Source organism: Dipodomys merriami, unplaced genomic scaffold (genome assembly GCF_024711535.1).
Source record: "Dipodomys merriami isolate MVZ:Mamm:240054 unplaced genomic scaffold, mDipMer1.0.p SCAF_105, whole genome shotgun sequence".
Lineage (NCBI taxonomy): Eukaryota > Metazoa > Chordata > Mammalia > Rodentia > Heteromyidae > Dipodomys > Dipodomys merriami.
Window position 1 is genome coordinate 1,645,517 of NW_027202327.1, and position 72,089 is coordinate 1,717,605.

Genomic DNA, 72,089 nt, shown 5'->3' on the forward strand with positions numbered 1-72,089 from the left:
AACCTCACCCTAACCCTCACCCTAACCCTAACCCTTTGCCTCAGCCTAACCCTCATCCTAAACCGAATGCTAACCCTAAACTTCACCATAAACCTAACGTTCACCCTAACACTTAACCTAACCCTAATATTAACCCTAAACCTAACCTTAACCCTCACTCTAAACCTATCCCACAGCCTATCCCTAACCCTACCCATCAGCCTAAACCTCACCCTAAGCCTAAACCTAAACCTAATCCTCACCCTATCCCTAACTGTAACCCTCAACCTCACCTTCACCCTAGCCCTCTCCATAACCCTAAACTTAACCCTAACCTTCACACTAACCCTAACCCTCACCCTAAACCTAACCCTGCCCTTCAACCTAACCCTCAACCTAACCATAACCCTAACCCTCAACCTAACTCTCATCCTAATCCTAACAGTAACCCTCACCCTCAACGTGAACTTCCCTGTCAACATAAGCCTCATCCTAGCCCTAACCCTCACACACACCCTAAACCTGACCCTCACCAAACCCTAAAGCCCACCCTCACCCTCAAAATCACTCTAACCCTAACCCTCACCCTAACCCTAACCCGAAAACTCACACTAACCCAAACCCTCACTCTCACACTCACCCACACCCTAAGCCTAACCCTAACCCAGCACTAATCCTAAACCTTTCCCTCACCCTAACCCTAACCCTAAACCTAACCCTCACCCTAACCCTAATCTTAACCCTATCCCTCACCCTAACCCTAAACCTCACTCTAACCCTAAACCTCACCCTCACACTTACCCTCACCCTAAGCATACCCCTAAAGTTAACACTAATCCTAAACCTAACCCTCACCCTCAAGTTAACCTTAAACCTAACCCTATCCCTCACCCTCAGCCTCACCCTCACCCACAGACTAACCCTCATCCTAACCCTAATCCTAACCCTCACCCTCACCTTCACCCTAACCCTAACCCTAAACCTAACCTTCACCCTAACCCTCATCCTAAACCTAATGCTCACTGTAAACCTCACACTAACCCTAACCATCACCATAATTCTTACCCTCCCCCTAACCCTAACCCTAACCCTCACCATCATCTTAACCCTTACCCTAAACATAACCCTCACCCATATCCTAAACCTAACCCTAACCTTCACTCTCAGCCTAACACTAACACTCACCCTCACCCTAACCCTTAACCTAACCCTAAACCTAACTTCACCCTAACCCTCATCCTAACCCTAATGCTAACCGTAAACCTCACCCTAACCCTAACCATCACTCTAACTCTTACCCTCACCCTAACCTTAACCCTAACCCTAACCCTCATGATCACCTTAACCCTCAACCTAAATATAACCCTCACCCATACCCTAACTCTAATGCTAACCATAACCCTCACCTTCATTCTAACCCTCACCCTATCCCTTAACCTCACACTAAACCTAACCCTCACCCTAACCCTAACCCATCCCCTCATACTAACCTTCACCCTATCCCTAACCCTAAACCTAACCCTCACCCTTATCCTCACCGACACCCTAACACTCACCCTAATGCTAACACTCAACCAAACCCTAACCCTTACCCTCACCCGAAACCTCACCCTCATCCAAACTCTCACTCTCACCTAAACCTACACCTCAGCCTAAGCCTCAACCTAACCCTAACCCTCACCATAATCTAACCCTAACCCTTACCCTAAACCTAACACTCAACCTCATCCTAACCCTCAACCTAACCATTAACCTCACCCTAACCCGAACCCAAACCCTAACCCTAACGCTCACACTAAACCTAACCCTCAACTTAACCCTAACCGTTATCCTCACCCTAACCCTAACCCTAACCCTCACACTAATCCTAACCCTCACCCTAACACTAACACTAACCCTAACACTAACCCTAACCCTAAACACCACCATAACCCAAACTCTTACCCTCACACAACCCCTCACCCTAAACTTAATCCTAAACCTCACACAACCCCTCAAACATACCCTAACCTTAACCCTAAGCCTAACCCTCAACGTCACTCTAACCCTCACCCTTACACTAACCCTAACCCTCAACTTAACCCTCGCCCTAAACCTAACCCTAAACCTATCACTCAACATAACCCTCAACCTAACCCTCACCCGAACCCTAAACTTCAACCTCACCCAAACCCTCACACTACTCATTACCCTCACCCTAACCCTAACCCTAACCCTAACGCTCACCCTAACCCTCACCCTAATCATTAATCTCACCCTCACCCTAACCCTAACCCTAAACCCAACACTCACCCTAACCCTCACCCTAACCCTTAACCTCACACAAGCCCTAACCCTAACCCTCACACTAACCCTAACCCTCACCCTAACCCTAAACCTACCCAGCACCCTAACCCTCACTCTATCCCTAACCCTAACCCTCAACCTCACACTAACCCTAACCATAACCCTAACACTCATCTTTACCTAATCCTCACCGTCACCCTAACACTCACAATAATCCTAAACCTCACCCACACCCTAACCCTCAACCTAATGGAAAACTCACCTTTACCCAAACCATCACCCTCACCCTAAACATAAGCGTAACCCTAACCCTCACTCTAACCCTAAACCTCACCCTCACTGTAAGCCAAACCCTAACCGTAACCCTAATCCTAAACCGAACCCTCACCCTCATGCTCACACTAAATGTAACATTAACCCTAACCCTCAAACTCACCCTCATCCGAAACCTAATGCTAACCCTAACCCTCACACTAAACCTATCCCTCACCCTAACACTAAGCCTACCCGTCAACCTAACACTCACCCTAACCCTAACGCTAACCATAATCCTCACCCTATCCCTAACCCTAACCCTCACCCTCACCCTCACCCTCACCCTCACCCTAGCCCTCACCCTAACCCTAAACCTAACCCTGACCCTCCCCATAAACCTAACCCTAACCCTAACCTAACCCTCACCATCACCTTAAGACAAACCGACTAACCGTTGCACTTAACTTCAAACCTAACCCTCTCCCTAACCCCAACCCTAACCTTCATCCTAATCCTCACGCTAACCTTCACCCTAACCCTAATCCTCACCCTCAAACTAACCCTCACCCTAACCCTAACATTAACCCTAATCGTCATCCTAACCCTCACCGTAACCCTAACCCTAACCCTCACCCTAACCCGAAACCTAACCCTCACCCTAAACTTAACCCTCACTCTCACCCTCACACTCACCCTAAGCCTTACCTTAACCCTAACACTAATCCTAAACCTAACTCTCATCATCACCCTCACCCTAACCCTAACTCTAACCCTAACGCTCACCCTCACACTATCCTTAACCCTAAACCTAACCCTCACCCTAACCCTAACCCCCATCTAACCCTAAACCTAACCCTCACCCTCAAACTAACCTTAACCCAAACCCTAACCCTAACCCTCACCCGAAACCTAACCCTCACCCTCAAACTAACCTTAACCCAAACCCTAACCCTATCCTTCACCCTAAACCTAACCCTAAGCTTCAACCTCACCCTAACTCTCACTGTCAACCTAACCCTCACCCTAACCCAAATCCAAAACCACACTCTAAACCTAACCCTAACCTGAAACCTCACCCTCACCCTCAACCTCACTTTCACCTTAAACATCACCCTAAACCGAACCCTCCCTAAACCTAACCTGAAACCTCACCATAACCCTAACCCTCACCTTCAACCTCACCCTCACCCTAAGCCTAACCCTAACCCTCACACTAATCCTAAACCTAACCCTCAACCTCACCCTCACCCTAACCCTAACCCTAACCCTAATCCTAACCCTATCCCTCTCCCAAACACTAACCCTCACCATAAAACTAACCCTCACCCTCACCCTTACCACCACCCTAAGCCTACCCCTAAACATAACCCTCAACCTCACCCTAAACCTAATATTAACCCAAACCCTCACCCTCAACCTCACCCTCACCCTCAGCCTAAATCTCACCATAATGCTAATCCAAACCCTAACCCTCATCCTCACTCGCACCATAAACCTAACCCTAAACCTAACACTCATCTTCACACTCAGCCAAACCCTAAACCTAACCCTAAACCTAAAGCTAACCCTCAGCCTCACCCTCACCCTTACCCTAATCCTAACCCAGAGCGTCACCCTAACCCAAAACCTCACCCTAGCCTTAAACCTAACCCTCACCCTCACAATAAAATTATCCCTCACCGTAACCCTAGCCCTACCCCTCAGCCTAACCCTCACCCTGACACTAACCCTAACCCTAATCCTCACTCTATCCCTAACCCTCTTGCACAAGCTCACCCTAAACCTAACACTAACCCTAACCCTCACACTCACCCTTAGCCTAACCCTAACACTAACCCTAATCGTAAAGCTAACCCTCACCCTCACACTCAACCTACCCTCACCCTAAACCTTACCCTCCCCTAAACCTCTACATAACCATATCCTGAATCCTAACCCTAACCCTAACTGTCACCCTAACCCTCACCCTCACCCTAACCCTAGTATTAACCCTAACCCTCAACCTAACCCTCACTCTAACCCTAACCTTAACCCTAATCCTCACTCTAACCCTCATCCTCACCCTAAACCTAACCCTAAACCTCACCCTCACTCTTTACCGAACCCTAAACCTAATCCTCACCCTAACCCTCTCCCTAACTGTAACGCTAACCCTAAACCTCACCCTCACACTAACACTCACCCTATTCCCAAACTTCACCCTAACCCTAACCCTAACCCTAACACTCGCATTAATCCTAATCCTCACACTAACCCTAATGCAACACCACACCCTAACCCTCGCCCTTTCCCTAACCCTTACCCTAACCATAACCCTAACACTCACCCTCACCCTAACCCTCACCATCACCCTAACACTCACTCTAACCCTAACCATCACCCACAGGCTAACCTTCACCCTCAACCGAACCCTTACTCTCACCCAAACCCTCACCCTCACCCTCACAATCACACTCACACTAAACCTAACCCTCGCCCTAAACATAACCTTAACCCTAACACTCACCCTAACATTAACCCTAACCGTCACCCTAACTCTAAACCTCACCCTCACCATCACACTCACCCTAAGCCTAAGCCTAACCCTAACATTAATCCTAATCCAAACCATAATCGTCACCCTCACCCTAACCCTAACCCTCACTCTAAACCTAACCCTCACCCTAACACTAACCCTAACCCTAACCCTCACCCTCACCCTCATCCTAACCCTCACCCTAACCCTTAACCTCAACCTAACCCTAACATTAACGCTAACACTAAATCTCACACTAACCCTAACCTTCAACCTAACTCTAACCCTAACACTAACCCTAACCCTCACCATAATCCTAACAGTAACCCTCACCAACCCCTCACTTTAACCCTAACCCTAAACCTCATCTTCACCCTATCCCTCATCTTAGATCTTACCCTCACTCTAACCTCACACTAACTTTGACCCTAACCCTAAAACTAAGATTCACCGTCACCCTAACCATAACCCTCACCCAACCCATCACCCTAACCCTAAACCTAACCCTCAGCCTAACTCTCACTGTCACCCTAACCCTCACCCTTACATTAATCTTAACCCTCAACCTAGCCCTCACCCTAAACCTAACCCTAACATTAAACCTCACCTTAACCCTCAACTTAACCCTCACCCTAAACCTAAAATTCAACCTCACCCTAAACCTCACTCTAAACAGTACCCTCACCCTCACCCTCAACCTAACCCTAACCCTAACCCTCATGCTCACTCTAACCCTCACCCTAACCCTCACCCTAACCCTAATCCTAACCCTAACCCTCACCCTCACCCTAACCCTCACCCTAACCATTACCATCAAACTCACCCTAACCCTAACCTGTCGCTACCGCCTCGACCAGCAAGGAAGACGCGACACCGGACTCTTCTCTCTGCAGTTTATTCAGGACCTTGTAGTAATCTTCTGACCCCAACCCCGGGGAGAATTCCCCACAGCCTTAAGTACCCGCTGGGTAGCCAACCCTGATACGCCACGTGGGAACCGCCAATAGGTTCAGGTGCGCGGAAGGAAGCCAGATTCTTTGCCTTAGCCATATCAGGAGTTGTTTACCACAGAGAGCACTCGCCATCGGGAAGGCGGAGGGCGGAAGCTGGCACCATCTTCCAGGTGCGGCCTCTCACAGCTCTCTACACTAACCCTCACCCTAACCCTAACCCTAACACTAAACCCCACCCTCATCCTAACCCTTAATCTAACCCTAAACCTAACCCTCACCCTAACCCTCACCCTAACACAAACACTAACCCTAACCCTCACGCTAACCCTTAAACTCACCCTAACACTAACACTCACATTAACTCTAACTGAACCCCACACCCTAACCCTCACCCTAATTCTAACGCTAACCCTAACCTTCACACTCAACCTAACGCTCAAATTAACTCATAACCTCACCCTAACCCTAACTCTAAGCCTAACCCTCACCCTATCCCTAACCCAACCCCACAACCTAAACCTCACCCTATACCTAACCTAACCCTAAACCTCAAACTAACCCTAACCATAACCCTAACACTCACCCTCACCATAACCCTCACCGTCACCCTAACACTCAAGTTAAACTTAACCCTCAACCACACGCTAACCCTCACCCTCACAAGAACACTCACCCTCATGAAAAACCTCATCCTCAACCTATATATCAACCTAACCCTAACCCTCAGTCTAACCCTAACCCTAACACTCACCTGAAACCTAAACCTCACCCTAACACTCACCCTCACCAAAATCCTCACACTAAATCGTACACTCACCCTAAACCTCGCCTTAACATTAACCCTAACCATAACCCTAACCCTCAACCTCACCCTCACCCTAACCGTCACGCTAAACCTTACCCTAACCCTAACTCTCACCCTAACTTTAACCCTAACCCTAACCTTAAACCTCACACGCACATTAACCCTAACCCTCACCCAAACCCTCATCATAACCCTAACCCTAATCCTAAGCCTAACCCTCACCGTCACCCTAACACTTAACCTAACATTAACCCTAACTCTCAACCTAACCCTCACCCTAAACCTAACCCTAAACCTAACCCTCACACTAACCCTAACTTTCAACCTCACCCTAACCTCACCAAAACAATTATCCTCACCCTCACCCTCACCCTAACCCTAACAATAACCCTCACGCTCACCCTAACCCTCACCCTAAACCTCACCCTCACACTAAACCTAACCCTCATACTCACCCTAACCACTACCCTCAACCTCACCCTAACGCTAACCATAACCATTACCCTAACCCTATCTCTCACCCTTACCCTAACACTTAACCTTACCCTAAACCTAACCCACACCCTAAACCTCACCCTAACACTAACGCTAACCCTAAACCTCAACCTCACCCTAACCCTCAACATAACCCTTAACCTCACCATAACTCTAACCCTAACCCTCACTCTAACCCTAACCCAACCCCAAACCCTAACCTTCACCCCATCCCTAACCCTAAACCTAACCCTCAACCTAACCCTTACCCTAACCATAACACTCACCTTCACCCTAATCATCACCGTCACCCTAAAACTTACCCTAACAATAAACGTCACCCACACATTAACCCTCACCCTCACCCTCACCCTAACCCTCACTTAAACCCTCACCCTCACCCTATACATCAACCTAACCCTGCCGCTAACCCTAACCCTAAACCTAAACCTCACCATAAACATCACCCTCACCCTAATCCTCACGCTAACCCAAACCCTAACCATTACCTAACCGAAACCCTCAACCTAAGCCTCACCCTAAACCAAACCCTACCCCTCAGCCGAACGTCAACTTAACCCTAAACCTCACCCTCACCCTATTCCTAACCCTAACCCTAACACATACACTAAACCTCACCCTCAACCGAACCCTAACCCTAACCCTTACACTCACCCTAAACCTAACATTAAACCTAACCTTAACCCTCACCCTAAACCTAACCCTTACATTAAACCTAACCCTCAAACTAACCCTCACCATAAACCTAAAACTAACCTAACCCTCACCCTAACCCTCACTCGAACCCTAACCCTAAACCTAACCTTCACCCTCACCCTCACCCTAACCCTCACCCTAACCATTACCCTCACGCTCACCCAAACCCTAACCGTAACCCTAACTCTCACCCTAACAATAACCCTAACCCTCACCCTCACACTCACCCTAACCCTAACCTTAACCCTTACTCAAACCCTCACCCCCACCCTATACATCAACCTAACCCTAACCCTCACCCTAACCCTAACCCTAACTCTCACCCTCACCCTAATCCTCACCCTAACCCTAACCCTAACCCTTACCTAACCGAAACCCTCACACTAAGCCTATCCCTATAACTCAGCCTAACCCTCAACCTAAAACTAAACATGACCCTCACCCTACAACTAAGCCTCACCTTTACCCTTACCCTAAACTTCAAACTCACCCGAACCTGAACCCTTACCCTCACGATAACCCTAACATTAACCCTAACCCTAAACCTCACACAAACCCTAACCCTCACCCTAACCCTAACGCTAACACTAATCCAAACCTCACCCTCACCCTAACCCTAACCCTCACCCAACCGCTCAACCGAAACCTAACCCTAACCCTCACCCTCACCCTAACCTCACCCCAAAACTTAACCTCACCCTGACCCTGAACCTAAACCTAACCCAAAACCTCACCCTAACCCCCACCCTAACCCAAACCCTAACTGTAGTCCTCACCCTCATACTAACCCTCACCCTCACCCTAACCCTCACCCTACCCTTACCCTTACCCTAATCCTAAGACTCACCCTCACACTCACCCTAACCCTCACTCTAACACTTACCCTCACCTAATCCTCAACCTAAACCTAAGCCTAACCCTTAAGGTAACACTCACCGTCACTCTAACCCTCACCCTAACCATAACCCTAAACCTAACCCAAACCCTCACCCTCACCCTAACCCTCATCCTTAACCAAGTGCTAACCCTAAACTTCACCCTAACCCTAACCCTCACCCTAACCCTTTCCCTCACCCTAACATTAACCCTAACCCTAACCCCAACAATCACACTAAACCTATCCCTTAACCTAACCCTAACCCACCCGTAGGCCTAATCGTCACCCCAACACTAAACCTACCTCTAATCCTCACACCATACCCAACCCTAACCCTCACCCTCACCCTAACCCTCAGCATAACCAATACCCTCACCCTCACCCAAACCCTAACCCTAACCCTCACGCTAAACCTAAATCTAACCCTCACCATCACCCTAATCCTTACATTAACCATAAATCTAACCCTCATTCTAACACTCACTCTAATCCTAACCCTAACCCTCAACCTCATAATAACCCTCACCCTAACGCTTACCCTCACCCTAACCCTAACCCTTACCCTAACTCTAACAGTATACCTAACCTTAACTCTCACACTAACGCTAACCCTCAGCCTAACCCTAACCCAACACTTCACCCTACCCTCACGTGATCCCGAAACCTAAAACTAACCCTCAACCTAACCCAAACCGTAACCTTAACCGTCACCCTCACCCTAACCCTTACCGTCACCCTAAACTTTACCCTAACCCTAACCCTCACCCACAGCCTAACCCTCACCCGAAACCCAACCCTCACCCTAATCCTCACCCTAACACTATCACTAACCTTTACCTAACTCAAACACTCATGCTCACCCTCAACCTCCCCCTAACCCTACCCGTCAACCTAATCCTAACCCTAGCCCTCACCCTCACCCTAACCCTCACACTAACACTAAACTTAACCTTGAAGCTAACCCTCACCCTCACCTAACCCTAACCCTAACCCTCACACTTACCCTAAACCTCACAGTCACCCTCACCCTCACGCTAACCCTAACCCTCACCCTCACCCTCACCCTCACCCTAAGCCAAACCCTAACCCTATCACTAATCCCAAACCTAAGCGTCATCCTCACCCTAACCCTAAACCTAATGCTGTCCCTCAAACTAACCCTAATCCTTACCCTAAACCTAACCGCAAACCTCAACCTCACTCTCACACTAAGCCTAAACCTAACCCTAACACTAATCCTAAAGCTAACCCTCACCCTCAACCAAACCCTAATCCTAAACCTAACCTTCACCCTCACACTAACCTCACCCTCAACCTCAGGCTAACCCTAACCTTAAACTTAATCCTAACACTTACCCTCACCCTCATGCTCACCCTAAAACTAACCCTAACCCTAAATCTCACTCTCACCCTCAGGCTAACCCTAAGCCTAACTCTAAACCTAACCCTCAGCCTAACCCTCAAACTAACCCTAAACCTCACCCTCACCCAATAACTAACCCTAACCCTACACCTTACCCTAAACCTCAACCTCACACGAACCCGAAAACTAACCATTACCCGCACCTTATCCCTAACATTAACCCTAACACTAACCCACACACAAACCCTAACCCTCACCCTAACCCTATCCATAACCCTAACCCTAACCCTCACCCAATACCTCAACCAAACACTAACCCTAACCCTCACACTCACCCTAATCCTCACACTAAAACTTAAACTCACCCTGACCCTGAACCTAAACCTCACCCTAACCCTCACCCTAAACCTCACCCTAACCCCAACCCTAACTCTAGTCCTCACCCTCATACTAAATCTCACCCTAATCCTAACCCTAATCCTAAATCTAACCCTAACTCTAACCCTCACACTAACCCAAACTGTCAACCTAACTCTAACCCTTACCCTCACCCTAACCCTAACATTAACCCTACCCTTACCCCACACACTAACCCTAACACTCACCCTAACCCTAACCCTAACCCCAATCCTAACCTTCACCATAACCCTAAACCTAACCCTCATCCAACCCTTCACCCTAATTCAAAACCTAACACTCGCCCTCACCCTAACCCTCACCCTAAACCTTACCATCACCCTAACACTCACCCTAACCCTAACCCTCACCCTCACACTCACCTTATCCCTCACTCTAACCCTTACCCTCACCTAACTCCACCCTAAACCTAAGCCTAACCCTAAACCTAAATCTCACAGTCACCCTAACCCTCACCCTAAACCTAACCCTGATATTAACCCTAACCCTCAACTTAACCCTCACCCAAACCTAACCCTAAACCTAACCCTAACACTTACCCAAACACTAAACCTAAACCTAACCCTCACCCTCAACCTAACCTTTAACCTAACCCTAAACCTAACCCTCACCTTAAACCTCACCCCAACCCTTAAGCTAAGCCTAAAACTCACCCTCACCCTATCCCTCATCCTTAAACTTAACCTCACCCTAACCTTAAACCTAACACTAACCCTCACACTAACCCTAACCCTCACCTTAACCCTAACCCAACCACTCATCATAACCCTTACCTTATCCCTAAACCTAACCCGAACCCTCACCCTAATGCTAATCGTAACCCTAACATTCACTTTCACCCTAACCCTAACCATCACCCAAAACCTCACCCTCACCCTATACATCAACCTAACCCTAACCCTCACCCTAACACTAACCGTAAATCTCACCCTCATCCTAATCCTCACCCTAACCCAAACCCTAACTGTTACCTAACTGAAACCCTCACCCTCACCCTCACACTAACCCTAACCCTACGCCTCAGCCTAACCCTCAACATAACCCTAACCCTCACACTGAACCTATAACTAAGCCTAACCCTAACGCTTAACCTAAACCTCAACCTCACCCGAACCTGAAACCTAAACCTTACCCTCAACCTAACCCGAATATTAACCCTAACCCTAACCCTCACACAAACCCTAAACCTCACCCTAACCCTAACCCCAACACTAATCCTAATCCTCACCCTAACCCTTACCCTAACCCTCAACCAACCCTAAACCTAACCCTCACAATCATCTTAAACCTCACCCTGAACCTATCCCTAACCCTAACCCTCACCCTAAACCTCACCCTAACCCAAACCCTAACTCTAGTCCTCACCCTCATCCTAACCCTCACCCTAACCCTAACCCTTACCGTATCCCTTACCCTTACCCTAATCCTAAACCTAACCCTAACCCTAACCCTCACACTAACCCTAAACCTCAACCTAACTCCAACACTTACCCTCACCTAACCCTAACATTAACCCTAACCCTAACACACACACTATCCCTAACACTCACCCTAACCCTAACCCTAACCCTAACACTAACTCTCACCATAACCCTAAACCTAACCCTCAACCAACCCCTAACCCTAATTCTAGCCCTAACCCTCGCCCTCACCCTAAACCTCACCCTAAACCTTAGCCAAAGCTTAAGCCTCACCATAAACTTAAGGCTAACCCTGACACTCACACTCACCCTAAGAATCACTCTAACCCTTACCCTCACCTAAACCTAAGCCTAAACCTAACCCTAATCCTCACCATCACCCTAACCCTCACCCTAACATTAACCCTGACATTAACCCTAACCCTCAACCTAACCCTCACCCTAACCCTAAACCTAATCTCACCCTCACACTAAGCCTTAACCTAAACCTAAAATTAACCCTCACCCTAAATGTCACCCTATCCCTTTCATTAACCCTAATCCTCACCCTCACCCTATCCCTCATCCTAAAACTTAACCTCACCCTAACCCTAACCCTAACACTAACACTCACACTAACCCTAACCCTCAATTTAACCCTAACCCAAACCCTCACCCTAATCCTTACCCTATCCCTAAAACTAACCCTAACCCTCACCCTAATGCTAACCATAACCCTATCACTCACCCTCACCCTAACCCTCACCATCACCGTAACCCTCACCCTACCCCTAAACCTAACCCTCACCCTCACCCTAACTCTCAACCTATCCCTAAACCTAAACCTATCCCTCACCTTAACGCTCACACTAACTCTCACCCTCACCCTAATCCCAACCCTAACCCTAACCCTAACACTTACCTAACTGAAACACTCACCCTCACACTCACACTAACCCTAACATTAATCCTAAACCTAACCCTCACACAAACCCTAACCCTCTCCCTAACCCTAAACCTAACACTAATCCTAATCCTCACCCTAAACATGAACCCTAACCCTTACCCTCACCCTAACCCTAACATTAATCCTAAACCTAACCCTCACACAAACCCTAACCCTCTCCCTATCCTAACCCTAACACTAATCCTAACCCTCACCCTAAACCTAACCCTCACCCAACCCCTCAACCGAACCCTAAACCTAACCCTCACCCTCACCTTAAACCTAACCATAAAGCTTAACCTCACCTTGACCCTGAACCTAACCCTAACCCTAACCCTCAACCTAAACCTCACCCTAACCCAATCCCTAATTTTATTCCTCACCCTCATCCTAACCCTCACCCTAACCCTAACCCTCACCGTATCCCTTAGCCTTTCCCTAATCCTAAACCTAACCCTAACCCTAACCCTCACACTAACCTTAACCCTCAACCTAACTCTAACACTTACCCTCACCTAACCCTAACATTAACCCTAACCCTAACACACACACTATCCCTAACACTCACCCTAAACCTAACTCAACACTAACCCTAACTCTCACCATAACCCTAAACCTAACCCTCAAACAAGCCCTCACCCTAATTCGAGCCCTAACCCTCGCCCTCAACCTAAAACTCACCCTAAACCTTACCCAAAGCTTAAGCCTCACCATAACCCTAACCCTAACCCTCACCCTCAAATTTACCCTAAGAATCACTCTAACCCTTATCCTCACCCAAACCTCACCCTAAACCTAAGCCTAAGCCTAACCCTAACCCTCACCATCACCCTAACCCTCACCCTAACATTAACCCTGACATTAACCGTAACCCTCAACCTAACCCTCACCCTAACCCTAAACCTAACACTCACCCTCACCCTAACCCTTAACCTAAACCTAAACCTAACACTCCACCTAACCCTTATGTTAACCCTAACGCTCAACCTCACCCTAACCCTCATTCAAAACCTTAACCTCACACTAACCCTCACCCTAACCCTAACACTCACACTAACTCTAACCCTCAACTTAACCCTAACCCATCCCTTCACCCTAAATCTCACCCTATCCCTAAACCTAAACCTAACCCTCACCCTAACCTTAACCCTAACCCTAACACTCACCCTCATCCTAACCCTCACTATCACCCTAACCCTCAACCTAACCCTAAACCTAACTCTCACACTCACCCTAACTCTCACCCTATCCCTAAACCTAAACCTAACCCTCACCCTAACCGTCACCCTAAGCCTAACCCTACCCGTCAGCCTAACCCTCATTCTAACCCTAACCCTAACCCTAATCCTCACCCTATCCCTAACGCTAACCCTCACCCTCACCCTCACCCTAGCCCTCACACTAAACCTAACCCTAAACCTAACACTCACCCTAACCCTCAGCATCACCCTAACACTCACCCTAATCCTAACCCTCACCAAAACCCCCACCCTCACCCTATACATCAAACTAACTCTAACCATCACTCTAACCCTAAACCTAACCCTCACCGTAACCCTAAATCACAACCTAACCCTAACCCTAACCCTTACCTTACCGAAACCCTCCCCCTCCCCCTCACCCTCACACTAATCTATCTCTACCCCTCAGCCTAACCCTCAACCTAACTCTAAAACTCTCCCCCACCCTATTTCTAACCCTAACCCTAACCCTTACACTAAACCGCACCCTCACACTAACCTTCACCCTAAACCTTACCCTCACCCTAACCCTAGCATTAACCCTAACCCTAACCCTCACACTAACCCTCACCCTAACCCTAACCCACACCCTCCCCCTAACCCTAATCCTAACCCTAACCCTTACCTAATCCTAACCCTCATCCTCACCCTCACCTTCATGCTCACCCTAACCCTCACCCTAAACCTAAACCTCACCCTATCCGTTACCCTGAACCTAATCCTAAACCTACCCCTAACCCTCACACTAACCCTAACCCTCAACCTAACTCTACCCCTTACCTCACCCTAACACTAATATTAAGCCTAAGCCTATACCACACACTAACCCTAAACCTCACCCTAACACTAACCCTAATCTTAACCCTCACCCTCACCCTCAAGCTCACCCTAAACCTAACCATAACCCTAAACCTCAAACTCACGCTCAGCCTAACCCTAACCCTAAACCTAACCCTAATCCGAACCCAAACCCAAAACCTCAGACTCACCCTAAATCTCACGCTCACCCTCACCCTCACCCTAACCATTACCATAAAACTTAGCGTCACCCTAAACCTAACCCTCACCCTAATCTTAACCTTAACCCTGACCCTCACCCTCATTCTAACCCTAACCCTCTCCCTATCCCTCACACTAACACTCACCCTAAACATTAACCTCACACTGACCCTGAACCTAACACTAACCCTCAACTTCAACCTAACCCAAATCCTAACTCTACTCCTCACCCTCATCCTAACCCTCATCCTATTCTTAACCCTCACTCTATTCCTTACCCTGACCCTAATCCTAACCCTAACCCTAACCCTCACACTAACGCTAACCCTCAACCTAACCCTAACCCTTACCCTCACCCTAAACCTAACACTGACCCTAACACTAACCCACACACTAACCCTAACCCTCACCCTAACACTAACCCTAATCCTAACCTTAACCTTCACCCTCAATCTCAGCTTAAACCTAACCATAACCTTAACCCTCACCATCACGCTCAGCATGACCCTAACCCTAACCCTAATCCTAACCCACACCCAAAACCTCAGACTCTCCCTAAATCTCACACTCACCCTCACCCTCACCCTAACCCTAAGCCTAACACTTAGTGTCCCCCTAACCCTAACCCTCACCCTAACTTTAACCCTAACCCTCACCCTCATCCTAACCCTAAATCTCACCCTATCCCTCACCCAAATCCTCATCCTAAACCAAATGCTAACCCTAACCCTCACCCTAACCCTAACCCTCACCCTAACCATTACCCTCAATCTCACCCTAACCCTAACACTAACCCTAACCCTCACACTAAACCTAACCCTAACCCTAACCCCCAACCTCACCTTAACCCTTAACCTTACCCTAAACCTAACACTAACCCTAACCCTCAACCTAAACCTAACGCTAACCCTAATACTCACCCTACCCCATAACCTCACCCTAACCCTAACACTCACACTAACCCTAATCAATCCCCACCCTAAACCTCATCCTAACCCTAACGCTAACCCTAACACTCACACTCACCCTAACGCTCACCCTAACCCATAACCTCACCCTAATCCTAACCCTAAGCCTCACCCTAACCGTAACCCAAACCCACAGAGTAAACTTCACCCTAACCCTAACCCTCAAACTAATCCTAACCATAACCCTAACACTCACCCTCACCCTAACACTCACTTTCACCCTAACATTCACCATAAACCTGACCCTCACCATCACCCTCACAAAAACACTCATCCTCAAACTATACATCAACGTACCCTAACCCTCACCCTAACCATAACCCTAACCCTGACCTTAATCCTAAACTTCACCCTAAACCTCACACTCACCCTAATCCTCAACCTAAACCTTACCCACACCCTAAACCTCGCCCTAACTTTAACCTTAACACTAATCCTCACCCTAACCCCAAACCTAACCCTAACCCTCACCCTCACCCTAAACCTCACACTAACCACTACCATCAACCTCACCATAACCCTCACCCTAACCATAATGCTAATTCTTACCCTCACCCTCACCCTAACCCTCACCCGAACCCTTAACCTCACCCTAAACCTAACCCTAATCATAACCCTAACCCTCACTCTAAATCTAAACAACCCCACACCCTAACCCTCACCCCAACGCTAAACCTAACCCTCACACTCACACTAACCCACAACCTAAGACTTAACCTCACCCTAAATGTAACCCTAAGCCTAACCCTAACCCTCACCCTAACCCTAACCCAACCCCTAACCCTCACCCTCACACTATCCCTAACCCAAAACCTAACCCTCTACCTTACCTTACTGTAACCCTAACACCCACCCTCTCCCAAACCCTCACCGTCACCCTAATACAAACCCTAACCCTAAACCTCAACCACACGCTAACCCTCACCCTCACCCTCACACTCACCCTCACTCAAACCCTCACCCTCTCTATACATCAACCTAACCCCAACTCTCACCGTTACCCTAACACTATCCACAACCCTAAACCTAACCCTAACCCTAACCATCACCCTCACACTAATCCTCACGATAACACAAACCCTAACCATTACCTTACCAAAACCCTCACCATCACCCTCACCCTAATCCTAACCCTAGACCTCAGCCTAACCTCAACAAAACACTAAACCTCACCCTCAACCTATTCCTAACCCTAACCCTAACCCTCACCCTAAACCTTAACCTCACCCTAACCATAAAACTAACCCTAACCCCAACCCTCACCATAACCCTAACCCCAACCCTCACCATAACCCTAACCCTAACCCTCACCCAACTACTCACCCTAACACTAACCCTAACGCTCACCCTCACCCTAAAACTTCCCCTCACCCTAACCCTCACCCTAACCCTCAGTCTAACACTAAGCCTCACCCTAACCCTCAGCCTAACACTAACCCTAACATTAACCCTAACCCTCACCCTAACCCTCACCCTAAACCTAACCCTAACCATAACCCTCACCCTCACCCTCACCCTCACCCTAAACATTACCCTCACCCTCACCCTAACCGTAACCCTAATCCTCAACCTGACCCTCACCCTCACCCTCAACCTCAACCTAATCCTAACCCACACCCTAAACCTAATCCTAAACCTAATGCTAACCCTGACCCTCACCATAACCCTAAACCTCACCCTAACTCTTAACCTCAGGCTAAAATTAACCAAAACCCTAACCCTAACACTCACAATAAACCTATCCCTCACACTACCCCTAACCCTAGCCCTCAGCCTAAACCTCACCCTGACCCTAACCCTAACCCTAAACCACACCCTATCCCTAACCCTCACTCTAAAACTCCCCCTAAACCTAAACCTAACCCTAACCTTCACCCTCACCCTCAGCCTAATCCTAACCCTAACCCTAATAATAACCCTAACCCTCACCCTCACACTCACCCTAACCTTCACTCTAACGCTAACCCTCACCTACCCTTCAACCTAAACCTAAGCCTAACCCTAACCCTCACCGTCACCCTAACCTTCACTCTAACCCTAACCCTAATATTAACCCTAACCCTCACCCTAACCATTACACTCACCCTCACCCTAACCCTAACCCTAACACTAACTCTCACCCTAATCCTAACCCTAAACCTAACCCTGACACTCACACTAACCCTAACCCTCACTTTAACCCTAACCCAACCCCTCACCCTAACTATCACCCTATCCTTAAGCCTAACCCTAAACCTCACCCAAACCCTAACAGTAACTCTAACACTAACCCTGACCTAACCTAACCCTAACACTAACCCTATCCCTCACCATCACCCTAACACTCACCCTAACCCCAACCCTCACCCAAACCCTCACCTTCTCCCAATACAACAACCTAACCCTAACCCTCATCCTAACCCTAACCCTAACTCTCACCCTCACCTTAATCCTCACCCTGACCCTAACCCTAACCCTTAAATAACCGAAAACATCACCCTCACCCAAACACTAACACTAACCCTAACTCTCACCTTCACCCTAATCCTCACCCTAACCTTAACTCTAACAATTACCTAAACAAAACCCTCACCCTCACGCTCACACTAACCCTTACCCTACCCCTCAGCCTACCCCTCAACATAACGCTAACCCTCACCCTCACCCTATAACTAACCCTAACCCTAACATTGACCCTAAAACTCAACCTCACCCGAACCCGAACCATAACCCTTAACTTCACCCTAACCCTTACATTAATCCTAACCCTAACCCTCACTCATACCCTCACCCTCACACTAACCCTAAGCCTAACACTAATCCTAACCCTCATGCTAACCCTTACCCTAACCCTCATCCTCACCCTAACCCTCACACTAACCGAAAACCTAACTCTAGTCCTCACCCTCATCCTAACCCTCACCATAACCCTAACCCTCACCCTCACCCTATAACTAACCCTAACCCTAACCCTTACCCTAACTCTCACCTTAACCCTAACCCTAAACCTAAACCTAACCCTCACACTAACCCTAACCCTAATCCTAACCTTAACCCTCACCCTCACACTCACACTAACCTTCAGTCTAAACTTGACCCCCACATAACCGTCACCCTAAACCTAAGCCTAAACCTAAAAATCACCTTAAACCTCACCCTAACCCTAAACCTAACCCTAACCCTCACCCACACCCTCACCGAAATCCTCATCATAAAATTTACCCTCATCCTCACCCTAACCCTAACACTAACCCTAACTCTCACCCTAACCCTACCCCTAACCCTCACCCTCACACACACCCAACCCTCATTCTAACTCTTACCCTCACCTAACCATCACCCTAAACCTAAGCCTAACCTAACCCAAACCCTCACACTCAGTCTAACACTCACCCTAAACCTAATAATGACATTAATCCTAACCCTCAACCTAACCTTCACCCTAAACCTAAACCTAACCCTCACCATAACCCTAACCCCCAACCTATCCCTAAACCCAACCCTAACCCTCACACTAACCATAACTGTAACACTAACACTCACCTTCACCCTAAACCTCACCCTATCCCTAACCCTCATCCTCACCCTAACACTTAAACTAATCCTAAACCTAACCCTCACCCTAAACCTCACCCTAACCATTATGGTAACCCTAACCCTCACCCTCACACTATCCTTCATCCTAAATCTTAACCTCACCCTAACCCTAAAACTAATCCTAACCCTCACACTAACCCTAACCCTCAACTTAACCCTAACCTAACCCCTCACCCTTACCCTCACCCTATCCCTAACCCTAATCCTAACCCTCACCCTAACCCTAAGTGTAACCCTAACACACAACCTCACCCTAACCCTTACCATTACCCTAATACTCACCGTCACCCTAACCCTCACCCAAACCCTCACCCTCACCCTATACATCAACTTAACTCTAACCCTCACCCTAACCCTAACCCTAACTCTCACCCTCAACCTAATCCTCACCCTAACCCTAAACCTAACCCTTACCAAACCGAAACCCTCATCCTCACACTCATACTAATCCTAACCCTAACCCCAACACTAAACCTAGCCCTCAGCCTAAACCTCAACCTAACCCTAACCCTCTCCCTCACCCTATAACTAACCTTAACTCTAACTGTTACACCAAACCTCAACCTCACTCGAACCCAAAACCTAATCCTTACCCGCACACTAAGCCTAACATTAACCCTAACCCTAACCCTTACACAAACCCTAACCCTCACCCTAAGACTAACCCAACACTAATCCTAACCCTTATGCTAACCCTAACCATATCCCTCAACCTATCCCTAACCCTAACCCTAACCCTCACCCTAACCCTAATCCTAACCTTAACAATCACTCTCACCATAACTCTCACCATTACCCTAACACTCACCCTAACCCTAATCCTCAACCAAACCCTCACCCTCATCCTATAAATCAACCTAACCCTAACCCTCACCCTAAGCCAAACCCTAAACTTCACCGTACGCCTAATCCTCACCCTAAACCTAACCCTAACCCTTACCGTAGCGAAACCCTCACCCTCACCCTCACACTAACCTAATTCTACCCCACAGCCTAAGCCTCAACCTAAACCTAACCCTCACCCTCACCCTATAACTATCCCTAACCCTAACCCTTACCTAAACCTCAACCTCACTCGAACCCAAACCCTAACCCTAACCCTCACCCTAACCCTAACATTAACCCTAACCCTAACCCTCACACATACCCTAACCCTCACACATACCCTAATCCTAAAACTAATCCTAACCCTAACAGTAACCATAACCTTCACCCAATCCCTCAACCGAACCCTAACCCTAACCCTCACCCTCAAACTAACCCTCACCCTAAACCTTAACCTCACCCTGACCCTGAAGCTAACCCTAACCCTAACACTCAACCTAACTCTCACCCTAACCCAAACCCTAACTCTAGTCCTCATCCTCATCCTAACTCTCACCCTAACCCTAACCCTCACTCTAAGCTAACATTAACCCTCACCCGAACCCTAACCCTCACATGAACACTCACCCTCACCCAAACCCTCAACCTTAAAATAAACATCACCCTAACCCTAACTCTCACCCTAAACCTAACCCTAACCCTTACCTAAACGAAACACACACCATCAGCTTAAACCTCCCCTCACACTAGCCCTCACCCTAATCCTAACCCTAAACCTAACCATCACTCTCACCCTCACCCCAACCTAACCCTAACCCTAACCCTCACCTTCACCCTATCCCTCACCCTCACACTCACCCTAAGCCTCACATTCACCCACACCCTAATCCTAACGCTAACCCTAACCCTAACCCTCACCCTCACTCTAACCCTAACCGTAACCCTAACCCTCATGCTCACCCTAACTCTAACCCAAACCCAACCCTAAAACTCAACCTAACTCTAACCCTAACCCCATCCCAACCCTCACTGTCACTGTAACACTCACCCTAACCCTAACCCTCAACCACACCCTAACCCTCAACCTCACCCTCACCGTAAACATCACCCTCAACCGAACCCTCAGCCTAAAGCTAATCCTACCCCTTATCCTTACCCTAAACCTCACCCTCAAAATCACCTTCACCGTAAGCCAAAACCTCACCCTAACCCTAAGCCTAACCCTCACCCTAACCCTAACCTTAACCCTAAACCAAATCCAAACCCTAACCCTAAACCTCAAACTCACCCTAAACCTCACTGTAACCCTAAGCCTAAACCTAACCTTCCCCCTCACTCTAGCCCTTAAGCTAATTCTAATCTTAACCCTTACCCTCATCCTAACCCTAATCTTCATCCCAACCCTAACCCTCACCCTCACCCTCACCCTAAACCTCAACCTTACCCTAATCCTAACATTAACACTAACACTCACCCTAACCCTCACCATAACCCTAACCCTAAACCTAAGACTAACCTTAAGCCTCACCCTACCTTCACCTTAACCCTAACCCTCACCCTCACCCTAACCCAAACATTAACCCTAACCCTAACCCACACACTAACGCTAACCCTCAACCTAACCCTAACCCTAACACTAACCTTAACCCTCACAATAACCCTAACCCTAACCCTAATCCAACCACTCACAATAATTCTTTTTTTATTTTATTTTATTTTATTTTATTTAAATATTAAATATTTTATTTTATTTTATTGAGAACATACTGTACAGAGGGGTTACAATTACATGGGCGGGATAATGCATACATTTCTTACCAAGCATTGCAGCCTCCTCCTTTGTTTACCCTTCACCTCCTTTCCCAGCCTCCCCCCTCCCCCCACCCAATCATAACCCTCTCCCCCCCCACACACGGTCATTGTAAAGTTGGTTTTGACATGACATTTTGTACTTCTCATTGTTGCAACAGGTCCACCTGAATCCTTAAACGACTTGTTTGTCCCCATCTCCTCCACATGTTATACTGATATCAAATATAGTGAAAGCGGGGGTTACACTGTGGGGAGGGACATACAAAGCAACAAAGAGATAATCTTATAAATGCTTTAGAAACACATGCATTAAAGAAACAAAAACATTAAAATACACATCTAAGGGTTCGTTTTCCTAACATCATATTATCTGACCTCTTCCGCTTGACTCATACCTATACTAGATATTGCAAATAAGGGAAACCATGGGACCTATGTTTCTTTGGGCCTGGCTTTCTTCACTTAATATAATTTTTTCCAAGCCTTTCCATTTCCTAACAAATGGGGAAATGTCATTCTTTCTGATGGAGGCATAGAATTCCATTGTGTATATATACCACATTTTCTTGATCCATTCATCTACTGAGGGGCATCTGGGTTGGTTCCATATCTTAGCTATGGTAAATAATGCTGCAATAAACATAGTTGTGCTGGTAGCTTTAGTGTGGTCTTGTTTGTAAACATTTGGGTAAATGCCCAAAAGTGGGATTGCTGGATCATAGGGGAGATCTATGTGAAGTCTTTTGAGGAACCTCCATACTGCTTTCCAAAGTGGTTGAACAAGTTTACATTCCCACCAACAATGAAGTAAGGTTCCTTTCTGTCCACATCCCCTCCAGCATCTGTTGTTGTTAGAGTTCTTGATTTTTGCTGTTCTAACTGGAGTGAGGTGATATCTCAATGTCGTTTTGATTTGCATTTCTTTTATGGCTAGGGATGTTGAACATTTCTTCATGTGTCTATTGGCCATCCTTCTTTCTTCTTCAGAGAAGCTTCTCTTTAAGTCTTTCGCCCACTTATTTATTGGGCAGTTGTTTCTTTGAGGATTTGTTGTTGGGTGGTTTAATTTTTTGAGTTCCAAGTATATTTTAGATATGAGACCCTTGTCCGTTGAATGGCTAGTAAAGATCTTGTCCCGATCCGTAGGCTTTCTATTGATCTTGCTAGCTATGTCATTTGCCCTGCAGAAGATCTGCAACCTTATGCAATCCCATTTGTCCAAACTTTCTTTGATTTGTTGTGTTTCCTGGTCTCTATTCAGAAAATTCGGCCTGAGCCAAAGAGACCTAGGGTTTCTACTATTCCATCCTGTAATGTTTTCAGAGTGTCTGCTTTGAGTTCAAGGTCTTTGATCCATTTGGAGTTGATTCTGGTGCAGGGTGATATATAAGGATCTAGCTTTAGTTTTCTACATGTAGTTAACCAATTTTGCCAGCACCATTTAATGAAGAGGCTGTCTTCCTTCCAATAATTCTAATCCTAACCCTCGCCCTCACCCTAACCCTCAACCTAATCCTTACTCTCACCCTAACCCTCACCCTAACCCTAACCCTAACCCTCACCCTAACAGTTACCCTAACCCTCACTCTAACACTTACCCTCACCTAACCCTCACCCTAAACCTAAGCCTAAACCTAAACCTAACCCTCATAGTCATCCTAACCCTCACCCTATCCCTAACCCTGACATTAAACCTAACCCTCAACCTAATCCTAATCCTAAACCTAACAATAACTGTAAAACTCACCCTAACCCTCACCCTAAACCTAACCCTAACCTCATCCTCACACTAACCTTTAAACTAACCCTAAACCTTACCCTCACCCAAAACCTCACCCTAACCCTTACACTAACCCTAACCCTCACCCTCACCCTAACCCTCATCCTAAACCTTAACCTAAACCTAACCCTAAACCTAACCCTAACCCTCACACTAACCACAACCCTCTCCTTAATCCTAAAACAACCCCTCACCCTAACCCTCAGCCTATCCCTAAACTTAACCCTAAACCTCACCTTAACAATAACCGTAACCCTAACACTCAAACTCACCCTAACCCTAACCGTCATCCTAACACTCACCCTAAATCTAAACCTCACCCAAACCCTCACCTTCATCTTAAACATCAACCTAACCCTAACCTTCACCCTAACCCTAACGCTAACTCTCACCCTCATAATACTCCTCAGCATAACCATAACCCTAACCATTACCTAACCGAAATCCTCACCCTCACCCTTACACTAAACCTAACCCTAACCCTCAACCTAACCCTCACCCTAACCATAACCTTACAATATCCCTCACCCTCACCCTTTAACTAACCTTAACCCTAACCCTTACCTAATCCTCAACCTTACCTGAACCCAAACCTTAATCCTTAACTTCACCCTAACCCTAATATTAACCCTAACCCTAACCCTCATCTATCCCTTACCCTAACACTAATCCTAACACTCACCCTCAAACTAACCCTAACCCTAAACCTCACCCAACCTCTCAACCGAACCCTAACCCTAACCCTCACCCTAAACCTAATCCTCACCCTATCCCTTACCCTTACCCTAATCCTAAATCTAACCCTAACCCTAACCCTCACAGTAATCCTAACCCTCAACCTAAATCTACCCTTACCCTCACCCTAACCCTAACATTAAGGCTAACCCTAACCCTCACACTAAACCTAACGCTCACCCTAACCCTAACCCTCACAATAATCCTAACCTTCACCCTAACCCTAACCCTAACCCTCACCCAACCCCTCAATATAATCCTAACCCTCACCCTCACCCTAAGCCTAACCCTAACCCACACCGAAACCCTCAACCGAACCATAACCCTAACCCTCACACTAAACCTAACACTCACCCTAACCCTAAGTCTAACACTAACCCTAACCCTCACCATAACCCTAACCCAAACCATCACCCAAACTCTCACCCTAAACCTAACCCTAAACCTTACCCTGACCCTAACCCTAAACCTAAACCTTACCCTCACGCTAACCCTCACCCTAAACCTCACCCTAAGTGTAAGTCTCACCCAAACCCTAACCCTAACCCTCACTCAACCCTTCAACCTAACTCTAACTAAGGCTAACCCTGACCATCACCCTAAACCTCACGCTAACCCTAGCCCTAACATGAAACCTAACCCTCAAGCTAACCCTCACCCTAAAACTAACCCTAACACTATCCCTCACCCTAAACCTCACCCTAACCATAACCATAACCATATCCCTCACCCTCACCCTAATCCTCACCCTAACCATTACCCTCACCCTCACTCTAACACTAATCCTAACCCTAACCCTAACGCTAACCCTATCCCTCACACTCACACTCACCCTAACCCTCACCCTCACCCTCACCCTCACCCTCACCCTAACCCTAACCCTAAACCTTACCTTTAGAGTAACTCTAAACCTAACCCTCACCCTAACCTTAATCCTAACGCTCCCCCTCCCCTCCCCCTCACACTAACCCTCATTTTAAACCTAAGGCTAACCCTAACCCTCAACCTAACCCTAACCATCAACCTAACACACCCTCACCCTAACAGTAACCTTAACCCTAACGTAACACTAATAATAAACCTATCCCTCACCCTAACACTAACCATAGCCCTCAGCCTAACCCTCACTCTGAACCTAACCCTAACCCTAATCCTCTCCCTATCCCTAACCCTCAACCTCACACTCCCCCTAAACCTAACTTTAACCCTAACCTTCACCCTCCCCCTCAGCCTAACCTTAATCTTAACACTAATACTAACCCAAACCCTCACCCACACACTCACCCTATCCCTCATTCTAACGCTCACGCTCACCTAAACCTCACCCTAAACCTAAGCCTAACCCTATCCCTAACCCTCACCGTCACCCTAACCCTCACCATAACCCTAACCATGACATTAACCCTAACCCTCAACCTAACCCTCACCCTAAACCTAACCCTAAACCTAACCCTCACCCTAACCCTTACCCTAACTCTCACCCTAACCCTAACCCTAACGCTAACCCTCACCCTCACCAGCACCCTAACCCTCACCCTAACCATTACCTTTACCCTCACCCTAACCCTAACCCTTACGCTAACCCTAACCCTCACCCTCACCCTAACCCTAATCCTAAAACTTAACTTCAACCTAACCCTAAACCTAACCCTAACCCCCACACTAAACCTTACATTCACACTCACCCTAACCGTAACCATCACCCTAACACTCACCCTAAACCTAAACCCTCACCCAAACCTCCATCCTCAACGTATACATCAACCTAACCCTAACCCTCACCATAATCCTAACCCTAACCCTCACCCTAACCCTAATCCTCACCCTAACCCTGACCCTAACCCTTACCTAACCGAAACCCTCACCCTCATCCTCACACTAACCTAACCCTACCACTCAGCCTAACCCTCAACCTAACCCTAACCCTCACCCTCACCCTATAACTAACCCTAACCCTACCCCTTACTCTAAAATTCAACCTCACTCGAAACCGAACCCTAACCCTTACCATCATCCTAACCCTAACATTAACCCTACCCCTAACCCTCACACAAATGTTAACACTCAACCTAACCCTAACACTAACACTAATCCTAACCCTCACGCTAACCCTAAACCTAGCCCTAACCCTCACCCAACCCCTCAACCAAACCCTATCGCTAACCCTCACCCTCATCCTAACCTTCACCCTAAACTTTATCCTCACCCTGACCCTGAACCTAACCCTAAAACTAACACTCACACTAACCCTCACCCTAACCCAAACACTAACTCTAGTCCTCACCCTCATCCTAACACTCACCCTAAACCTAACGCTCACCCTATCCCTTACCCTTACCCTAATCCTAAAACTAACCCTAACCCTAACAATAACACTAACCCTAAACTTCAACCTAAACATAACCCTTACCCTCACACTAACCCTAATATTAACAGTAATCCTAACCCACACACTAACCCTAACCCTAATCATAACACTAAATCTAACCCTCACCATAACCCTAAACCTAACCATCACACAACCCCTCACCCTAATTCTATCCCTAACCCTCGCCCTCACCCTAAACCTTACCCTCACGCTAACCCTCACCCTAACCCTAACCCTAACCCCAACGTTCACACTCACCCTCACCCTAACCCTAACACTCAACTATCCCCTCCCGGTAAATCTAACCCTAAGCCTAAGCCTAAGCCTAAGCCTAAGCCTAACCCTAACGCTCATCCTCACCCTCACACTCACACTCAGCCTCACCCTAACCCAAACCCTAACCCTAATCCTAACCCCAAACCAAAACCTCAGACACACCCTAAAACTCTCGCTCACCCTCACCCTCACCCTAAACCTAACACTTAGCTTCACACTAAGCCTAACCCTCACACTAAATTTAACCCTAACACTCACCCTCACCCTCATCCTAACCCTAACCCTAACCCTATCCCTCACCCTAATCCACATCCTAACCCTCCCCTAACCCTCACCCTAACCCTAACCCTCAACCTAACCTTTAACTTCACCCTAATATTAACCCTAACCTTAACCCTAAACCTCACACTAAACCTAACCCTCACCCTAACCCTAACACTACCTGTCAGCCTAACCCTCACTCTCACCCTAACCCTAACCCTAATCCTTACCCTTTCCCTAACACTAACCCTCTCGCTCACCTTCACCCTAGCCCTCACACTAACCCTAACCCTAACCCTAAACCTCACCCTAACCCTAATCCTCCCCCTCCCCCTAAACCTCACCCTAACCCTAAACCTAACACTAAAAAACCCTCACCCTAACGCTCAAAATCTAACCCAAAATCTAAACCTAACCTTTCCCATAACCCCAACCATATATGTAACATTCACCCTCACCTTAACCCTCAACATAACCCTAACCCTAACCCTAACCCTCACCCTCACTCTCACCCTAAGCCTCTTCCTAACCCTTAACATCACCCTAACCCTAACACTTACACTTATCCTCAAACTAAACCTAACCCTCCCCCTAATCTTAACAAAAAACGGCACCCTAAACCTCACGCTAACCCTAACCTTAATCCTAAACCTCACCCTAACCCTAACACTCACGCTCTCCCTAACCCTCACCATCACCCTAACACTCACCCTAACCCTATCCCTCACCCAAATCCTCACCCTCACCCTAACTCTCACCCTTACCCTAACCCTAAACCTAACCCTTATACTAACCCTCACCCTCAACCTTAACCTCACCCTAACCCTAAAACTAACCCTAACCCTAACCCTCACATTAACCCTAAACCTCAACCTAACCCCACCCCTTCCCTCACCCTAACTCCAACATTAACCCTAACCCTAACCCTCACACTAACCCTAACCCTCACCATAACCCTAACGCTACCCGTCACGCAACACCTCAACTTAATTCTAACCCTAACAATCGCTCTCACCCTAACTCTCACTCAAACCTTATCCTCACCCTAACCCTAACCCTAACCCAACCTTCACCCTAAGCCTTACACTCACCCTCACATTAACCCTCACCCTAAACATCATCCTACACCTAACCCTTACCCTAACCCTAACATTAACCCTCACGCTAACCCTAACACTCACTCTAAAACTCACCCTCAACCTAATCCTCACTCTAACCCTAACCCTAACCCTTACCTAATCGAAACCCTCACCCACAGCTTAACCCTACCCTCACCCTAGCCCTCACCCTAATCCTAACCCTAACCCTAACCATCATTGTCACCCTCACCCTAACCTAACCCTAAACCTAACTCTCACCTTCACCCTATCACTCACCCTCACCTTCACCCTAACCCTCACAGTCACCCACACCCTAATCCTAACGCTAACCCTAACCCTAACCCTCACCCTCACCTTCACCCTAACCATAACCCTAACCCTCACGCTCACCCTAACTCTAACCCAAACCCAACCCTAAAACTCAACCTAACTCTAACCCTAACCCAATCCCAACCCTCACCATCACCGTAACGCTCATCCTCACACTAAACATCACAGGAAGCCTAACTCTGAGCCTAACCCTAACTCTAACCCTAACCCTAACACAAACCCTCACACTAATCCTCACTGTCAACTTAATCCTCACCCTAAACATAACACTAACCCTTCCTTAACCCAAACCCTCACCGTCACCCTCACCTTCACCCTCAAACTAGCCCTCACCCTAACCCTAACCCTAACCCTAACCTTATCCCTAACCCTAAACCTAACCCTCATGATCACCCTTGCACTCAAGTTGACCCTAACGCTAATCCTAATCCTAACCCTAACTCTCACCTCACCCTCACCCTAAATATAACCCTAACCCTAACAATCCCACTTTCCCTCCCCGTCAACCTCATCCTAACCCTAACAATATACCTAACCCTAACCATAACGCTCATCTTAACCCTAACGTTAACCCTAACACTAACCCTCCCTCTCCCCATTCACCCTCAACCTCAGCCTAACCCTAACTCTAATCTTAATCCTAACCCTAACCCTCACACTCACCCTCACCCAAAATCTAACCCTAACTCTAAACCTCACCCTCACGATCAACCTCACCCTCACCCTAACCCTAACAATAAACCTAACACTAACGCTAACACTCACCCTAACACTAACCCTTAATCTAACCCTAAACCTCACACTGAACCTAACCTTACACCTCAGGCTAAACCTCACCCTAACCGTAACCCTAACCCTAATCCTCTCCCTATACCTAAACGTAACCCTAACCCTCAACATCAATCTAGCCCTCACACTAACACTAACCCTAAACCTAACCCTCACCCTAACCCTAAACCTCACCCCAACCCTAACACTCACCCTGACCCTAAAACTTACCTTAACCCTAATCCTAACCATCACCCACACCCTCACCCTAACCCTCACCCGAACCCTTACCCTCAGCTTAACTCTAACCCTAAACGTAACCCTAAACCTCCCAGTAAATCTCACCCTCAGGTTAACCATAACCCTTCAACTCAGCCTAATCCTCACCCTCACCCTAACCCTAACCCCAACCCTCACCCTAACCCTTACCATCAACCACACCCTATCCTTCACCCTCACCAGAACCACCACCCTAAACCTCATCCTAAGCTTCACCCTAACCCTAACCCTAAACATCACCCAACGCCTCACCCTAACACTAACCCTTACCCTAACCTTCTACCTAACTCTCACCCTAACCCTTACCCTCACTCTAACCCTCAACCTAACCCAGTCCCTAACCCTAAACCACACCCGAACCCTCACCCTAACCCTTACCCTGAAACTATCCCTCACCGTAAACCTAACCCTCACCCTAACCCTAACCATCACTCTCACCCTAATCAACAACCTAAACTTAACCCTCACCCTAAAACTCACCCTAATCCTCACACTAACCCTAACCCTCACCCTAACAGTCACCCTCACCCTATCCATTACTCTTAACCTAATCCTAAACATAACCCTAAACCTAACCCTCACACTAACCCTAACCCTCAACCTAACCCTAACCCTTACCCTCACCCTAACCCTAACATTAAGCCTAACCCTAAACCACACACTAACCCTAACCGTCACCCTCACCCTATCCATAACACTAACCCTAACGTTCAGCATAACCCTAACCCTAACCATCACACAACCCCTGAACCTAATTCGAACCCTAACCCTCGACCTCACCCTAACCTGCACCCTAAAACTTATCCTCACCCTAATCCTCACCCTAACCCTAACCAGAACCCACCGTACCCTCACCCTATACATCAACCAAACCCTAACCCTAATGCTAAACCTCACCCTCACCCTAATCCTCCCCCTAACCCTAACCCTAACCCTAACCTAAGGGAAACCCTCACCCTTACCCTCACACTAACCCTAACCCTACCCCTCAGCCTAACCCTCAACCTAACCCTAACCCTCACCCCCACCCTATTCCTAACCCTAACCCTAAATCCTTACCCTAAACTTTACCCTCACACGAACCCTCACTCTAACCCTTACTCTCACCATAACCCTAACATTAACCCTAACCCTAACCCTCACACTAAATCAAAACCTCAACATTACCCTAATTCTATCACTAGTCCTAACCCTCACCCTAACCCTAACCCTAACACTCAACCAACCCCTCAACCGAACCCGAACCCTAAAGCTCACCCTCAAACTAACCTTCCCAATAAACCTTAAACTCACCGTGACCCTCAAACTAACCTTAACCCAAACTCTCACCCTAACCCTCATCCTAACCCAAACCCTAACTCTACTCCTCACCCTCACCCTAACTCTCACCCTAACCCTATCCCTAACACTCACCCTCATCCTAACCCTCACCCTAACCCTTACCCTCACCCTAAATTTACCTTCACCCTAACATTAACCGTGACCCTAGCCCTAACCCTTACACTAAACCTATCCATCACCCTAACCCTAACCCTACCCGTCAGCCTAACCCTCACCCTGAACCTAACCGGAACCCTAATCTTCACCCTATCCCTAACACTAACCCTAACCCTCATCCTAACCCTAACCCTCACCCTCACCATAACCCTCATTTTATACCTAACCCCCACCCTAAACCTAACCATCACCCACACCCTGACCTTAACCCTAACCCGAAACCCTAACACTAACACTAACCAAAACCCTCACCCTAAAACTCACACAAACCTTAAACCTAAACCTAACCCTCCCCACAACCCCAACCCTAACCGTAACATTCTCCCTCACCCTAACACACACCCTAAAATTTACCCACACCTTAAACATCACCCTAACCCTAACCCTAACCCAAAACCTCACCCTAACACTCACACTAACCCTCAACCTAACCCTCAACCTCACCCTCACCCAAACCCTCACCCTAACACTAACGCTAACATTAACCGTAACCCTCACACTAAACCTCACCCTAAAAATAACCCTAACACTAACCCTCACCCGAAAATTCACCCTAACCCTGTTCCTAACCCTCACCCTAAACCTAAACCTAAACCTCACCCTCACCCTCACACTCACCCTAAACCTAAACCTAACCCTAACACTAATTCGAAACCTAACCCCCATCCTCACCTTCTCCCTAACCCTAACCCTAACCCTAACCCTAACCCTCACCCTCATCCTAACCCTAAACTCACCCTAACCCTAACCCTAACCATTATTCTAAACTTTACCCTCACCTTAACCATAATCGTTACGCTCACCCTCACCCTAAACCTCACTGTCAACCTAAACCTCACCCTCACCCTAACCCTCACCCACACCCTGAACCTCACCCTCACCGGAACCCTCACCCTTACCCTAAACCTCACCCTCACCCTAAATATCACCCTAAACCTAACCCTCACCATCACCTAAATCTTACCCTAAATGTAAAGCTAAAATTAATCCTAACCCTCACCCTAAAACTAATCCTATCCTTAACTATTACCCTCACCCTAACCAAGACCCTAAACATAACCCTAACCCACAGCCTCAACCTAAACCTCAACCTAACCCTAACCCTAACCCTAATCCTAAACGTAACACTCACCCTCACCCTATCCCTCAGGCTCACCCTCAACCTAATCCTAACCCTAACCCTAAACCTCAAACTAACCCTAACCCTCACCCTAACCCTAACCCTAAACCTCAACCTCAACTTCACCCTAAAACAACCCTAACCATCACCATAACCCTCACCCTCACCCTGATGCTTACCCTACCCCTCAGCCTCAACCTTAACCTCACCCTAACCCTTAGCCTCTCCCTAACCCTAACCGTAACCCAAACTCTAACCCTAAACCTCAGACTAAACCTAACCCTCACCCTAACCCTAACCCAATCCCTCAGCCTAACCCTCACCCTAACCCTAACCCTAACCCTAATACTCACCCTATCCCTAACACTCAACCTCACACACACAATAATACTAACGCTAACCCTTACCCTAACCCTCACCCTCACCCTAAACCTCACCATAAGTCTTACGCTCACCCTAAGCCTAACCCTAACCCTAACCCTCACACTAAACCTAATCCTCACCCTAACACTATAAGTACAACTCACCCAAACCCTAACATTAAACCTGAATCCTAACCCAAACCCTCACCCTCACCCTCACACTAACCGTCAGTCTAACCCTAACCCCAACCCTAAACCTATCCCTAACCCTCACCCTCACTCTCAACCCCACCCTAAGCCTCAGCCCCACCCTAACCCTAACCCTCACCCTCACCCTAAACCTCGAACTAAACATAACCCTCACCCTAACCCTAAGCCAACACCTCACACTAACCCTAAACCTAACCCTAACCCTCACCCTAACACCCTACCCTCACTCTAACACTAACCCTAACCCTAACACTCACCCTAACGCTAAACCTCACCCTAACCCTATCTCTCGCCCTCACCCTAACCCTTACCGTAACCATAACCCTAACATTAACCCAACACTCACCCTAAACCTAACCCTATCCTTAATCCTAACCCTCACCCTAACCCTCACCCTAACCCTAATCCTAACCTTCCCCCACACACTAAACCTCAACCTAACCATAAACCTCACCCTCACCATAACCCTAACCCTAACCCTAACCCAAACCCTCACTGTAACCCTCACCCAAACACTCACCCTCACACTAACACTAACCATCACCTTAAGCCTAACCCTTACCCTCACCCTCACCTTCACTCTCACCCCAGCCTAACCGTAAACCTAAGCCTAATCCTAATACTAACACTCACCGTTACGCCCACCCTAACCCTAACCCTAACACTAACACTAACCCTCACCCTCACCCAAACACTATCCCTCAGCCTCACCCTCATCTAACCCTAACCCTAACCTTCAAACTAAACCTAACCCTCACCCTCATTTTAACCCTAACCCTCACCCTCACCCTCACCCTCACACTAACCCTCAGCCTCACACTCAACCTAACACTAACCATCTCCCTAACCCTAAACCTAACCCTAACCCTAACCCTCACACTAAACCTAACCCTCACCCAAACCCTAACCCTACCCTTCAGCCTATGCCTCACCGTAATCCTAACCTTAAACCTAATATTCATCCTGTCCCTAAACCTCATCCTAACCCTCACCCACACACTAATCCTAAGCCTAAGCCTAACTCTCAGCCTACCCCAACCCTCAACATAACCCTTACCCACACTCTAACCCTAACCCTAAACTTCACACAAACCCTAACCCTCAACCTCACGAAAACCTTAACCCTAAACATAACACTAAACCTCCCCCTCAACCTCCCCCTTCCCCTCAGCATAACCCTAACCCTAATCCTAATCCTAACCCTAACACTCATTCTCACTCTAAGCCTAAACCTAACCCTTACCCTAAACTTCACCCTCAACCACATCCTCACCTAAACCGAACCCTAACCATAACACTCACCAACAACCTCACCCTAAAACTCACCCTAACCCTAACCCTCACCCTCACCCACACACTAATCCTAACCCTAAACTTAACCCTAACCCTCACCCAACCATCATCCAAACTCTAATGCTAACCCTAACCGTCACCCTAACCCTAACACTCACCCTCTTACCCTCACCCTAACATTAACCCTAACCATAAACCTAACACTCACAATAAACCTATCCCTCACCCTAAACCTAATCCTAGCCCTCAGCCTAAGTCTAGCCCTGACCCTAAACCTAAACCTAAACCTCATCTTCACCCTCACCCTCACCCTCAGCCTAACCCTAACCCTAACCCTAATCCTAACCCTAACCCTAAGCCTCACCCTAACCCTAACCCTGACACTAACTCTAACACTCAACCTCACTTGCACGATAATCCTAAACATAAGCCTATCCCTAAACCTCACCCTCAACCTAACCCTCACCCTAACCCTAAACCTACACCTCACCCTAAACCTAACCGTAACCCTAACCATCACCCTAACCCTAATCCTAAACATAACCCTCACCCTCAACCTAACCCTAACCCTAACCATCACCCTCACTCTCACCCTCACCCTAAACCTCAGCCTCAACCTCAACCTAACCCTAACCCTAACCGTAACCCACAAACTAACCCTAACCCTAACACTAAACCTCAACCTCAACTTCACCCTAACACTAACCCTAAACCTCACCGTAACCCTCAACCTAACCCTGATGCTAACCCTCCCCCTCAGCCTCAACCTAAAACTCACCCTAAGCCTTACCCTCTCCCTAACCCTAACCGTAACCCAAACCCTAACCCTAAACCTCAGAGTTAACCTAACCCTCACCCTAACCCTAACCCAATCCCTCAGCCTAAGCCTCACCCTAACCCTATCCCTAACCCTAATCCTCCCCCAACCCTCATCCTAACTCTAATGCTAACCCTAACCCTCACCCTAACCCTAACCCTCACCCTAACCCTAACCCTCACCCTAACTCTTACCCTCACCCTAACACTAACCCTAACCATAACTCTAACCCTCACAATAAACCTATCCCTCACCCTAACCCTAAACCTAGCCCTCAGCCTAAGCCTAGCCTTTACCTAACCCTAAACCTAAACATCATCCTCACCCTCACCCTCACCCTCAGCCTAACCCTAACCCTAACCCTAACCCAAATCGTAACCCTAACCCTAAACCTCAACCTAACCCTAACCCTGACCCTAACTCTAACACTCAACCTCCTTCGCACCATAATATTAAACATAACCCTATCCCTAAACCTCACCTTCAACCAAGCCCTCACCCTAAGCCTTAACCTAACTCTCACCCTAACACTACTCCTAAACCTCACACAAACCCTAACCCTAAACCTAAACTTAACCCTCACCCTCACCCTCACTCTCACACTCAGCTTTACTCTAAAACTAATCCGAATCCTAACCCTCACCCTCCCGTCACCCTAAATCTAACCCAAACACTAAACCTCACCCTAACCCTCATGCTAACACTTACCCTCAAACTTACCCTAACCCTAAACCTCAAACTAACCATAACCCTCACCTTAAATCTAACCCTAATGCTAACCCTAACCCTCACCCTCACCCTAACACTAACCCTCAGCTTAACCCTAACCCTTACCCTAAACCTAACCCTAACCCTCATCCTAACCTTAACCCTAACCCTCACCCTCACCTCACCTTAACCCAAATCCTAACCCTAACCCTCATTCTCACTCTCACCCTAACCCTAACCCTAACCCTAAACCTCACCCTCACCCACACCCTCTCCAAAACCTAACCCTAACCCTAACACTCACCAACAACCTCACCCTAAAACTCACACTAACCCTAACCCTCACCCTCACCCACACACTAATCCTAAACCTAACCCTAACCCTAACCCTCCCCCAACCCTCATCCTAACTCGAATGCTAACCCTTACCCTCACCCTAATCCTAACCCTCACCCTAACTCTTACCCTTACCCTAACACTAACCATAACCATAACCCTAATCCTCACAATAAACCTAACCCTCACCCTAACCCTAAACCTAGCCCTCAGCCAAAGCCTAGCCCTGACCCTAACCCTAAACCTAAACCTCATCCTCACACACCCTCAGCCTCAAACTAACCCTCACCCTAACCCTTACCCTCAGCCTAACCTTAACCCTATTCCTAAACCTCACACAAACCCTAACCCTAACCCTCACCCTCACCCTCAGCTTTACCCTAAAACGAATCCGAATCCTAACCTTAACCCTCACCTTCACCCTCACAGTAAATCTAACCCAAACACTAAACCTTACCCTAATCCTCATCCTAACACTTACCCTCAAACTTTACCTAACCCTAAACCTCAAACTAACCCTAAACCACACCCTAACCCTAACCCTCACCCTAAATCTAACCCTAATCCTAACCCTAACCCTCACCCTCACACTAACACTAACCCTCACCTTAACCCTAAACCTTACCCTAACCCTAACCTTAACCCTCAACCTAATCTTAACCCTAACACTCACCCTCACCTCACCTTATCCCAAATCCTAACCCTAACCCTCATTCTCACTCTCACCCTAACCCTAACCCTAACCCTAAACCTCACCCTCACCCACATCCACACACAAACCAAACCCTAAACCTAACACTCACCAACAACCTCACCTTAAATCTCACCCTAAACCTAAACCTCACCCTCACCCACACACTAATCCTAACCCTAACCCTAACCCAAACCCTCCTCCAAACCTCATCCTAACTCTAATGCTAACCCTAACCCTCACCCTAACTCTTACCCTCAACCTAACCCTAAAGCTAACCCTCCCCCAACCCTCATCCTAACTCTAATACTAACCATACACCTGACCCTAACTCTTACCCTCACCCTAACACTAACCCTAACCATAACCCTAACCCTCACAATAAACCTAACCCTCACCCTAACCCTAAACCTAGCCCTCAGCCTAAGCCTAGCCCTGACCCTAAACCTAAACCTCATCCTCAACCTCAACCTCACCCGCAACCTAAAACTCACCCTAACCCTAACCCTATTCCTAAACCTCACACAATCCCTAACCCTAATCCTAACCCTCACCATCAACCTCACCCTCACCCTCAGCTTTACCCTAAACCTAATCGTAATCAGAACCCTAACCCTCACCCTCACCCTCACCCTAAATCTAACCCAAACACTAAATCTCACCCTATCCCTCATCCTAACACTTACCCTCACCCTTAACCTAACCATAACCCTCACACTAACCCTAACCCTAGCCCTCACCCTAAATCGAACCGTAATCCTAAACATAACCCTCACCCTCACCCTAACCCTAATCCTCATCTTAACCCTAACCCTAACCCTAACCCTAACCCTCAACCTAATCTTAACCCTAAAACACATCCTCAACTCACCTTAACCTAAATCCTAAACATAACCCTCAGGATAACCCTCACCCCAATACTCACACTAACCCTAATACTCACTCTCGCCCTAACCCTCACCCTAAGCCTTACCCTCACCCTAAACCTAACCCTCACACTAAAGCTAACCCTCACCCTAACCCTAAGCCTACACCTCACCCTAATCCTAACCCTAACCCTCACCCTCACCTTAACCCTAATCCTAATCCTAACCCACACCCTAACCCTAAAACTCACCCTAACCCTAACCCTCATCCTCACCCTTAACCTTACCCTAAACGTAACGCTAAATTAACCCTAACCTTCACACTAAACATAACCCTATCCTTAACCCTAACCCTCACCCTAAGCAACAACCTAACCATAACCTTAACCCTCACCCTCACCCTAAACCTCAACCTAACCCTAACCCTAACCCTAATCCTAAACATAACCCTCACCCTCACCCTAACCCTGACCCTAACCCTCATCCTCACGCTCACGCTCACCCTAAACCTCAGCCTCACCCTCAACCTAACCCTAATCCTAACCCTAACCCACAAACTAACCCTAACCCTCACCCTAAACCTAACCCTAAACCTCAACCTCAACTTCACCCTAACACAACCCTAACCATCACCATAACCCTCACCCTCACCCTGATGCTTACCCTACCCCTCAGCCTCAACCTAAACCTCACCCTAACCCTTATCCTCTCCCTAATCCTAACCGTAACCCAAACCATAACCCTAACCCTCAGACTAAACCTAACCCTCACCCTAAACCTAACCCAATCCCTCAGCCTAACCCTCACCCTAACCCTAACCCTAACCCTGATATTCACCCTATCCCAAACCCTCACCTAACACTCACCTATACCCACACACTAATCCTAATGCTAACTCTTACCCTAACCCTCACCCTCACCCTAACCCTCACCCTAACCCTTACGCTCACCCTAAACCTAAACCTAACCCTAACCCTCACACTAAATCTAACCCTCATTCTAACTCTAACCGTACCACTCACCCAAACCCTAACACTAAACTTCACCCTAACCCAAACCCTCACCCTCACCCTCAAACTCACCCTCAGTCTAACCCTAACACTAACCCTAAAACTAACCCTAAGCCTCACCCTCACCCTCACTCTAACCCTAAACCTAACCCTATCCCTAACACTCACCCTCACTCTCAACCTCACCCTAAGCCTCAGCCCCACCCTAACCCTAATCCTAACCCTCACCCTCACCCTCACGCTAACCCTTGCACTAACGCTAAGCCTACACCTCACACTAACTCTAAACCTAACCCTAACCCTCACCCTAACTCTAAGCCTAACCCTAACCCTCACCCTCACCCTACCCTCACTCTAACCCTAATCCTAACCCTAACATACACCCTAACCCTGAATCTCACCCTAACCCTAACTCTCACCCTCACCCTAACCCTTACCGTAACCATAACCCTAACATTATCCCAACACTCACCCTAAACCTAACCCTATCCTTAACCCTAACCCTCACCCTAGCCCTCACCCTAACCCTAATCCTAACCCTCCCCCACACCCTAAACCTCAACCTAACCATAAACCTCACCTTCACCATAACCCTAACCCTAACCCTAACCCAAACCCTCACAGTAACCCTAACCCAAACACTCACCCTCACACTAACACTAACCATCACCTTAAACCTAACCCTTACTCTCAACCTCACCTTCACTCTCACCCCAGCTGAACCGTAACCCTAACCCTAATCCTAACACTAACCCTCAGTCTTACGCCCACCCTAACCCTAACCTAACCCTAACACTAACCCTCACCCTCACCCTCACACTATCCCTCAGCATCACCCTAACCCTAACCCTCACCCTCACCCACACATTAATCCTAATCCTAACTCTAACCCTAACCCTCCCCCAACCTTCTTCCTAACTCTAATGCTAACCCTAAACCTCACCCTCACCCTAAACCTCACCCTAACTCTTACCCTCACCCTAACACTAACACTAACCATAACCCTAACCCTCACAATAAACCTATCCCTCACCCTAACTCTAAAACTATCCCTCAGCCTAAGCCTAGCCCTGACCCTAATGCTAAACCTAAACGTCACCCTAACCTTAACGCTGACACTAACTCTAACACTCAACCTCACTCGCACCATAATCCTAAACATAACCCTATACCTAAACCTCAATGTCAACCTAACACTCACCCTAAACCTTACCTCACCCTCAACCTAACCCTATTCCTAAACCTCACACAAACACTAAACCTAACCCTAACCCTAACCCTCACCCTCACCCCCACCCTCAGCTTTACCCTAAACCTAATCCGAATCCTAACCCTAACCCTCACCCTCACCCTCACCCTAAATCTAACCCAAACACTAAACCTCACCCTAACCCTCATTCTAATATTTACCCTCACCCTTAACCTAACCCTAACCTTCACACTAACCCTAACCCTCACCCTCACCCTAAATCTAACCCTAACCCTAAAACTCACACTAACCCTAAACCTCACCCTCATGCTAACCCTCACTGTCATCCTAACACTAACCCTAACCCTCCCCCTCCCCCTCATCCTCAGCCTAACCATAACCCTAATCCTAACCCAAAACCTAAACCTAATCCTCAACCTATCCCTAACTGTAACCCTATCCCTCACCCTCACTCTAGCCCTCACCCTAACCCTAATCCTAACGATAACCCTAACCCTAACCCTCACTGTCACCCTAATCCTCAACCTAACCCTTACCCTCAACTTAACCCTCACCCTAACTCTAAACCTAACACTAACCCTCACTCTCACCCTAGCCCTCACCCTCACCCTAACCCTCACACAAAACCTCACCCAAATCCTATCCCTCACCCTCACCCTCACCCTAAATGTCACCCTAACCCTTACCCTCACCCAACCCTAACACTAACCCTAACCCTAACCCTAACCCTCACACTATCCCTAACCCTCACCCTTACAATAGACCTTCTCCTCACCCTAACGCTCATCCAAACCCTCAGCCTAAACCTAACGCTCATTCTCACCCTAACCCTAACCCTAAACCTAACCCTCACACTCACCCTAAGAGTCAACCTAACCCTTACCCTAACCCTAACCCTAACCCTAACCTTAACCCTCAAACTAACCCTAACCCTCACCCTAACCATAACCCTACTCCTCACCCTAACCCTCATACTAACGCTAATTCTAACCCTAACACTCATCGTCACCCTAACCCTAACCCAAACCCTAAACCTCACCCTAACCCAAAACCTCACCCTCACTCTCAGTATAACCCTACTTCTAAACCTAATCCGAACCCTAACCTCAGCCTCACCATCACAGTAACACTAACCCTAACCCAACCCTAAACCTCACCCTAAGTCTAACCCTCACCCAAACCTAAGCCTCACCCACAACCTCACCCTAACCCTAATCCTGACCCTAACACTCACCCTAAATCTAACCCTCACCCTGACCCTAACACTAACCCTCACCCTCACCTTCACCCTAACACTAAACCTAACCCTCACCCTAAACCTCAGTCTAACCCTAAAGATAACCTCACTGTAACAATCATCCTAACCCTAAACTTAACCCTAACCCTAACCCTCACCCTAACCCTCACATTCACCCTAAACCTAACCCTCACCCTGACCCTAACACTAACCCTCACCCTCACCCTAACCCTAACCCTAAACCTCACCCTAACCCTCACTGTCACCCTAACCCTCACCCTAATACTCACACTCATCCACACACTAACTCTCCCCCTCACCCAAACCCTCACTCTCACCCTCACCCTCACAATCACCCTAAACCTAACCCTCACCCGAACGCTAAACCTCACAATAACCCTAACTTTTACCCTCACAATCACACTAAGCATAACGCTAACACTAATCCTATCCTTCACCCTCACCCTTACCCTCACCCATACCTTGCCCTGACCCTCACCCTAAAGCTAACGATAACCCTCACACTAACCCTAACCCTCACCCTAACCCTAACCCTAAACCTCACCCTGACACTAACCCTCACCCCCTCACCCTAACACTTACCCTCCAACTAACCCTAAATAATTCTAACCCTAACTGTCACACTAAACCTAACACTCATCCTAAACCTAAACCTAAACCTAACCCTCACCCTAACGCTAACCCTAACCCTCACCCTCATCCTAACCCTCAATGTCACCCTAAACCTCAACCTAATACTAACCCTCACCCACACCCTATCTCTCACCCTCACCCGAAACCGCATTCTCACCCTAACCCATACCCTCATCCTAAACATCATCCTAACCCTAACCCTCACTATAACCCTAACCCTAACCCTAACTCTAACCCTAACAATCATTCTCACCATAACCCACACCGACACCTTAACCCTCAACGTAATCCTAACCCTCACCCACACCCTATCTCTTACCCTCACCCGAAACCTCATTCTCACCCTAACCCACAACCTCACCCTACTCCACACCCTAAACTTAACCATAACCCTAACATTAACCATAACCCTAATCCTCACCCTAAACCAAACTCTAACCCTAATTCTCACCCTAAACGTAACCCTAACCCTAACCCTCACCCAAAAACTCACCCTAACCCTAATCCTACCACTAACCCTCACCTTAATCCTCACCCTAAACCTTACCCTCACCCTAACCCTCACACTAACCCTAACCATAACCCTAACCCTCACCCTAACCCCCACCCTAACCCTCATGCTAATCCTGACCCTAAAACTCACCCTAACCATCACCCTACACCTCACCCTTACCCTAACCCTAAACTTCACTGTAATCCTCATCCTAACCCTAACCTTAACCCTAACCCTAACCCTCACCCTAACCCTCAACCTCACCGTAAACCTAACCCTCATCCTAACTCTAACTCTAACCCTAACCCTAACCCTCCCCCTAACCCTAACCCTCACTCTCACCCTAACACTAAACCTAACCCTAACACTCACCTAAACCTAACCCTAAACCTCACCCTCACCCTAATACTCACCGTCACCCTAACCCACACCCCAATAATAACTGTCATCCACACCCTAACTCTCACCCTCACCCAAACTCTCACTCTCACACTAATCCTCACCCTCACCCTAAACAAAATCCTAAACCTAACACTCACCCTAACCCAAAAGTTAACCCTCATCCTAAACCTAACCCTCACCCTAACACTCACCCTCACCCTAATCCTCACCCTAACCCTAACCATAACCCTAACATTAACCCTAACCCTCACCCTAACCCTCACCCTAACCCTAACCCTCATCCTCACGCTAACATTCACAATAACCCTAAACCTAAACCTCACCCAACCCCTCCCTAACTCACGCTAACCCTAACACTCACTCTCACCCTCACCCTCACCCTAACCCTTACCTCACCCAAATGCTAATCATAACCCTTACCGTCACCCTAATCCTCACCCTGACCCTAACGATAACCCTAACATTAAACCTAACCCTCACAATAACACTAAACCTATCCCTAAAAGTCACCCTCACGCTAACCCTCAACCTAAACATAAACCCTCACCCTAAACCTCACCCTAACACTCACGCTAACCATTACACTCACTATCACCCTAACCCTCACCCTAAACCTTACCCTCACCCTAAGCCTAACACTAACCCTAACCCTCATCCTCACCCTAAACATCACCCTAAACCTAACCCTCACCCAAACCCTAACCCTAAATCTCACGCTAATCCTAACACTCACCCTAACACCCACCCTCAACTTAATCCTCACTATAACCCTAACCCTAACACTTACCTAACTGAAACCCTCACCCTAATCCTCACCCTTACCTAAGCCCTCACCCAAACCCGAACACTAACCCTAACCCTCACAAGCACCCTGACCCTCAGCCTAACCCTAAACTTAACCCTAACCATCAGACTCACCCTCATCCTATACCTAACCCTAACCCTAACCCTCACCCTCACCATCACACTCACACTCACACTAACCCTAACCCTCAAACTAAACATAACCCTACCCCTCACCAAAACCCTCATCTTAACCCTAAACCTAAACCTAACACTCACCCTAACACTAACCCTAACCCTAACACTCACCCTCACCCTCACACTCAGCCTAACCCTAATCCTAACCCTAAACCTCACCCTAACCCTCACACTAATTCTATCCCTAACCCTATCCCTAACACTCACCCTAACCCTAACCCTAACTCTCCCCCTAATCCTAACCCTCACCTTAACCCAAACCCTAAACCTCACATTAAACCTCGCCCTAAACATTACCCTCACCCTAAACCTAATCTTAACCCTCACACTATTCCTAACCCGCATATTAACCCTAGGCATACCCCTCAACCTAACCCTCACCGTAACTCTAACACTTACAGTCACACTAAACCTAACCCTAACCCGAATCCTAACCCTAAACCGAACCATAGGCTCTCTGTAAACATAACCCTAACCCTAAACCACACCCTCAACCTAACACTAACCCTTACGCTTACCCTAAACCTCACCCTCACACTCACCTTCACCCTCAGCCAATTGCTCAAACTAACCCTAAAACTAACCCTCACCCTAGACCTCACAATAACCCTAACCCTAATCCTAACCCTCACCCTCACCTTAAAACTTACCCTAACCCTAAACCTAACCTTAACCCTCACACTAACCCTAACCCTCACCCTAACCCTCACCCTCACCCTAAACCTAACCCTACCCCTCACCCTAATGCTAACCTTAACCCTAACCCTAAACCTCAACCTAACCCTAACCCTAACCCTAACCCTCACCCACACCCTAACCCTCACCTTCACCCGAAATCTCCCCCTCAACCTAACCATCACCCTCACCCCAAACATCACCCCAAACCTAACACTCACCCTAAAGCTAACCCTAACCCTTACCGAACCCAAACCCTCACCCACACCCTAACCCTCACCCTAACCCTAACCCTAACCTTTAACCTAACCCTCACCCTCACCCTCACCCTCACCCTAGCCACAATGCTATCCCTAAAACTAACCCTCACCCTCACCCTAACTCTCATCCTAACCCTTACCCTCACACTAACCCTCACCCTCACCCTAATCCTAAACTTCACCCTAACTCTAACCTAGCCTTAATGCTATCCCTAAACCTAACCCTCACCCTCAACCTAACACTCATCCTAACCCTTAACCTCACACTAAACCTCACCTTCACCATAATCCTAACCCTCACCCTAACCCTCAACATAACTCTAACCCTAACCCTCACACTCACCCTACATCTCTCTGAAACCCTAACCCTAACCCTCACCCTCACCCTAACCCTCACCCTCACCCTAAACCTAACATTAACCCTAACCCTCAGACTAACCCTCACCCTAAACTAACCCTCATCCTAATCCTAACCCTCACCCTAACCCTAACATTCACAATAACCCTCACCCTACCCTACCCCTAACCCTAACACTCACTCTAACGCTAACATTCACACTAACCCTAAACCTAACACTAACCCCAACCATCACACTCACCCTAACCCTCACCCTCATCCTAACCCTTAACCTAATCCTAACCATCACCCTACCCCTCACCCTAACACTAAACCTCACCCTAAACCTCACCCTCACCGTAACACTGACCCTAACCCTTACCCTCTCCGTAATCCTTACCCTCACCCTAGCCCTAACCCTAACCCTCACCCTAACCTTCAACCTAAACCTAATCCAAAACCTTACCATCACCGTAATCCTCACCATAACCCTAACCCTAACCCTCACCTTCACCCTCACCCTAATCCTCACCCTAACCCGAAAGTTAAACCTCACCCTAATCCTTAACCTCACTCTAACCCTTACGCTCACCCTAACCCTAACCACAACCCTAACCCTAACCCTCACATTAAACCTAACCCTCACCCTATCAATAAACCTACCCCTCACCCAATCCCTCATCCTAAACCTAACCCTAACCTAACCCTCAACCTAAACCTAACTCTAACCCTAACACTAACCCTCACCCACACACTAAGCATAACCCTAACCCTCCCTCTAGCCCTCAGCCTAACCCTCACCCTAAGCCTAACCCTAACCCTAATCCTCACCCTATCACTAACCCAAACCCTAACCCTCACCCTAAATCTAACCCTACCTCACACTAACCCTCAACTTAACCTTAACCTCACCCTCACCCTAACCCTTACACTCACCCTTACCCTGACCCTAACCCTCACCCTAAACTTAACCCTAAACCTAACCCTCACACTAACCCTCAACCTAACCCTAATCTTAAACCTAACCATCACCTTGATCCTCACCATAACACTAACACTAACACTCACCCTCAACCTAAAGCTCGACCTAACCCTTACACTCACCATAAACCTAACCCTAACCTTAACCCTCACACTAACCCTAACCCTCACCCTAACCCTAACCGAACCCCTCAGCCTAAACCTCATCCTAACCCAAACCCTAAACCTCACTCTAACCCTAACCCTCACCCTCACCCACACCCTCACCCTCAGCCTATAACTAACGGTAATCCTAATCCTAACCTTAATTCTCATCCTCACCCTCACCTTAACTGTAAGCCTAACCATCACCCTAACCCACACCTAACCCTAAGAGTAATCCTCACCCTCACACTTAACCTCACCCATACCCAAACCCTCACCCTAACCCTACCCTAAGACTAACCCTAAACCTAACCCTCACCCTAACCCTCATCTTAACCCTAACCCTAAACCTAACACTCACCCTAACACTAACCCTAACAATCACCCTAAACCTCACCCTCAGCCTAACCCTAATCCTAACCCTAATCCTAACCCTAAACCTCACCCTCACCCTCACACTAATTCTAATCCTAACCCTAACCCTAACACTCACCCTAACCCTCACCCTAACCCTAACCCTAACTCTCCCCCTAAACCTAACCCTCACCTTAACCCAAAACCTAACCCTCACACTAAACCTCGCCCTAAATTTTACCCTCAGCCTAAACCTAATCCTAACCCTCACATTAATCCTAACCCGGACACTAACCCTAGACATACCCCTCACCCTAAGCCTCCCCCTAACTCTAACCCTAACCCTCACCCTAAACCTAACCCTAACCCTAAACCTTACCTTCAACCTCACCCACATCCTAACCCTCACACTCAACCTAACCCTCACTCTAACCCTAAATCTAACCCTCACCCTAACCCTGACCCTCACCCTCACTCTGAGGCTTACCCTATCCCTAACCCTAACCATAACCCTAACCATAACCCTCATGCTCACCCTAACCCTAACCCTAACCCTAACCCTAAACCTCACCCTAACCATAACCATAATGTTAACCCTAAAACTCACCCTAAACCTCACACTCACCTTAACCCTAACCCTAACCCTCACCCTAACCCTAACCCAAACATTAAACCTAATCCTCAAACTAAACCTCCCCCTAACATTAACCCTAAACCTAACCCTCACCCTAACTCTCACCCCAACACTCACGCTAACCCTTACTGGCACTCTCAACCTAACCCTTCCCCTGACCCTTACCCTCACCCTAACCCTAACCCTCACACTAAACCTAACACTCACACTAAACCTAACCCTACCCCTCACCATAACACTCTCCCTATCCCTATCCCTAACCCTCACCCTAACCCTAACCTTCACCCTAAACCTAACACTCACCCTCTCCTTCACCCTAAACCTTACCCTTACCCTTACCCTAATCCTCACCCTAACCCTCAAACTAAACCTAACCCTCATCCTAACGCTCACCCTATATCTTACCCTCACCCTAACCCTAACCCTATCCCTAAATCTAACCTTCACCCTCACCCTTACACTCATCTTTACCCTTACACTCATCTTTACCCTTACCCTCACACTAACCCTCACCCTCACCTTAACCCTAACCCTTACCCTACCCCACAACCTAACCCTAGCCCTCACACTCACCCTCACACTCACCCTAACCCTCTTCATAACCCTAACCCTAACCCTAAACCTCAACCTAACCCTAACCCTAACCCTCACCCTCACCCTCACTCTCACCCTAACCCTAAACCTACAGCTCACCCTAAACCTCATACTAACAGTAAACCTAAACTTAACACTAACCCTAACACTCACCGTAACCCTAACCCTCACCCTAACCCTCACACTAACCCGCACACTCAGCGTAATCCAAACCCTCACCCTACCCCTTACCCTCATCCAAACCTAACCCTAACCCTAACCCTAACACTCAACCTAACCCTAACACTCCACCTAACCCTAAAACTAACACTAAACCCCAAGCTAACCCTCACGCTAAGCCTAAACCTAACCCTAACCCTAACCATCAACCTATACCTCACCCTAACCCTAAACCTATCCTTAAATCTTACCCACACCCTAACACTCACCCTAACCATTACTCTTACCCTAATCCTCATTCTCGCTCTAACCCTAACCCTAACCCTCACCCTAACCCTCACCCTAACACTAACCCTAACACTCACCCTCACCCCAACCCTCATCCTAACCCAAACCTTAACCCTCACCTCATCCTAAAACTCACTCTAACCCTTACCCTCACCGTAACCCTAAACTTAACCCTAACCCTAACCCTCACACTAACCCTTACCCTCACCCTAACCATAACCCTACCCCTCACCCTAACCCTCATCCTAAACGTAACCCTAACCCTAAACCAGACTCTAAACCTAATCCTAACCCTAACACTCACCTGCACCCTCACCCTCAACCTCACACTAAACCTAACCCATCCCCTCACCTTAACTCTCATCTTAAACCTCCCCCTAACCCTAACTCTAACCCTCACCCTCACTCTCACTCTCAGCCTAACCCTAACCCTAACCCTAATCCTAAACCTAAACCTCACCCTCACCCTCATCCTAATTCTAAACCTAACCCTAACCCCAACCCTCACCCTAACCCTAACCCTAACACTAACTCTCACCCTTACCTTAACACTCACCCTAAACCTCACCCTAACCCTAATCCTCACCCTAACCCTAACCCTAACCCTAACTCTCACCCCTACCCTCACACTCACCCTAAACCTCACCCTAAACATTACCCTCATCCTAACCCTAACCCTCACCCTAACACTAACACTAATCCTTACCCTCACCCTAACCCTAACCATACCCCTCATCCTAACCCTCACCCTAACAAGAACACTAACCCTAACCCTCACCCTAACCGTCACCCTAACCTTCACCCTCACCCTAACCCTCACCGTCACCCTAACACTCAACCTAAACCTAACCCTCAACCACAACCTTACCCTCACCCACACCCAAACTCTCACCCTCACTCTAACCCTCCCCATCACTCTAAATATCACCCTAACCCTAATTCTCACACTAATCCTAAACCTAAACCTCACCCCAAAACTAACCCGCACCGTAAACTTCACCCTCACCCGAATCCTCAGCCTAACCCTAACCCTAACCCTCACCCTAACCCTAAACCTCAACCTCACCCTAACCCTCACCTTAACAGTAACCCTCAACCTCACACTAACCCTCACCCTACCCCTCCCTCTAAACCTAAACCTAACCTTAACCCTCACCCTCACCCTAACCCTGACCCTAAACCTTACCTAACCCAACCCCTCATCCTCAGCCTCACTGTCATCCTAACACTCACCCTCAACGTACCCCTCACCATAACTCTAACCCTAACCCTAAACCTCAGCCTCACACTCACCCTCACTCTAACGCTAACCCTAATCCTCACCCTAACCCTAACCCTCCCTAAACCTAACCCTAACCCTTACCCTAAACCTAACCCTCACCCTAACCCTTACCCTCACCCTAACCCTCACCCTAACCCTAACTATAACCCTAATCCTAACCTTCACAATTACCCTCACCCTCACCCTAACCCGTACCCTAACCTTAAACATCACCTAAACCATCACCCTAACCCTAACCCTCACCTCATCCAAACCCTCAACCTAACCTTTACCATCTCCCTAACCCTAACCCTAACCCTATCCCTCACACTAACCCTGACCATCACCCTAACCCTCACACTAACCCTAACCCTCACTCTAAAGCTAACCCTCACCCTTACCCTAACCCTCACCTTAACACTAACCCTAACACAAACCCTCACCTCACTCTAATCCTCACCGTAACTCTTACCCTCACCCTCACCCTATCCCACACAGTAACCCTAACCCTCAACCTAAACCTAATCCTACCCGTCAACATCACCCTCACCCTCACCCTCACCCTAACCCTAACCCTAACCATACTCCTAACCCTAAACCTCAAACTCATCCTCACCCTTACCCTCACCCTCTCCCTAACCCTACCCCTCAAACTAACCCTCACAATCAGCCTCACCCTTAACCTAAACCTCACCCTGACCCAGCCTATCCCTAAGTCTAACAATAACCCTCACCCTAACCATAACCCTAACTTTAACCCTAAGCCCCACACTAATCCTAACCCTAACCCTAACCTTCACCATCACGCTAACCCTCACCCTAACCCTAAACCTAACCCTCAACATAACCCTCACCCTAACAGTCTGGATAACCCTAACCCTCACCCTAACCCTTACCCTCACCTTAAATCTAACCCTAAATCTAACCCACACCCTCAACCTTAACATAAATCTAAACCTAATGCTCAACCTAACCCTAAACCTAACCCACATGCTAACCTCAACCTAACACTCACCCTCAGCCTAATCTTCACCATAACCTTAACCCTAACCCTTAAATAACCGAAACCCTTACCCTCATCCTCACCCTCACCCTAACCCTCATCCTTACCCTAGAGCTCGCCCTAACACTAATCCTAAACCTAACCCTCACCCTCACCCTCACCCTCAGCCTAACCCTAACGCTAACCCAAACCGTCACTCTCACCTTCAACCTAACCCTAACCCTAACCCTAAACCTAACCCTTACCCTCAATCTCACCCTCACACTCACCCAAATCTAGCCTTAACGCTAAACCTCACCCTAACCCTGAAGCTCACCCTAACCCTACCCTTCACCCTCACCCTCACCCTAAGCCTAATGCTAACCCTAACCCTAACCCTCACCCTAACCCTAACCTTCACCCTCTTACACTCACCCTAACCCTAACCCTAACCCTAACACTCACACTAACCCTAACCATCACCGTAACCCTAATCCTAACCCTCACCGTCACCCTAACCCTCGCCCTAACCCTCCCCCTCACATTAATCCTAACCCTCACCCTACCCCTAATCCTAACCATAACCCCAATCCTCACCCTAACCCTAACACTAACCGTAACCCTAACACTCAACCTAACCCTAAAACTAATACTAACCCTAACCCTCACCCTAACCCTAACGATCTCCGTAACCCTAAAACTCAACCTAACCCTAAAATTAATACAAACCCTAAACCTCACACTAACACTCAACCTAACCCTAAACCTAACCCTAATCATTACCCTACCCCTCACCCTAACCCTAAACCTAACCTCAAACCTAACCCTCACCGTAAAACTCACCCTAACCATTACTCTCACCCTAATCCTCATCCTCACTCTAACCCTACCCCTAACCCTCACCCTAACCCTCACCTAACACTGACCCTAACGCTAACTCTCACCCTCACTTAACCCTCACCCTAACCCAAACCTTAACCATCACCCTCATCCTAAACCTCACTCTAACCCTTGCCCTCACCATAACCTAACATTAACCCTAACCCTAACCCTCACACTAACCCTCACCCTCACCCTAACCATAACCCTACCTCTATCCCTAACCCTCAACCTAAATGTAACCCTAACCCTGAACCTCACCCTAAACCTAACCCTAACGTTAACACTCAACCACACCCTCACCCTCAACCTCACACTAACCTTAAACCATCCCCTCACCCTAAACCTCATCTTTACCCTTACCCTAACCCTAACACTCACCCTCACCCTAACCCTAAACCTAACCTTAAATATCACCCTAACCATCATCCTAAACCTAACCCTCACCTCATCCTAACCTCACCCTAACCCTTACCCTCTCCCTAACCCTATCCATAACCCTAACCCTTACACTAGTATTGACCCTAACACTGACCCTCACACTAATCCTAAACCTCACCTTAACCCTCACCCTCACCCTCACCCTCAGCCTAAACCTAACCCTAATCCTAACCCTAACCCTAACTCTCACCCTCAGCCTCAGCCTAACCCTAACCCCATCACTCAGGCTCACCCTAAACCTAACCCTTACATTCACCCTCACGCTCACCCTCACCCTCACCCTACCCAAACCCTAACAATAACCCTAAGCCTAACCCTAAACCTAACCCTGAACTTAACCCTCACCCTAACCGTAACCCTAATGCTCATTCTAAAGCTAACCCTCACCCTTACCCTAACCCTCACCCTAAACCTATCCCTAACACAAAGACTCACCCTCACTCTAATGCTCACTGTAACCCTTACCCTCATCCTCACCCTATCCCACAAAGTAACCCTAACCCTCAACCTAAAACTAAGCCTACCCCTCACAATCACCCTCACCCACTCCCTCAGCCTAACCCTAACCCTAACCATACTCCTAACCCTAATCCTCAAACTCATCCTCACCCTCACATCACCCTAACCCTAATCCTACCCCTCACACTAAACCTCACCCTAACACTAACCCTAAATCTACCCCTCACACTAACACTAACCCTAAACTTCACCCTCACCCTAAATATCACCGTCACCCTAACCCTCACCATAATCCTATCCCTCACCCACACCCTAACTCTCAACCTCACCCGAACCCTCACTCTCTGCCTAACCCTCACCCTCACCTTAAACATCATCCTAAACTTAACCCTCACCCTAACCCTAACCCTAACCCTTACCGTAACCCTAATCCTAACCCTAACCTTAACCCTAACCCTAACCTTCACCCTCACCCTAAAACTAACCCTCATCCTAACCCTAACCCTAACCCTAACCCTAACTCTAAACCTCACACTCAACCTCACCCTCAGCCTAATCCTAATCCTAACCCTAACACTAACCTTCACCCTAACCCTCACCCTAACTGTAAGCCTAAACCTAAACCTCACCCTAAACCTAAACCTAACCCTAACCATCACCCTCACCCAAAATCTCACAAAAAAACTTAACCTTACACTAACCCTAACCCTAAACCTCACATTAATCCTAACTCTCACACTAACCCTAATTCTAACCCTAACGCTAACACTATCCCTAACCCTTACCCTCACCCTAACAATAACGCTAACCCACACCGTCACCCTAACCGTCACCCACACTCTAACTCTCACCCTCACCCGAACTCTCACTCTCACCGTTAACCTCACCCTCACCCTATACCTCATACTAACCCTAACCCACACCCTAACCCAAAACTTAACCCTCACCCTAACCCTAACCTTCACCGTTACTCTCACCCTCACCCTAAACCTAACCCTCATCCTAACCCTAACCCTAATCCTAACCATAACCCTTACCTAACCGAAACCCTCACCTCATCCACAACCTCAACCTAACCCTCAACCTCACCCTAGCACTCACCCTAACCCTAACACTAATCCTAACCCTCACCCTTAACCTAACCCTAAACGTAATACTAAGCCTAACCATCACCCTCACCCTCACACTCACCCTAACTCTATCTCTAAACCTAACCCTCACCCTAACCCTAAACCTCAACCTAACCCTAACCTTCACCCACACCCTCACACTAGGCCTAAAGCTAAACATAACCCTAACCCTCACACTCACCCTAACCCTCAACCTAACCCTGACCCTCACCCTAACCCCAACCCTAACACTCACACTAAGCCTAAACCTCACCCTAACCCTAATGCTAACCCTCACTGTCACCCTAACCCTCACCCTAAACCTAACTCTAAACTTAACCCTAACCCTCTCACTAAAGCTAACCCTCAACCTAACACTAAGCTTAACACTTACCCTCACACTAACCCTAACCCTGACCCTCACCCTCACCCTAACCCTCACCGTCACCCTAACCCTCACCCTAATCTTAACCGTCACCCACACCCTAACTCTCACCCTCATCCAAACTGTAACTCTCACCCTAACCCTCACACTAAACATCATCCTGACCATAACCCTCATCCTAACCCAAAACCTAACTCTCACCATAAACCTCACCTTCACTCTAAACCTCACCTCACCCTAACCCTCACCCTGACTCTAACCCTAACCCTAAATCTAAACCTCACCGTATCCCTAACACTAACACTAACCCTAAAATTCACCCTCACCCTTAAGATAATCCTATTCTTCAGCCTAACCATCACCCTTACCCTCCCCCTAACCCTAACCCTAACCCTATCCCTAAACCTAATCCTAACCCTCAACCTCACATAGCCCTCACTCTAAACCTAACCCTAACTCTCACTCTAACCCTAAACCTTACCCTCACCCTAACCTTCACCCCAACCCTAAACCTAAACCTCACCCTAACCCTCACCCTACCCCTCACTCTTACACTAAACCTAAACTTAAACCTCACCCTCACCCTAACCCTCTCCCTCAGACTTACCCTGAACCTAACCTTCACCCTAAACCTAACAATTACCCTAACCCTCACCCTAACCCTAACCATCACCCTAACCCTAACCCTAACCCTAACCCTAATCCTAACCCTCACACTAACCCCAACCCTCACCCTAATCCTAACCCTATACATCACCCTAACCCTCATCCTAAACCTAACCCTAACACTAATTGTCACCCTAAACCTCACCTTAACCCAAAACCTCACCCTCACCCTAACCCTAACTCTCACCCACACCCTCACCCTGAGGCTTACACTATCCATAACCCTAACTGTAATCCTAACCATAAACCTCATGCTCACACTAACCCTAACCCTAAAACTAAACCTAACCCTAACCATAACCATAACGTTAACCCTAACACTCACCCTAACACTCACCCTAAACCTAACCCTAACCCTAACCCTCACCCTAACCCTAACCCAAACATTAACCCTAATCCTCAAACTAAACCTCAACCTAACACTAAACCTAAACCTAACCCTCACCCTAACCCTCACCCTAACACTCACCCTAACCATTACTCTCAACCTAATCCTCATTCTCATTCTAACCCTAACCCTAACCCTCACCCTCACCCTCACCCTAACACTAACCCTAACCCTAACCCTCACCCTCACTCAAACCCTCATCCTAACCAAAACATTAACCCTCATCCTAAAACTCACTCTAACCCTTACCCTCACTGTAACACAAAACAGTAAAACCTAAACCTCAACCTCAACCTAATCCTAACCCTAACACTCACCCTCACCCTCACCCTCAACTTCACAATAAACCTAACCCATCCCCTCACCCTAACCCTCATCTTAAAACTTACCCTAACCCTAACACTCCCTCTAACTCTAACCCTAACCCTCAGGCTCACTCTCACTCTCAGCCTAACCCTAACTCTAACCCTAATCCTGTACCTAACCCTCACCCTCAACCTCACCCTAATTCTAACCCTAACCCTAACCCTCACCCTCACCCTAACCCTAATGCTAACACTCACCCTTACCCTCACACTCACCCTAAACCTCACCCTAACCCTTACCCTCATCCTAACCCTAACCCTAACCCTAACCCTAACACTCACACTAATCCTTACCCTCACCCTAATCCTAAACATACCCCTCATCCTAACCCTCACCCTAACAAGAACACTAACGATAACCCTCACCCTAACCATAGCCCTAACAATCACCCTCACCCTATCCCTCACTGTCACCCTAACCCTCAACCTAACCCTAACCCTCAACCACAACCTTACTCTCACCCACACCCAAACTCTCACCCTCACTCTAACCCTCCCCATCACTCTAAATATCACCCTAACACTATCTCTCACCATAATCCTAAACCTAAACCTCAGCCCAACACTAACCCTCACCCTAAACTTCCCTCTCACCCGAATCTTCAGACTAACCCTAACTGTAACACTTAACCTAAGCTTTACCCTCACACTCACCCTCACCCTCAGCCTAACACTAACCCTAATCCTAAACCTCACCCTATCCCTAACCCTAGCAGTAACCGTAAAACTCACACTGACCTGATCCTCACCCTAACTGTCACCCGAACTCTTACCCTCACCCTAACCCTAACCCTCACACCAAACCTTACCCTCAACCTAAACCTAACTCTATCCCTCAGACTAAACCTCACCCTCACCCTAACCCTAACCCTAATCCTCACCCTATCCTTAAACATAACCCTCACCCTCACCGTCACCCTAGCCCTCACTCGAACCTTAATCCTAACCCTAACCCTCACCCTAACCCTAACCTTCACCCTAAACCTAACCCTCAGCCTCACCTTCTCCCTAACCCTTACATTCACCCTAACCCTAACCCTTACCCTCACACTAAACATAACCCTCATTGTAAAGCTCACCCTAACCCTTACCCTCACCCTAGCCCTAATCCTATCCCTAACCCCAACCCTAACCTTCACCATAACCCTCACCCTAACCCTTACCCTCACCCTAACCCTAACTCTATTCCTAACCTTTACCCTCACACTAAACCTAACCCTCACTGTAACCCTAATCCTAACCCTAAACGTAACACTCATCCCCACCCTAACCCTCACCCTCACCCTCACGCTCACCCCAGCCTAAACCTAAACCTAAACCTAAGCCTAAGCCTAAACATCACCCTTACCCCCACCCTAACCCTAAACCTAACACTCAACCTCACCCTCACCCTAACCCTCAGCCTCACCCTCAACCTAACCCTAACCGTAATCCTCAAACTAACCCTAACACTCAGCCTAACAATAACCCTAACCCTCACCCACAACATCACCCTAACATTAACCCTAACCCTAAACCTAACCCTAATATTCACCCTAACCCTAAGGCTAACCCTAACACTCACCCTCAACCTAACGCTCACCCTCACCCTAACCCTCACCCTAACCCTTACCCTCAGCCTAACCCTAACCCTAACCCTAACACTAACCCTCACCATGAACCTTACTCTCACCCTAAACCTAACCCTAACCCTCACCCTCACCCCAACCCTAACGCTAACACTAACACTAACCCTCCCCCTCCCCCTCTGCCTAATCCTAACCCTAACCCTCATCCTAAAGCTAACCCGCATTTTCAACCTCACCCTAAACCTAACCATAAACGTGAACCTCACCCTCACCAACAAGCGCACCCAAACCCTAATCCTAAGCCTAACACTCACCAACACCCTAACCCAAAAGCTCACCCTAACCCTAACCCTCAACCTCATCCACACACTAATCCTAACCCTAACACTAACCCTAATCCTCACCCTCACCCTTACTCTCACCCTAAACCTTACCATCACCCTCACCGTAACCCTAACCCTAACCCTAGCCCTAACCCTCACACTAAACCTAACCCTCACCCTCACCCTAACCCTAACCGTATCCCAAACCTTCTACCTCACACTCACACTCAACCTCAGCCTAAATCTGACCCTAATCCTAATCCTAACCCTAACACTCAGTGTCACCTCACCCTAAACATAAACCTAAACTTAAACCTCCCCCTCACCCTCTCCCTCCCCCTCTCACTCACCATAACCCTAACCGAAACCCTAACCTTAACCTAACCCAAGCCCTCCCCCTCCCCCTCCCCCTAACCCTCAGCCTAAACCTAACTCTAATCCTAACCCTAACCCAAGCCCTAATACTTACCCTATCCTTAACCCTAACCCTTACCCTCACGCTCACCCTAACCCTCACCCTAACCCTCACGCTCACCCTAATCCTCTCCCTAAACCTAATACTAACCCTTACGCTAAATATAACCCTCACCCTCAACCTCACCCTAACTCTTACCCTCACAGTAACCCTCAGCCTAACACTCACCCTCACCCTTACCCTCACCCTAACCCTCACTTACCTTAAGCCTCAACCTAACCCTAACACTAACACTAACACTAACACGAACCTCACCCAAACCCTCACCCTAACCCTTACCCTAAAACTAACCATCACCCTACCTCTCACCCTAACCCTAAAATTATCCCTCAACATCACACTCACACTAACACTCACCCTAACCCTTACCCTCACCAAAATACTCATCCTCACCCTAACCCTCACCCTAACGTATCCCTAACCCTCACCCTCACACTAGCACTCAATCTAACCCTAAACCTAACACTAACACTCTCCCTACACCCTACCCTTCACCCTAAACCTAACCCTCGCCCTCACCTTCAACCTAACCCTTACACTCACCCTAAACCTAACCCTATCCCTAACCCTCACACTAAACCTAAACCTCATCCTAAAGCTCATCCTAACCCATACCCTCACCTTAGCCCTAATCCTATCCTTAAACCTAACCCTCAACCTTACCATCCTAACCCTTACCCTCACACTCACCCTCACCATCAACCTAACCCTAACCCTAACCCTCACACTCACCCTAGCCCGCTCCGTAACCCTAAACCTAATCCTAACCCTCACCCTAACCCTAAAATTAACCCTAACTCTCACCCTAACCCTCACCCTACCCCTTACCATCACCCTACCCTAACCATAACTCTAACACTAAACCTCACCCTAACCCTAACACTCACACTAAACCTAACCCTAACCCTAAACCTAACCCTCACCCTCACCTTAACCCTAACCCTCAGCCCTCACTCTCACTCTCAGCCTATACCTAACCGTAATCCTAATCCGGACCCTAAAACTCACCCTCACCCTCACCCTCACTGTAACACTAACCATCACCCTTACCCTCACCCTAACCCTAACCCACATCCTAACCTCACCCTAAATCTCAACCAAAACCATACCCTCACCCTAACCCTAACCCTAACCCTAACACTAACCATAACCCTCATCCTAACCCGAATCGTAACCCTCAACTTAACCCTAAACCTAACACTAACCCTAACCCTAACCCTCACACTAACCTTTACCATAAACCTCACCCTCATCCTAACACTCATGGTCACCTTAAGACAAACCCAAATATTAACCCTCACCCACACCCTAACTCATCAGAACCCTCTCCCTCACTCTAACCCTCACCCTCACCCTAAACATCATCCTAAATCTAACCCTCACCCTAAACCTTTCCCTCACCCTACCCATCACCATCCACACCCTAACCCTATCCCTAACCCTGACCCTAACCGGAACACTAACCCTAACACTCAACCTCACTCTAGCCCTCACTCGAACACTAATCCTAACCCTAAACCTCCCCCTAACCCTCCCCTTCACCCTAAAACTAACCCTCACCCTCACATTCACCCTAACCTTTACACTCACCCTAACCGTAACCCTAACCCTCACACTAAACCTAACCCTCATCCTAAAGCTCACCCTAACCCTTACCATCAACGTAGCCCTAATCCTATCTCTAAACCTAACCCTAAACCTTACCCTAACTCACATCCTAAACCTTACCCTCTACATCACCTTAACCCTCACCCTAACCCTTACCCTCACACTCACCCTAGCCATCTCCGTAACACTAACCCTAACCCTAACCATCACCCTAACACTAAAATTAACCCTAACCCTCACCCTAACCCTCATCCTACCCCTTACCATCACCCTACCCTAACCCTAACCCTAACACTAAACCTCATACTAACCCTAACCCTAACACTAACCCTAACCCTCAAACTAACCCTCACCCAAAGCCTAACCCTAACTGTAACTATCACTCAAACTCTCACCCTAACCCTAACCCTACCCCTAAACCTCACCCTCACCTAACACTCACTCTAACCCTTAACCTCACCCTAATTCTCCTCACCCTAACCCTACGCCTAACCCTCACACTAACACTAAACTTAACCCTCACCCTCATCCTAAACCTCACTCTAACCCTTATCCACACCATAACCCAAACCTTAAGACTAACCGTAACCCTCACACTAACCATAACCCTCACCCTAACCATAACCCTACACCTCACCCAAACCCTCATCCTAAATATAATCCTAAATGTAACCCTCACACTAACCATAACCCTCACCCTAACCATAACACTACCCCTCACCCAAACCCTCATCCTAAATTTAATCCTAAATGTAACCCTCACACTAAGCATAACCCTAAACCTAAAAGTCACCCTCACCTAACCCTCTCCCTCATACTATTCCTAAACCTACCCTTCCCCCTACCCTCATCTTAAACCTAACCCTAACCCTAAAACTCACCCTAACACTAACCCTAACACTCACCCTCACCCTCACCCTCAGCCTAATCCTAACCCTAACCCTAATCCTAACCCTAAATCTCACCCTCACCCTCAACCTAATTGTAACCCTAACCCTAACCCTAATCCTCACCCTCACCCTAACCCTAACTTTAACCCTAACTCTCCCCCTAATCCTAACCCTCACCTTAACCCAAACCCTAAACTGCTCCCTCACCATAACCATAAACCTAACCCTAACCTTCACCCTAACCCTCAACGTAACCCTAACGCTAAACCTCACCCTCAAACTAAAACTCGCCCTAACCCTTACCTTAACCCTAAAAGTAACCCTAAACCTCACACTGATCCTAACCCTCACACTAACCCTAGCCATACCCCTCACCCTAACCCTCACCAAAACCCTAACCCTAACCCTCACACTAACCCTAACCCTAACCCCCACCCTCAGGATCACTCTAAACCTAACCCTTACCCTAAACATCACCCTCATCCTAACACTAACCCTAACGCTTTAACCTAAACCTCACCCACACCCTCAACTTTATCCTCACCCTAATGCTAAAACTAACCCTAAAACTAACCCTCACCCTAGAACTCACCCTAACCCTAACCCTAATCCTAAACCTCACCCTCACCCTAAACCTCACCCTAAAACTTACCCTAACACTAAACCTACCCCTAACCCTCACACTAACCCTAACCCTCACCTTAACCCTAACCCTCAACCTTAACCTAACCCTACCCCTCACCCTAACCATAACCCTAACCCTAACCCTCACTCTCTAGGTAATGCTCACCATCACCCTAACCTTCACAGTCACCCTAAACCTCAACCAAAACCTAACCTTCACCTTCACCCAAAATATCACCCTCATCCTAACACTCACCCTCGCCCTAACCCTCACCCTCACCCTAATCATCACCCTAAACATAACCCTCACCCTAAACCTAATCTTAACCATTAACGAACCCAAACCCTCACCCTCACAGTAGCCCTCACACTACCCCTTACCCTTACCTTTAACCTAACCCTCACCCTCACCCTCACCCTCACCCTAACCCTAATCCTAACCCTAATACTTACCCTAAACCTCACCCTCACCATCAACCCTAACCCTAATTCTCACCCTCACTGTAAACCTAACCCTAACCTTAAGCCTCACCCTAACACTCACCCTAACCCTAACACTAATCCTCAACCTCACCCTCACCCTAACCCTAACCCTAACCCTTACCGTCAACCTAACCCTCACACTAACCCTAAACCTTAAACTAACCCTAACCCTCCCCATCACCGTACCCCTCACCCTAACCCTAACACTCACCCTAACCGTCACCCTAACACTCACCCTAACCCTAAACCTCACCCAAGCCCTCACGGAAACCCGAACCCTCAAACTAAAACTCACCCTCACCCTCACCCTAACCTTAACCCTAACATTCACCCTAACATTAACCCTAACCTTAAACATCACCCTAACCCTCACCCTAACCCTAACCCTCACCCTCCTCCTAACCCTCACCCTAACCCTCACGTGACCACTTACCCTCACCTTAACTCTAACCATAAGCGTAACACTCACACCAAAACTAACCCTCACCCTAAACCTAAACCTATCCCTCAGCCTAACACTCACCCTAACCCTAACCCTAACGCTAATCCTCAACCTATCCCTAAACCTAACCCTATGCTCACCCTGATCCTAGGTCTCACCCTAACCCTAACCCTAACCCTCACCTTAACCCTAACCCTCACCCTCACCCTAACCATCACCCTAACCCTAACCCTAAACCTCACCCTACCCCTCACCCTACCCCTCACTCTAACTCTAAACTTAAACTTAAACCTCTCCCTCACCCTAACCCTTACCCTGACCGTAACCCTCACCCTAAACCTAATCATTACCCCAACCCTCACACTAACCGTCAACCTAACCCTAACTATCACAATAATGCTCCCCCTTACCCTAACACTCAGCCTCACCATAACTCTCGACTTAACCCTTACCCAAACCGTAACCCTAACCATAACCCTAACCCTCACACTAAACCTAACCCTCACCCTAACCCTAACTGTAATTCTCACCCTAACCCTCATCCTTACCTTAACCCTAACCCTAACCGTCACCCTAATCCTCACCCTAACCCTCACCCTCACCCTCAGCCTAAACCTAATCCTAATCCTAATCCTAACCCTAACTCTCACCCTCACCCTAACTGTAACCCTAATCCGAACCCTAAACCTCACCCTAACCCTAACGCTAACAATAACACACATCCTGATTTTAAACCTCACCCAAACCAACACCCTCACCCTAAACCTCATCCTAACACTCACCCTAACCCTCATCCTAACCCTAAGCCTAACACTAACCCTCATCTTAACCATAATCCAAACATTAACCCTAACCCTCAAACTAACCCTCACCATAACACTAACCCTAAACCTAACCCTCTCCCTAACCCTAACCCTAAAACTCACTCTAACCCTAACATTCACTTTTAACCTAACCCTCCCCCTAACGCTTACCCTCACCCTAACCCTAACCCTAACACTAACCGTCACACTAAACCTAACCGTCACACTAAACCTAACCCTACCCCTCACCCTACCCCTCACGCTAACCCTATCCCTAACACTCACCCTACCCCTAACCCTAACCCTAAAACTCACCCTCACCCTAGCCCTCACCCTAACCATAATCCTAACCCTAACCCTAACACTAATCCTAACCTTCAGCCAAAACCTAAACCTCACCCTCTCCTTCACCCTAAACCTTACCCTCACCCTAACCCTATTCCTAAACCTAACCCTCACACTAAACCTCATCCGAACGCTCTCCCTAACACTTACCCTCACACTAACCCTAATCCTATCCCTAAATCTAACCCTCACTCTCACCCTAACCCTCATACTTACCCTTACCCTCACACTAACCCACACCCTCAACCTAAACCTAATCTTCACCCTAAACCTCAACCTAACCCTAACCCTCACCCTCACCCTCACCCTCACTCTCACATTAACCCTAAACCTATACCTCACCCTAACCCTCATCCTAACCCTAACCTCAACCCTAACACTCACCATAACCCTAACCCTCACCCTAACCCTCAACCTAACCCTCACCCTCAGCCTAATCCTAACCCTCACCCTACCCCTTACCCTCAGCCTAACCTAACCCGAACCCTAAACCTAACACTCACCCTAAACCTAACAATCACCCTAACCTAACACTCACCCTAACTCTTACACTAACATTAATCCTAACCCTCATGCTAACCCTCAAGATAACCCTAACCCTAACAATCACCCTACCCGTGACCCTAACTCTAAACCTATACCTAAACCTCAATCTCATCCTAACACTCACACTAACCCTTATTCTCACCCTAATCCTCATCCTCACTCTAACCCTAACCCTTACCCTAACTCTCACCCTAACCCTCACCCTAACACTAACCCTAACCCTTTCCCTCAACCTAAACTCATCCTCTCCCTAACACTAACCCTAAACTAAACCGACACCCTAACGCTCACCCTAACACTAACCCTTACCCTAACCCTCACACTAACCCTAAACTTAACCTTCACCCTCATCCTAAACCTCACTCTAACCCTTACCCTCACCATAACCCTAACCTAAACCCTAACCCTAATCCTCACACTAACCCAAAACCTCACCCTAACCCTAAACCTAACCCTGACCTAAACCTCATTCTAAAACTAACCCTAACCCTAACCCTCACCCTAAAGTTAACCTTAACCCTAACCCTCACCCTCACCCTCACACTCACCCTCACCCTCACCCTCACATTAACCCTAACCGTAACCCTCACCCGAACCCTCCTCTTAACCCTAACCCTAACCCTAAAATCACCCGAACCCTAACCCTAACCCTAAAACTAACCCTCACCCTCACCTTAACCATAAGCCTAACCCTAACCCTAACTGTGATGCTAACCCTAAACCTCAACCTCACCCTCTCCCTAATTCTAACCCTAACTCTAACCCTAACCCTCACACTCACCCTCAGCCTAACCCTAACTGTAACCCTAAATCTCACCCTAACCCTAACCCTCACTTAAACCTAAATCTCACCCTAAACCAAATCCTAAACTTCACCCTCACCCTAACCATAACCCTAACCCTAACCCTCAACCTAACACTCAACCTAACCCTAACTCTAAACAAAACCCTAACCCTCACTATAAACCTCACCCTAATCCTTACCTTCACCCTAACCCTAATCCTAACCCTAACTTTCACACTAATCCTAACCCACACTCCATCCCTAACCATACACCTCACCTTAACCCTCACCCTAACAAGAGCACTAACACTAACACTCACCGTAACAGTATCCCTAACCCTCACCCTCACCCTACACCTCACCCTCACCCAAACTCTCACCCGCACCGTAACCAGCACCCTCACCCTAAACCTAAACCTAAACTTCACCCTAACCCTAACAATCACCCTAACCTTCACCCTCACCCTAATATTCACCCTAACCCTAAACCTAACCCTTATCCTAACCCTCACCTTCACCCTCACCCTCACCCTCAGCGTAAACCTAACCCTAAATCTAATTCTAACCCTAACCCTCACACTCACACTAACACTAACCCTAACGCTTACCTCAACCCTCACCCTCACCCACATCTTCACCCTCACCCTAACGCTCAAACTAACCCTAAACCTAACGCACACCCTAGCCCTCAACTTAACCCTAACCCTAACCCTCACCCTCAACCTAACCCTCACCCTAACCCTAACCCTAACACTCACCTTCACTCTAAACCTCACCCTCACCCTAACCTCACTGTCACCTTCACCCTGACACTACACATAACCCTAACCCTAACTCTCACCCTAATCCTAATACTCATCCTAAACCTAACCCTATCCCTCACACTCACTCTAACCCTCTCCATAAGCCTAACCCTAATCCTAACCCTCACCCTCACCTTAACCCTAACCATCAACCTCACCCTCACCCTCACCCAAACCCTAATCCTAACCCTCACCCTAACCCTCACCATCAGCCTAAACCAAAACCTCACCCTACCCCTTACCCTCACCTTACACTCACCCTAACCCTAACCCTAACTCTCACACTAAACCTAACACTCACCCTAAGCGTAAACCTAACCCTAAACCTAACCATCACCCTACCCCTCATCTTATCCAGAACACTATCCCTAATCCTCACCCTCACCCTAACACTCACCCTAACACTTACCATCAACCTAACCCTCAGCCTAACACTAACCTTAACCCTAACACTCACACTCACCCTAACACTAACCCTGAAGCTTACCCTAACACTCAACCTCACCCTCACCTTCACCCAAACTTTACCCTCACCCTAACACTCAGCCTAACTCTAACCCTAATCCTAACCCTCACAATCACCTTCATACTAACCCTAAAACTAACCCTCACCCAAAACCTCACCCTAACACTCACGCTAACCCTAACCCCCACTCTCACCCTAACCATCACCCTAACACTTAACATCACCCTCACCCAAACCCTAACCCTAACCCTCACCCTAACCCTAACGCTACCCATCACCCCAACCATCACCCTAACCCTAACCCTAACACTTAACCTCACCCTAAACCTAACCCTAAACTTCACCCTCAACCTAGCCGTCACCCGAACCCTAATCCTAACTCTAACCTCACCCTAACCCTAACCTTCACCCTAAATCTAATCCTCACCCTTGCCCTCAACCAAACGCTCACCCTAACCATAAACCTAACATTTACCCTACCCCTCACCCTAACACTCACCCTAACACCTAACCCTGTTCCTAACCCTAACCTTAACCCTGACTTTAGCCCTCACCCTAAACCTAACACTAACGCTCAACCTCACTCTAAACCTCATCCTCACCCTAACCCTTACCCTCACCCTCACCATGACCCTAACCTAAACTCTAACCCTAACCATCACCCTAACCCTAATACTCACCATAAACTAAACCTAACCCTCACCCTCACCTTTATCCTAACCCTAAGCTTAAAGCTAACCATCACCCTAACCCTATGTTTAAACTTAACAATCACCCTAACCCTCAACCTAACCCTCATCCTAACCCTAACCCTCCCCGAACACTTTAACCTCACCAGAAGCCTAACCCTAACCCTAAACCTCACACCAAACCTAACCCTCACACTAAACCTAAACCTCTCCTTCAGCCTAAGCCTAACCCTAATCCTCAACCTATCACTAACCCTAACCCTAACCCTCACCCTCACCCTAGCCCTCACCTGAAACCTAAACCTAACCCTCACCATAACCGTAACCCTCACCCTCACAATAACCCTAACCTAAACGTTCACCCTAACCCTCACCCTAACACTTACCCTGAACCTAACAATCACCCTAACCCTCACCCAAACCCTCACCCTAACCCTAACCGTCACCGAACACCTTACCCTCATCCTAACCCTAAACCTAAACCTAACCATCACACCAAACCTAACCCTCACACTAAATCTAAAACTACCCTTCAGCCTAACCCTCACCCTAACCCTCACCGTAACTCTAACCCTCACCCTAACCCTAATCCTAACCGTTCACGCTCACCCGCACCCTAACCCCAACCCTAACCCAAACACTCACACTAAACTTCACTCTAACCCTTAACCTAACCTTAACCCTCACCCTCACCCTATCCCTCAGCCTAACCATTACCCTGAACCTAACCCTCACCCTAACCCTAACCCTAACCCTCACCCTAACACTCAATCTAACCCTAAACCTAACCTTAACCCTCACCCTCTCCCCAACCCTCACCCTAACCCTTACCCTTAACCTAACCCTCAATGTAAACCTAACCTTAAACAGAACCTTCACCCTAACCCTCACCCTAATCCTAAACCTAACCCTAAACCAAACCATCACCCTACCCCTCACCTTATCCCGAAATCTATCCCTAAATCTCACCCTAACACTCACCCTCACCCTAACCCTCACCCTAGACCTAACCCTCACCCTAAACCTAACCCTCACCAAACCCTAACCCTTACCTTCACCTGAGCTCTCACCATCACCCTAAACATAACCCTCATCCTAAACCTAAACCTCACCCTCACTCTCACTCTCAACCTAAGCCTAAACCTAATCCTAACCCTAATCCTAACCCTAAATCACACCCTCACCCTCAACCTAATTCTAACCCTAACCCTAACCCTAATCCTCACCCTCACCCTAACCCTAACCTTAACCCTAGCTCTCCCCCAAAACCTAACCCTCACCTTTACCCAAACCCTAAACTGCTCCCTCAACATAACCATAACCCTAAACCTAACCCTCACCCTAACCCTCAACTTAACCCTAACGCTACCCAAAACCTCACCTTCACACTAAACCTTGCCCTAAACCTTACCCTTACCCTAACAGTAACCCTAACCCTCACACTGTTCCTAATCCTCACACTAACCATAGCCATACCCCTCACCCTAACCCTCACCATATCCCTAACCCTAACCCTAACCCTCACACTAACCCTAACACTAACCTCCACCCTCAGGCTCAATCTAAACCTAACCCTGACCCTAAAAATCACCTTCAACCTAACACTAACCCTTACGCTTACCCTAAATCTCACCCTCACATTCACCTTTACCCTCACCCTAATGCTCAAACTAACCCTAAAACTAACCCTCACCCTAGAACTCACCCTAACCCTAACCCTAATCCTAAACCTCACCCTCACCCTAAACCTACCCCTAAAACTTACCCAAACACTAAACCTATCCCTAATCCTCACACTAACCCTAACCCTCACCCTAACCCTCAACCTGACACTAACACTAACCCTAACCCTAAACCTAACCCTCACCCTAACCCTCACCGTCACCCTCAACCTAACCCTCAACCTAAAACTTAGACTCACCCTAAACCTAACCCTAACCCTAACCCTCAAATTAAGCCTAACCTTCACACTAACACTAAACCTACCTTTCACAATAACCCTCATCATAACCCTAACCCTTACCCTAAATCTCACCCTAACCCTAACCCTAACCCTCACCCTAAACCTAACACTCAATCTCACCCTCACCTAACCCTAACCCTAATCCTAACCCTATCCCTCACCCTCAACCTCACCCTAACTCAAACCCTAACCCTAATCCTAACCCTCACACTAACCCTAACGCTAACACTAAACCTCAACCTCACCCTAGCCCTCACCCTAACCATAAACTTACACCTAAACCTAGCCCTCACCCTAACCCTAACCCTAACCCTCACCCTAACCTTAAGCCTAAACCTAACCCTCACCCTCACACTAGCCCTCACCCTAACCCTATACCTAACCCTAACCCTCACCCTAACACTAAACTTCAACCTAACATGAACCATCACCCGCAAACTACCCCTAACCCTCACCCTAACCCTAACCCTAACATTAACCCTAACCCTCACCATAACCCTTTGCCTAAACCTAACCCTAACCCTAACCATCACCCTCACCCTAACCCTAACCTTAACTCTAACCCTCATCCTAAACCTCACCCTAACCCTCAACCTAACCCTAAACCTAACCCTCACCCTAACCCTAAACCTAACCCTCACCCTCACCCTCACCTTAAGACTAACCCTAACCCTAACACTAATCCTAAACCTAAACCTCACCCTAACCCTGAACCTAACCCTAAACCTAACCCTCACCCTAACCCTAAACCTAACCCTCACCCTCACCCTCACCTTAAGACTAACCCTAACCCTAACACTAATCCTAAACCTAAACCTCACCCTCACACTAACCCTAACCCGAAACCGAACCCTCAACCTCACCCTAACCCTCACCCTATACTTAACCATCACCCATACCCTAAAATTCACCCAAACCTGGACCCTCACGCTAACGCTAACGTAATCTTCACCCCCAACCTAAACATCACCCTTAACCTTACCCTCACCCTAACCCTAACCCTCACCCTCACGCTAACCCTAACCCTCAGCCTAACACTCAACCTCTACCTATTCCTCACCCTAATCCTATCCCATACTAACCGAAACCCTCACCCTCATTCTCACCTTCAACCTAACCCTGACCCTCACCCTAGCCCTCAACATAACCCAATCCCTAACACTAACCATCACCTTCAACCTCACCCTAGCCCACAACCTAAGCTTAACCCTCAACCTAACCCTCAACCTCACCCTAACACCAATCCTAACCCATAGGCTAATCCTAACGCTATCCCTAACCGTAACCTCACCCTCACCCTAAATCTCACCCTAACCTTACCCTCACCCTATCACTAACCATAAACCTCACACTAAACCTAACCCTCACCCTAACCCTAGCCCTAAACCTAAGCCTAACACTAACCCTTACCCTAACCCTCACCCTAAACCTAAGCCTAAATCTAACCCTCATTCTCACCCTAGCCCTCCCACTAACCCTATTCCTAACCCTAACCCTCACCCTAACCTTATCCTTCAACCTAAACCTAACCCCCACCCTAAAACTAACCCTAACCCTCATCCTCACCCTCAACCTCAGCCTAAACCTAACAATAACCCTAATCCTAACCTATCCCTCACCCTCACTCTCACCCTAACTCAAACGCTAACCCTAACCCGAAACCTCAAGATAACTCTCACCATAACCCTAACCCTAAACCTCACCCTAAACCTAAGCCTAAACCTGACCCTCACCCTCACCCTAGCCCTCACCTTAAACCTATTCCTAACCCTAACCCACAACCTAACCCTAACCTTCAACCAAACCCTAACCATCATCCTCAAACTCTCCCTAACCCTCACCCTAGCCCTAACACTAACATTAAAGCTAATCCTCAACCCAACCCTCACCAAAAACCTAAGCCTAACACTAAGCCTAACCCTAACCCTCACCCTAATCCTCACCCTAAACCTAACCCTCACCCTCACCCTCAACTTAAACCTAAACCTAACCCTCACCCAACCCTAACACTCACCCTAACCCCAAACATAACCCTCACCCTCACCCTCACCCTGACCCTAGCCCTAACCCTAACCATAACCCTCACCCTAACCCCAACCCTAATCCTCACGCTAATCCTAACGCTAACCGTCACCCTCAACCTAACCCTCACGCTAATCCTAACGCTAACCCTCACCCTCAACCGAACCCTCACTATAAACGGTTCCCTCACCCTAAAGGAAAACCTAAACCTCACACTAACCCTAACCCTAAACCTAACCCTCACCCTAACCCAAACCCTCACACTCATCCTCACCCTCACCCTCTGTCTAACCCTAACCCTAACCCTAATCCTAACGTTAACCCTCACCCTCACCTTAACCTTTACCCAAACCCAACCCTAACCCTCACACTAACTCTAACCCTAACCCAACACCAACCCTCACCGTCACCCTAACCCTCACCCTAAAACTAAACCTCAACCACAGCCTTACCCTCAACCTCACCCTCACCATCAACCTCACCCTCACCCTAAACATCAACCTAAACCGAACACTCACCCTAAACCTAACCCTAAACCTCACCCTAACCCTAACCCTCACCCTCAACCTCACCCTAAGCCGAAAACTCACCCTAACCCTAACCCTAACGCTCACCCTAAACTTACCTTAAACCTAACCCTCTCCCTAACCCTAACCCTCACCCTAAACCTAACCCTAACCCTCAACCTCACCCTAACCTTAATCCTAACCATAATCCTCACACTAATCCTAACCCAAACCCTCACCTTCACGCTAAACCTCACCGTCACCCTAACCCACACCCTAAACCTAACCCTCACATGCAAACTAACACTCACTCTCACCCGAATTCTCAGCCTCACACTAACACTCAACCTCGTCCTAAACATCACCTTAACCCTAACCCTCACCCTAACATTAACCCTAACCCTCACCTAACCCTAAACCTCACCCTTAACCTCACCCTCAACCTAAAACTAACCCTCACATACAAACTAACCCTCACACTCGCCCGAATCCTGAGCCTCACACTAACCTTCACTCTCGCCCTAAATAACACCTTAACCAAAACCCTCACCCTAACATTAACCCTAACCCTCACCTAACCCTAAACCTCACCCTCACCCTCACCCTCACCCTAAGCCTAACCCTAAACCTAATAATAATCCTAATCCTAACTCGAAGCCTCACCCTCAACCTAACCCTAACCTTAACCATAACCATAACCCTCACCCTAACCCTAATCCTAACCTTAACCCTAACAATCACCCTCACCCTCATCCTCACCCTGACTAACCCTAACCCTCTTCCTAATCCTAACCCTACCCCTCACTCTCACCCTCACCCTAAACCTAACCCTTACCCTAAAACTCACCCACACCTTCACCCTCAACTTCACCCTAACCCTAACCCTAACAATAACCTTAATCCTAAACTTAACCCTAAACCTAACCCTCACCCTAACACTAACCCTAACGTTAACCCTTACACTAACCCTAAACCTAACCCTAAGCCTCCCCCTATCCCTAAACATAACCCTAACTCTCACCTTCAACCTAGACCTCACCCTAAGCCTAACCATAAACCTAACCCTCACCCTAACCCTAGCCCTCACCGTAACCCTAACACTCACCTTGAACCTAACCCTCACCCTAACCCTCACCCTAACCCTTACCCCCACCCTAACCCTCACCCTAAAACTAAACCTAAACCTCACATTAGCC